This window comes from Hyaena hyaena, unplaced genomic scaffold (assembly GCF_003009895.1).
Source record: "Hyaena hyaena isolate Hyena2069 unplaced genomic scaffold, ASM300989v1 scaffold_1827, whole genome shotgun sequence".
NCBI classification, from domain to species: Eukaryota; Metazoa; Chordata; class Mammalia; order Carnivora; family Hyaenidae; genus Hyaena; species Hyaena hyaena.
Window position 1 is genome coordinate 22,182 of NW_024082454.1, and position 69,180 is coordinate 91,361.

Sequence of the window (69,180 nt, forward strand, 5' to 3'; positions counted from 1 at the left end):
GTTGTAAACAGACTCTTTCTAAAACTTGTGCATGATTTTAATTACAGATAAGTTTCTCTTTAAAGGACGGGCATTCATGCCTGGGTTGCTAAGCTGAATCCGATACGTCTCTATGTTCCGGGTGTCCGGCTGATGTACAGCCGAGAGCCATACACCTAGAGGGCACCCAGGCAGCTCCTGGGTTCTGGACGCTTCTTGGCCCGGAGGCATCAGGGGCCCGGCAGCCCCCGCGGCCCTGTGGTCACCCAGTACAGCAAGCCCCACGGGGCTGACGCGCCTGGACCCTCCAGAAGGCGCCCCCCACTCCTTGGCTGTCAGGGATAGGGCAGTGGCTGGGCCCCCTCTCCCAGTGGAGAAGGAGGCTTCAGGCCTCACAAACTGCCCAGCTCAGGGCACAGACCAGTGCAGGTGGCCAGGCTTTCAGGGCCAGCACTGGAGCCCACTCTAGGCCACCTCCTCCAAGAAGTCTGCCAGACCCAGCCGTTCTCAGCTCCTCCTGTAGGTCCCTACTGCGTATGTCTGAGCCTCTCCCCTCGGCCACATCCCTGGACCTGTCCCATCACGGCCCCCCAGGCGGGGCTGCTGCTAGACAGCAGAGGGGTGCCAAGGGCCCCCCCACAGCATGGAGCCCCGGGCAAGGCACGGAGCCAGGTGCGGGGACGGTCGTCCAGTGCCGGCGAGTGCGTGTGATGGTGCTGGGGCCCTGGGTGCCAGAGGCCTCTCAGAACCTCCCCCGGGAGCGATGGCCTCGAGGGACTGGCGGCACGTCTGCGAGGTGGGCCCAGACACGTGTGTCAGCTGCGTGGGCACCTGGAGCTCTCGGGGAAGCAGGACAGGAAAGCTTCTCCACCTCCAGGGCACGAGGCCGCGTGAGTGCGTGTGGGACACACATGTTCACGCATGTGGCGCATGCGGTCGCGTGTGCTGGGACACATATGTTCACAGGTATGCGCGGGTCACCCTGTTCACACACGTGTGCACACCACAGGCCACATGTGTTCAGGGACCTGTGTGTTCACACGTGCATGCTCACATGTGTGTTCAGGACACACATATTCGCAAGTGTTCGGGTGCGGGGACATGCTCACGAGTGCCCCTTGCACGCAGGTGCCAGTGTGGACAGGTGTGAGCGTGTGCACAGCGCTGGCCGCCGCCCACGGGCGGACTCTGCTGCGAGCCCCCTGGCTGGAGGAAACTGTCCTGTTTCTGGGAGACAACAGCACAGTGAGCGTGGACACGTCCAGGGGCCGCCAGGCAGCCGGCCCCGGGCTGCCAGGGCCTCCCCTTCGGCTGCTTCGGTGGAGCCCACCGTGGGCGGGGCGCGCAGCTTCTCTGCAGAGAGTGAAACCGCCAGGACCCAGCTCTGGGTCACTGTGGCTTCACCTGCAATAACTTTAGATCTCATCATGATCCCCTCGTTTCCCCTCGTTTCACACACGCTCTGGCCCTGGGGCCCGGGTGTCAGGACAGCACCAGCCACGGTCCAGATGGTTAAGTGCAGGCAGCCGCCCCGCCCGAGCCTCCGCACGCCCTGCCTGGTCACACCTGCAGGGCTTGCCCTTGAACTCCGGGGACCGTGCCAGCCAGCCCCAGCGGCCTCTGCCGCCCCGGGGTCGCTCACGTGCAGCCTTACGGAGGGGTGCTGGGGTCCCACACGGCCACTCGCATGAGGACCGGTGCAGACCGTGGCCCCGGCACCCTCCTCCCACCGCCCACGCCGGCTCAGGGCAGGCGGGCCTGGCCCACGTCGCGGGCGCCAGCTGGCGGCGGGCTCGGCCCCCGGGACCTCCTGGGGGCTCTGCGGGCAAGGCGGCCGGCTGGGGCAGCTGCGAGCCGGTCCAGTTTTTCTGCAAACAGTATGAAACGATAGGCTTCTCCCATTTCCGGGGCCTGGCCTCGTCCGGGACAGGACGCAGGGGGGCGGGTCTCTTTCTCACAGAGCGAAGCGCGCTCTCACCACGCGGGCCAGCAGTCGAGCCCCGGTGCTCGCCCGAGTTAGCTGAAACCTTAGTCCGCACACGTCCCTGCACACGGGTGTTCGTAGCAGCTTTGCTCATAATTGCCCAAACTAAGAAACAACCAAGATGTCCGTAGCGGGTGACGGCACTAAACGGTGGTCACCAGACAGTGGGGTCTAACTTGGGCCGGAGAGGGAAGCGAGCTGTGAAGCGTGAGAAGGCCTGGGGGGACCTTAGGTGCGCTCGCTAAGGGACAGAAGCCAATGTGATTCCGGCCGGAGGACATTCTGGAGGCGGTGGGGCCCCAGGGGCTGTGGGGGTGGGGGCGGGGGAGGGTGAAGGCCTGGGGCCCGGGCGGTTTCAGGCAGTGTGGCAGCCCTGTGTGGCACCAGCGTGGGGGTGCCCCGCAGGATGCGCACCGAGGGCGACCCGGCCGTGGCCTCGGGTGACGACGTGTCAGCTCCCGCAGGTGCCCCCCGGGTGGGGGTGTGGACAGGGGGGTAGGGGGACGTGCGACATTTCTGTGCCTCCCTCAGCTTTGCTGTGAGCCTAGATCTGCTCAAAGAAAATTAAGTTTATTAGTGTAAACATGCAAACAATGGGTATGAAATGGTGATATTCTTCCGTCTTGGAGGCCTGGCCTCATGGCTGGGGCACAGGCCTCCCTCCGGCGCCCCCTGGAGGCCCCGTCGCGCCGTGGCCTGACCCCATGGCGGCTGCCGCGGTCTCGGAGCCCCGGTGCCTTTGAGCGTGAGCGGTGTTGGCCTGGTGCGCGGGCCGAGCAGGAGGCGTCCTTGCTCCCCGCCGAGGGCCGCTGTCCAGTCAGAGAAGCAGACAGAGGTGCAGCCAGCCCTGCGGGGTCCTCGTGACCCCCAGCAGCACGTGACCGCGACCCGCCGCAAGGACACGCTGGCCGTGTTTGCCCACCTGCGTGTGCACAGCCCGCTACACGCCCACAGGGGGTCCGCCCCCGCCCCACACCCACAAAGGCACCGCTGCAGCAGGTGGGCACATACAGGCACCAGCTGCTGTGTGCACAGCGGGGCCACACACCTGACGCTCATGGACATTAGGGGTGCACCACCGCCCCCCTCCCCTCCCTGAGTCTCTGCATCTGGGGTTGCGGCCCCAGGGCAGCCCCACGGTGTGCATCCCCAGCCCAGAGGCCAGACCAGAGGGGCCCGGGGGCGGCCCTCGTAGCCCACTCTGCGCCAGACTCTCGACGTCTTGATCCTACACCCCACCCAGGCTTCTGACACCTGCCTTCCTCAGCACCCTAGGGGTCAGCAGTGTTTGTGAGGTCCAGGCAAGGAAGGACCCAGCCCTGCACACAGGGGGGACCCAAGCCTGGAGGCATGCCGGGTCACGCAGGGGGGAGGGTGCTCTAACACGCCGGCAAAGGCCCAGGGCTGCGGGAGGGCAGAGTCTGGCCTGACGTGTGGGCACTGAGCCAGGGCCAGTGCGACCAGGGCCCATCCTCCGCCCTGCGTCCCTGTGCACTTGGGCTGGAGGATGGGGGCCGCCCACCTGCTCCGGGGCCGTGAGGGGTCAGGGGCCGGGCCGGGCGTTGGGATGTGCAGGTCCAGTGGCCTCGAGAAGTCTGGGGCGGGGCAGGAGGCTGCAGAGCAGAGGGGAGAGGCCTGGATGGAGGGAAGTGTGCTGTTGAGGGGTGGCCGTGACATCATCGGCCGCTGGAGGTCAGGGGTGCTGCAGAGACCTGCCCACTGGGCTCAGCCTCAGAGTGAGAGCGAGCCGTGCGCGTCCCAAGGAGGGGGCCAGACTGGCCTCAGGTAACAGGGGAGGGCGCTTCTGGGAGGGCAAAGATGGACGTAGGGGTGGGGCCGGCTGCCTGGGTTGTGGGGAGCTCTTTGAAGTCCTGCACAGGGTCAGGGGCCTCCTGCCCTGTGAGCTGTGTGGGCGCAGGGTGGCGGGGAGGCTGGCTGGCACTGAGAACGTGCCCAAGGCTGCAGACCCCGGGGCCCAGGCCGTCCCAGCCCCCTGGGAAGGGCTGCTGGTGGGCTTGCCGGCTTCGCCCCCCCTCCCCGCCTGGGCTCTGCTCCGGATGTGCCCCCCGCCTGCGGTCCCCACCCCTCCACGCCCGTCTTCAGTGATTTGGAAGTGTAGAAAATGGGATTATCCAGGAACAGATGTGCACAAAAGGGGTGAAATGGAAAGTGTTGCCGTGGCCGCCTGCCTTTGATTACCTCTGACTGCCGCGGCGTCCGCAGCCCCCCCAGCCGGGACCGCCAAACCCAGCCCAGCCCTGCAGCCGGCCTCATTGAAATTGAATTGATACTTTGTGAACTTCATTTGTGAATAATGTGATCTGACAGGGACAAATGTGACGGGGAATTGTTTTCAAACCTCCTCCAAATGAAACTTATTATGGGGTAAATACAGACGCCTTTGTCCCGGCCCCTCCCCCGCGCGGGCCTGAATATGCATCGGCCCGAGGTAATTGAATTGATGACGGGAGGGCGGGGCGGCGCCCTGCCCGGCAGGTCGGGCCGCGGTGGCGGGACCCTGGGCGGCCGGGCCGCGGTGCCGGCCGGACCCTGGGCGGCCGGGCCTCAGATGTCCTACATATTAATTCCCTTCGCGGAGCCGCGCGCTCAGACCCAGTTAGCCGGATTGATGAGGGCCGCAAGAGGATCCGACGCGCGCTGATTCCGCCTTTTCAGCTTCGATTAGCTCAGCGCGGTTACTCCCGTCAGAGCTCCATGGCGCGGCGCGGGCCGGGGAGGGCCGGGCGGCCGCGGGCCCAGGAAGGCTTCAGTGCGGGCCATTACCTCGCAGGTCCCCGCAGAGCGCGCTGGGCGGGCGGGCGCGACCCGGCCGGAGCCGCTGGCCCCTCACCCGCTGCTGGGGTCCCACGCCCTGGGCACAGTCGCTCTCCTGTCCCCTCGCTTAACCGTCAGGGCAGCGCCCACTGAGGAACCAGTGGCCTACGCTTCTCAGAGGGGGAACCTGAGTCCCGGCTGAGCGGAGTCACAGCGCCCTCCCCGCCACCGTCATGGCGCATCCTTCAGGGGACACGGTCACACTCCTGAGCCCCAAGGCCCAGAATGAAGGGAGGGCACTGTCCATGGGATGACTGGGCGGGGGGGGGGCGGATGTGGGCTCGGGGACAGATCCTTGATGCCAGCAAGGCGGGGCCGCGGCCAGGACCCCACCCTGGGCCTCACAGAGACTGTGGGGCTCCCCCGGGACCTGGCCGCCCAGCCGCCCCAGGCCAGGAGGAGGCCACAGAGCCCCGCTGCACTTGCGGCCCTTCCGTGGCTTTGTCACGAAGCCAGTAGCCCTGACGTCCTTCTCTGTCCTCCACAACAGAGGGCCCGATCCCAGGACGCTGGGGGCCCCTGGGTTTGCCCTGCGGGGGCCGTGGTCTCCCGACTCTGCGCAGCCACGCTCCCGCTTGCCAGGCCTGGGTCCAGGGCCACTCAGTGTCTCCAGTGCCCTGACCGGGTCTCCCCTGGCGCAAGCGACAGCCAGGTGGGGGCTTCCTCCGAGAGGCCCCTCCCACTCAGCTCCTGGCCCCTCCTCCAGGAGAAGATAAAGCCTGGCCACCCCTGAGCCCAGGGGGGCACAGACCTCCAGAGGGCACCCCAAGCCACGTGGGGCAGCCCCAGACCTGCTCAGCCTCTGACCGCTGGCCTCCGCCCAGGGCCTGCCCCTTGAGAGGCATCAGAGAGCAGAGCAGATCCCCAAATAGGCTCGACCCAGCCTCCCTGCAAACCCCCGGGAGCCCAACGGGGCTCAGCCACCACCCAGTGACGCTGGCACGTCGCCCTCCCTCCATGTCGCCCCACTTCCTTTTTCTCATCTGCTCCGGCCCGAGGTATTTATTTTACTTATTTATTGTTCATTCAAGTGAAATTCACGTAAGCTAAACTGAATGATTTTGCACTGGGCCCTCCAGCGGCCCCCCGCCCCCACCCCTTCCCAGGCTGCCCCGCCCGCCCCGGGTCACGCCCACCACCGCCCTGCCTCTGCTGGCTGTTCAGAGCCTCCCGCCCCGCAGCCTTTGTGCCTGGCCTCCCGCTGGACCACTCCCCCCCGCCCGCCCGCCCCGGGTCTGTCCACACCGCGGCCGTGATGTGCGTCGCTCTCTGTCACGGCTGCACGGCCTTCTCATGCTTGTGGACTACGTGTTTCATGCCTCGGCCAGCTGGGCCCCCCCCCCGCCCCCCAGGCCGCTGCTGCTCAGGGCTGCTGTCGACACTCCAGTCCCAGCGCGGGGTGGGCTGGGCGCCCGTGTTTCCAGACGGCCGGCTGCTCAGGCCCCCTCAGCTCCCCTCAAAGCCCTAGAGGCTGGGTCTCCACCTCCTCAGCATCTTCCCTCCAGGTGCCCCATCCCAGCCGCCTCGCTCCCAGGCCCAGCCCCTCCCTCCCTGCGGAGCCACTCGGACATCGTCACCGTGGAAACCAGGTGCTTTTACTGACCCTGGTTGGAATGAGGGTGTGGACTTCGGTCAGATAAACTCTGGGCAAGCAGGGAGCTCTGGAGAGCAGACCTGGTTGGTGATGCCCTCACCCTCTCACTCTGCCAGCCCTCCGCTGGCCCCGGAGCCTGGCAGCAGCCGCCGGCCGTGCTGGCGATGGCTGGCAGTCAGGGTCGTTTGCCAGTCCTGCCCCCTCGAGGGCCCCGGATGAATTTCTGAGTCTGGCAGAACTCGGGTGTGACAAGCAGGATTCCGTGTTTGTGACCCCTTCATCCCCGACGTGGGAAAGGCCCGGAGCAGTCAGTGTCCGGGAGGCGGCGCCCAGGCAGCCACTGTGCTGACCGCGCTGATGCAGCACCCGAGGTCTCAGCTGCCCTGTGGCTGCCGCACACGGGCAGACCTCCCTCAGGCTGGGCCCCAAGTCCTAGAATGTGATTACTTTGAGTGTGGGCCATGGGAAGTGGGTGATGAGGGTGGGGGCCTGGGCTGGGGGCGGGCACAGGGGGGAACGCCTGCCTGGTGGGGTCTCCCCGAGGGCTGACGCCCCTGCAGGACCGGGACTCCCAGAGGCACACTCGGGGCTGCTGGCGGCCGGGGCCTCGCTCGCAAGGTTATTAGCTAACAGGCTTCCTGCCCCAGGCCGGCTGGTGAGACCCTGGGCTCCCGGCGGGGGCTGCTTTTCCACTGGTGCCCAGGCTCTGGAACCGCTCCCTGCGGGCAATCTACACTCGCAGTGAGCGTCCTGTTTGACAGTTTTACCTCCTGTTCAATAACCGTCTACGGCGCTGGCCCTGCCAAGGCAGCTGTGTGGTATGCGGTGCACAGCGTGCGGGGAAAGGCGTTGCGGTGCGAGCAGAGCGGCCTTGACTGCAGACAGCATGCAGCAGGGCTCAGCCCTCCACGGCCAAGGCCGAGCCCACTGTTTGGATAAAATTGTCTCCAGGACCAATGTGCCCTGCTCTGCAGACGGCGGGGGGGGGGGGGGGGGTGTGTCGCAGGGTCCTGATGCCGCAGGGGCCCAGTGCCCCGCGGCCTGTTTGTTCGGACAGATTCCCGGGAGCAGCAGCAGGGGCCGCGGGGGCAGTAGGGAGGTCCCTCGACCCTGCTCCCTGGTCTGATCGCCCATCACTTTCTGGTTCATAACACAGAATCGTGCCTTTCATCAAGAAGTTCATATTCTCTAGATGATTCAAAACTTTACAGAGCAAATCCCACACCGAGGGCACCTCCTCAAGCCTTTTCTTTACCCCCAAATGTGGTTTCCTGCAAATCCTTGACGTCCTGAAAAACGGCCACGGGGGAGAGGTTGGGAGGCTCTGGGTGGCTCCTGGGTGGTGCTGGCCCCCTTCATAGTCCCTGCGAGACTTGGGATAAGTAGCTTAGCCTCCATGAGACTCGGTTTCCCCATCACAGCAGGTTACTGCAATATTCGCAGTGGCTGACGTTTCAGCTCTGTCTGGTCCAGGCTGAGCCTGGACGCTGCGGGCGGACCCCATGTTCTCACTCTCCTGGACGCCGCGGGCGGACGGCATGGACTCACTCACTGACGCGCGGCCCTGGGGTTGCACCACCGCCCAGCTTTCAGGGAAGGCTCTAGGCCACCTGGCCCGGGTGAGCACCAAAGCGGTGCTGCTGTGTGTGAGCACCTGGCCAGCCGCAGTCAGCAACCCAGGTGATGGGGGCAGGGAGGGGGCTGGTGGCCGGGGGCCTTGGGGTAGCCTCCGGCCTGGGGCACAGGCCCATGGACGGCTGGGCTGATCCGATCGATGTTTGTACCCCCGCCCACGTCACTGCCTTCGGGGGAAAACGCACCCTGCTCTCAGCCCTGAACGCCCCACGCCCGGGAACCCCATCCACCTGGGCCATCAGGCACAGAACCCAAACCTGACTGAGGCGCCAGGCGGAGGCCTGGTGCCCGTGGGCTGCAGGGGCTGGGCACGGCCAAGGCGGCCTCCCCGGTGTTGGCATTCACGTCCTCGAGTGGACACGCAGACAAGCATGGGCTTCGAGAGCTGCTCTTGAAGGCGTTTCTGGTTTTCCATTTATAAAGCAGAGCGAGGTTATAAATCAGAAAAGTATTTATAGGCGCTCACAGCCAGCAGTAACAGGTTCGAGTGGCCAGTGTGTCTCTGTGACTATTTCATCTTCCACGCTAACTTAAACACGAGAAGAAACGGCTTTCCAGGCTGGGCTGGCCGCGCGGCCGTGGAGATTGAGTGCATTTGTAATAATTCATAGGCTTCTCCCTTTCTCTTCCCGCTGCTCCGGAATCACGCTCTGCTATTAGAATGCACTGTGGCCGCCTGGCCGGCGGGGATGGGCGCGGACACCGGACTCTGTGCGGCCACCTGCCCTGCCCCTGCTGGACACGCCGGGCACTGCAGTAACCGGCTCCCTGCGGCGGGGGGGGGAGGGGGGTCCCCGAGCCACCATTTCCTCCCTCCCGGCAGGCCTGCCACCAGCCGCTGGGGGTCGCCACGCCTGGTTGTTCTGTGGGCGCTCCTGCCCTCAGGGTGCTCCTGGGCGTGAGCTGCCCACGACCCAAACCTCACGATCAGGTGAGGCCTAGGGTTTGCGGTGTGGGGAGCAGGGGAGAGGCCAGGCTCTTCCTGAGGCCTCCCACTGCCGGAGCCACACTGCCAGCAGCCGGCAGGGGGCAGAGCCAGGTCTCCGCCCTCACTGGCCGCACCAGGCCTCCCACTGGCCAACCGACCCTGCCCTTGAGGCCTATGGCTGCAGAAAGCCCGAGGGCCACACCCAGGCCTGAGGCACAGGTAGAGCCCCCAACCCTGGTCCCCGTGGTCCCCGGATGCGAGTCGCCGGACAGGCCCACCCTGCAGGGCCCCGGCCTCAGGAGTGACGAGCCAGACAGGGAGGCCCCGGACGGCAGAGGAGGCAGGAGGAGGGTGTCGGGCAGCCGGGCGGGGTTGCTGGACATTTGGACAGTAGTCATTTTCGGGGAGGGCGAGAAGGGCGGAAGAGGCGGTGTGGGGTTTGCCAGGGGAGAGGGGCGCCGGTGCGGCCCGCGGGCCAGCCAGCACCCGCTGCCTCTGCTGCCTGGCCGGCGGTGGCCCTGAGCCGACTGCCCCTGCCTCGAGCTCCGCCGGCCCTGGCGTGGTCACTCTGCCCGTGTGACCTTCCCGTCTGTGTCCTCCAGTATCGGGGACACCTCGGGCAGAGACCCAGGGTCACCAAGAAGACGTCTGCTGCACGAATGAATGGACATGAATGAATGGATGGAACTCACTGCTGGAGCATGTGGTTCAGAGAATGGAAAATCCAGACTCCCCCCAGCATCCCGCCGGGGCCACCCCGCACTCGCCCCCTGCGGGGCCTCTCCGGTCCTGGGGCCTGCGGCTGGGTCTGTGGCTTGTGCCCATCTGGGGACACTGAAGACTTTTGCTGCAAATTTTACCTGTCCTGACGCCTCTGTTGGGTGCGAGGCCGACACCCACCCCGCGGGTGTCAGGGGCCACAGGCTCTCCCCGGTGGTCTGGCCGGTGCCCCGACCCAGTCCCATGCCTCTTGGGGCAGGGTCCCAGCACCCCGACTTCTGTCCCTGCTCAGCAACACTCTGAGCTCTCGGCAGAGCGGCCCGGCTCAGAGAACTCTCTGGAAGCTCCAGTGAGCTGAGGAAATAATTGCAGGCAGCAGCGGCAGCGTGTGCTAAGCAGCAGGGTGGGCGGGGGCCTCGTGATGACCGAGGGCCGCTTTGTTTTTTCCTTTCCTTATCACCATTAGCCATTTCACGGGATAGAGATACAGGGTAGCCCCGTTCCAGAGCGCCGTTAAACTGTCGTCTGTGCAGCTGTGCGTGAAGAGGCATCAGATAACAGTCAGGGCGCGGCCAAGCGTGAGCCTCCCGTGTCACAGGAGAGGCCCGCCCCGCCCCGCCAGCCTCCCAGGGGACGGATGCTCCCCAGGCCCCCGCAGAACTGCCACCAGGTCACGGAGCCTGGCACAATCCGGCCGCCCCCCCGAGGCCATGGGGGACAGGAGGCTGAGGGTCCCCGGAGGCAGGGTGGGGCGTCCGTGGAAGCTGAGGGTCCCGGAGCTGGGGGTCCACTCCCTTGAGGCCGGTGCAGCCTGTGGAATCTCCGGCCCCGAGGGGAAGCCCCCTCAGAGCCCTCTGCCCCGGCTGGGCTTCAGACCACCAATCCAGTGGGGAGCAGAAGTACAGTGGAGGCCCCTGTGCTGTTGGGGAAACTGAGGCTGGGAACAGGGCACCAGACGGGAGGCAGGCCTAGGCCCCCGCCTGCCCCAGCGGCATGCGGTCTCGGAACCCCACAAAGGGAATGGAGGGTCTGGGAGCTCCAATAGTGCATGGGGGCGTCCCCAAGGGGCGTGGCTGGGCTGAGCGTCTAGAAACTCCAAGGCCAGGTGGGGGCTTCCCTAGGCCCCCAGGGGCCCCACCTGGCCCCCAGGTGCTTTGCTTAAGCCCCTGGTTAGCAGAAGTGGGTAAGGGTCAGTAGGAGCTGCGAGGGTCATATGTGGGCTGAGCAGGACAAAGGCAGCTGACAGGAACGCAGAGCCTGTCTGAGCAGATGGTGGAGGAGGGATGGGCCCGTGCGTGTGAGCACATACACGTGAGCACAGGCATGTGAGCACATACATGTGAGCCCATGAGTGTGAGTACACACACCAGCCTGCGCATGTGAGCACACACACGTGAGCCCGTGAGTGTGAGCACACGCACGAGCCCGTGCATGTGAGCACATACAGATGAGCACACACGTGAGCCTGAGCATGTGAGCGCACACATGTGAGCGCACTGCGTCCAGCCCATGTGTGTGGCCTCCAGGCTGGGCTGCGGGGCCAGGGGGCAGCCAGGGATGAGAACAGGGTTGAGGATGTGGCCTCACCCAGCAGATGCCCCCCAGACGGAGGGTCCTCCAGACTCACCCAGCGGACACCCCAGACCCATCCGTAGCACCCACCTGAGGCTGGCAGCCGCGGGGTTCAGGTCCGGGGCAGGGGAGGACAGCAGGTGCGGACGGGCCCTTCCTGGCACCAGGACGTGCTCACCGCACCCCTGCCCAGGGTGTAGGCAGCGCTGGCGGCCTGAGGACGGGAGCAGCCTGGTCTGCAAGCGGCAGGGGCGGGGTCGCCGCCTGCCTGGCCGCCCATCCTCTCCCCTCCCGGAGGGTGGCGGGCGCCCAGGGCACGGGCAGGGGGCCGGGCGCCAGGGCCGCTCCTAGAGGGATGAGGACCGCCCGCCCCGTTGAGGAGGCCCAGGTGAGGCCGGTGCCCCGCGCGGCCCGGAGGCCGAGGGAGGAGGCGGCGCTCAGCAGGCGACCTCTCCGGCTCCGCCTGGGGCCCGGAGCGTCCCAGCCCAGCTGCTGGGCCCCCTGGCAGACCGGCCAGGCCTTCGAGGTGCGACTTTCAGGGCGCGGGGCCGGAGCCTTTTCCGCAGGGCCGCGTTAAATAGGCATGAAAGGCGTGCGATCAAAAGATGTCCAACAGAATATTGATATTTCACTGCTCCCACCTGGGGCTGCATGACGGGGCGCCGGCTCAGAAATACGCTCAGAAATACAACATTTGCAGGGTCCTTTTCATAAAGGTCTTTATGGGTTTGGAAATTTAAACACCACAGAGCCTGAGCTGAATTGGAAAGCAAAAGTCTCTAAGCTTGTACATCTTAGAGGAAAAAAAATTCAATTAAGTGGGGTTTTAGCTGTTTCAATAAAATTGGACTTTCCCTTTTCAAGATAAGAGCTCTCCAGTGCAGAGCAACCTTTATGAGCCACAAGCCCCCACTTCTACACGCGTAATCCTTGCCCGGGACACAATACCCACAACAGGAAATCAATGTATAGTCGAATCAATTTGAAAATATAAAATAAACTAATATATGAGTGGAAAATTCACTTCCTATGGATTAAAAGCCGCACAAATAGCAGAAAAATCTAGCTCTTTTTAGCAGGAGGAAGCGGCTCAGGGCAGAGGCTGGGAGGCTCTGCCAGGTTGGGGGGGCTTAACCCCCCCTTCCCCCCACCTCTGGGCAGGGGGAGCGGAGGCGAGAGCGCTCCCCCGGCCGGGGCTGAGGGCGTCCGACGTAAGGGCGACCCTGGACGGGCTCCCTCGGCTCGTCCGCGCTGGCACCGCGCCGTCTGCCTGCTGAGCGTGGAGGAGGAAGGCCCAGCCGCCTCTCTGAGTCGCCTCGGACGGCCACCCCACTCCCACGCGTCTCCCGCACGCTGGAGGAGCAGGCCGGCCAGCTGGCCTCGGGGCAGGGATGGCCAGCGGGAGCACCATCTGCAAAGGCCCCGGCGGGTCCGGGTTGCTGCCGCCAGCAGAGAACCAGGGTCTGCCAGCCCCGGTGTGCACCCCGTTCTCCACTGGTCCCTCCTCCACCGAATCCGCTGCGCACGCGGCCTCTCGCTCAGACACACAGCGGGGGTGGGGCAGACAGTATATGCGCTCCCCCCTCCCAGATCCACAGGCCTCCAACTCCCATCTACATAGATGCCCAGCACCTCCTCCTCCAGGAAGCCTTCCCTCACCCTGGGCAGGCCCGCTCCCTCAGCTGCCAGGCCTCTCCCCGACCCACCCACAGCTCCTGACTCAGACCCCCCTACCAGTAACGGGGACTCGGGGACTCCGCGACCACCCCACCGCCTGGCTCCCTACTTCCATCCCACGCCTCTGTTCCACCCACCCCTGCAGCCGGCCCCCTAGGGCCACATGCTCTGCTGTGGCAGGACCAGCCTCCGCCAAGCGCCCCCACACGTTCTACCCACCGATCTCCCGTTCACCCACCCACTCTCCCACCCAATATGCACCCACCCCCTCACGTCCCTCCAACTACCCACCCGTGTACCCCCTTCCCACCCAAATCCCCCACCCCCCAGCCGGCCACCCATCCAGCCACTACTCACCCATTGTCTGCCTATTCACCCAGCCACCGCCCACAGCCCACCCCCGACCATCCGACCCTAGACCACCCTTCCACCTACGCCAAACCCGCAGCCAGCACCCCGCAGGCCGCTGGCCAGCATCAGCTCACCCCCCACCCAGCCGACCGTCGGTCCGCCAGACCCTGAGCCTGACCCTGACTCCACGACCACCAGATGCTGGGTGGCTGCGTGAGCACAGGGCCCGCCCCGCCCACGGGAACTGCCATCCCGAGGTCCGCCCGGGGTCCCACCCTTGCTGCGCGGCAGTTCTGGGTTCCGCCCCGCTCAGTGCCCCTCCCCTTCCAATCCCTTGGCAAACCGTGGGGGGCTTGAAAGAGGAAATGAAGAGGAGGAAGCAGCACTTATGACCAGGAACCAGGCTCTGGCCCAAGAGCCTCCCGGCGTGCGGGGTGTCAGGGCGACAAAGGTACAACGCAGGAACCGTGCGCGCATTCTACGCCGGCTCTAGCCCGGCCCCGCCAGCCTGCGACAAACAGGCCGCCACCGGCCCCGCGGTGGCCGCTAGCAGGGAGACAGGCGAGCACACAAGCAAACAGAAGAAGGAGCAGAGTCACTTCACACAGTGGCAGTGCCCGTGAGGACAGCACAGCCGGGTTGGTTGGGGGAGGGGTCTCTGCACGCGAGTGACAGGCTGGCATCCGGTCCCTCACAGCGACGACGCCTTTGAATCCCTGCAAGACCCGGGGGCAGGGCCCTGTTGGCCCATCTGCGGAAGAGCTAAGCTCTGGCTGCTGGTGCCGCCCTCCGGCCGGCCCTCCTCCCCCTCCTGGCGCCGTGAGGCTCCGTTCAGCCGGGCCGGGCCTGGCCCTGCTGTCCCGTGTCGCCCCTCCCTGGACCCCCAGCGGCTCCCCGGCCCGCGTGCAGCGTCCAGGGCGCAGCAGGCCGGCCGGCGGGCTCCGCGGGACCCGTGCCAACGGGCTCGTGAGTGGAGTTCGCCGTCCGCACAGCGAGGGGAAAAGCCCAGTCTGTAAACACTTGGTCAATATGAATTAACGCCATCAGGACAGATTTGGGACTAAATTGGACAATCACGTTGGCTGCACCCGAGACCCGGCGACAATAGGTAAATTAGATCGTCATTAAATTATCATGAAGGAAAAATGCATAATCGGCAGTGGGGCCAGCAGAAAGATTGTGGTTATTTACAAAAACCGTGCTGTTTGCAAATTTGTGCAAAATTATTTGTTCCTGGCGCAGTTTTATGGAGCTATCTCCACATTATCTCCGCCTGAGCTCCTCAGCCTTGCATATTAACTAATGTCGCTGTTTAATTGGAAATAGAACAGCCAAATTGTAAATCGCTTTTCTGTCATCTGTCTGGTGTCCACAGCGTCCCCAGGACTCGGGCACATGGAGTGGGCCCTCCTGCCAGCTGGGCGGCGGGTCCCCCCGGACCCGCCCTGACCCCTCGGCTGGCTCTCACCCCTGTCGCCGGCCAGGCCAGCACCGGGAGGAGGGCCTTTGTCCGGACACCCACAGACTCGCTGAGGGGGACGTGAGGGGAACGGGCAGCGGCTCTTTCACAAAGTAAAGTGCACTCAGGGGGCGTGTTTGACGCGGGCATGTTTAATGGGTCTTTCTTCAGTTGGGCCACCAAGTCAGGAGGGCTGGCAGTGAGGAAGGGCAGCTGTGGGCCCTCCCAGCCTGCAGACTCGTTTGCTGGGGGTCTGCTGGGGGCGGGGGCAGGATGGGCAGGACCCCCTGGCACTGGCCCTGCAGCTGCTGGTCTGGAGGGGGTGGTCTTCCCCAGGACCCTGAGGGCCTCCCACCGCCATGGGGGCGGAGACGCCCAGAGAGCTTGGGGTGGGGGGCGGTGACGGGGAGGGGAGGGGCAGGGCGAGTCTCCAGAACGCAGGTTTGCACCTGCTGGCTTGTCAGGCTGGGGCCCCGGGAGCTGAGGGTCAGCGGTCCCTTGGCCGGTGCTGGCATGGACGCGGTGGGCAATGTCGTCTTTGACGGGTGGATCTGTCTCATGGCAGTTGTGTTTGCACGGGTTAAGACACAAAAGCGCACAGAGGGGCTTGCGGTGGGCAGCCCGGGCCTGGCCTGAGCCGGAGCGCCTAGGGCCACACCCTGGGGCAGCCTCGGGACAGCCGTGTGCACAGGAGACAGCGGCTTCGGGGCCCGAGGAGGGGCGCAGACGGCAGACGGGCGATGCCTGCATGAACTCAGGGGGGCACCTCCAGGTCCTGAGGCGCCACGGCTCCCCCGTCAGCTCCTGCCCTGCTCTCGGCCCCAGGGCACCAGCCAGGCAGGCGCGCCGGCCCAGGATGTCACCTTCTGCACAAGCAGCCCAGTGGCCCCGAGAGCGCATGGGGACCCACACGGCTGTGATGCCAACGCCGCCCTGCCCCGCGTGGCGGGAGAAGCCTGGTGCTCCCCCGAGGGCACGGGAGACACCGCAAGGGCGGCGGCACGGCCCAGGAGCCGAGTGGACGCGGAGGCCCCGGGCGCTCACGCCTTCCCCTCGCAGCTGGGCACCCCTGTGGGGGAGGGGCAGGGTGCCCTGCTGGTGCAACGGAGGGGGGGACTGCGCCACACGGAAGGTAAGTGGGGTGGACAGTGCAGCCATCTGTCACCTCCGGACTCTCGCGTCCCCCAGGGCCCCTCCTGCCCTTCCTCCACCCCCTCGCGGCCCCCACGGAGTTCAGCCCTGTGGCCCGGGAGGCAGCTGGCAGGATGGGGAAAGCAGAGTCCCCGAGGTCCTCTCTGCCGTGTGGCTACCCTGGTCCCCACTCTGGCAGGAATGACAGGGTACTGGGGGCGTGGGAGCTGGGGTGTGGGTGCTGGGGGCCTGGGTGCTGGGGCGTGGGTGCTGGAGGCGCAGGTGCTGGGGGCCTGGGTGCTGGGTGTGGGTCCTGGGGCATGGCTGCCGGAGGCGTGGGTGCTGGGCGTGGGTGCCGGGGGCATGGGTGCCGGGGGCGTGGGTGCTGGGGCGTGGGTGCCGGGGGTGTGGGTGCTGGAGGCGTGGGTGCTGGGGCGTAGGTGCAGGAGGAAGAAGGGTGGCCACACTTGTGGCCTGGGAGGCGGGGACGGTGGGACTGAGGTGGGAGGAGACCGAGGGCCACCCTGAACCCAGGAGGGACAGACAAGGGACAGGAGGAACAGCTGCTGCGGAAGAGCCGCAGGAGAGAAACAGCGTGGCCCCGAATCCACGCCTGAGCGAGCCTCTGACTAGGAGGAAGGGCAGTCACGTGCCTGCTCGTGTCCATGTGTCCATGGGGGTCTACGTGTGTCTACTGAACGCCCACGCGGTCTGTTTGCGTGTGGGATTCCCCGGATTCCATGTCCACACCTCTGTACTCCCGTCCATACATGAATGTGTCCACGTGACCGTGGCAGTGTTGGTGTGTCTGTGTGTCTGCATCTATTTCAGGACACGCGGGGTTGGGGGGCAGCAGGGGCGGACGCTGGGGTCAGGATCCCAGGGACCACCCAGTCTGAGCCTGTCCGGAGCCGGGCAGAGGACCAGGAAGGGCCAGGGCCAAGTCAGGGTTAGGGTCACTGGGGCATGGACTGGGGGCCCGCGCCGGAGTAAGTAGTCAGAGGGTGCCCCCGGCAGTGCCCGTCGGAGGTGCCCACGGCGGCCCCCGCTCCCAGCGCCCAGCTGCCGCGGGGCCGCACGGTCCCCAGGGCCGGGCGCTGGGCAGGGCTGGAGGGCGAGCTGCCGCCGGAAGCCCGGCGCCTGCGGGCCTCCCCACCCCACGAGTCCGGGCCGGCGGCCTGCAAGTGTCGATTCTGCGTGACTAACTCATTGATCGCCTCGCAGGGTTAATTAATTAATTAGGAGTGGCCGCGGAGGATGGTGGGCCGGGGCCTGGAAGGATCTTACCACCAGGAGCTTTATTAGTACATAAAATGAGTGTTTAAAACCCACATGGCCACGAGCACGCTGTTGAGGCTTTTCATTAAACAAACCTATAAAATTACTTGCCTCATTATGTATTTTCGTGGCTTCCCCTGCCTCCTTGCCCCCACCCACCTGCCTCCTGCACCCGCTCTAAGTGCCTATTTGAAATCAATTTCTCTAATAATGGACTTAATGAGCTCATCAATTAGGGCTGCCATAACGGAATGTAGCTGTGCTCTGCGGTTATCAGTTAAACTCTGGAACTAATTTCCATGCTTCATCTATCAAGGGGGTGCCCACCACGTTTGCTGCTGCTCCGGGACGATAGGGAGACCCCGGGCCCTTCCCACCCGTCGAGAGGGGCGGCCGGCAGAGGACAATGGGACAGAGCCGCCCGGCCGGCGGCCGGGGGAGCGGCCGGGCTCCAGGCGCGGCCGCGCCGCTGTAATTAGCAGTAATGGATGACACGCGCGGCCGAGATAAGATGGTCGTTCCGCATGGAAAATCCCATTATGCCTTTCTTACCTCTTCACGCGGCCTTCAACGCGGCCGCCCCGGCCCCTCAACCCCTTTAAATAACGCCCAACAGGCCGTCTACACCGAGGTCTCTCATTTCCCCAAATGCCAGTGTCCACGGGCGGAGGAGGAGGGAGGGTGTCCACAGGCGGGGGGAGGGGTAGCAGGAAGGAAAGCAGGGTCTGGGGTCCACCCAGTGGCAGGTGGAGCGGAGGGTCCCAGATAGGGAGACAGCTCGGACAGCAGAAGGTTCTGGAAGCTGGACTAAGGGGCGTCAGGAAGGGAAGCATCGGGTGGCAGAGCTGTTGCTGGTCACAGCGAGGTGTGTCCACGGGCCAACCAGGTGCGACAGTGGGGGAGGGACAGGGCAGAGGGGGAGGGAGCGTCCTGGGTGGGCCCGGAGCAGGGCATCCAGCACACCCGGGTTCTGGGGACACAGCCCGTGGCCAGTAGAGGCTCAGTACAGATGGACAGGTAAACGGACGGAAGGAGGGACGGCAGTCTGTGCCTGGGAAGTTTCACGTGAAGACCTGCACCCAGGGGAGGGGGTGGCCAAGCTGGGGCGCCGGTGCCCCAGAATTCTTTGCCTCTGCGTGTCCCACCTTGACCCCAAGTTGGGTGGCTGCCAAGAGGGACAAAGGGGACCCAGGTCCCAGACTCAGGACAGTGAGTGTCTCCCAAGCATGATCTGTGGGGAGCGAAGGAACGGGCCCCTCACCTCAGGGCTCCTCTGGGAAACCAAGGCACGGAGTGTGTGCCACCACCGTCCCCAGGCCCGCGCACGTCCCGCCGGTCCCCCCGGGCCCGGCCCCCACAGCCCCGCCTCAGGCCGAGCCCGGCGCTCTCTGCTGTGCCTTCTGCTGCACCAGGGAGGAGCCATGGGCCGCTGGGCAGAGCTGGGCAAGGGGCTGGAGAGGAGGGGGCTGAGGGGATGCTGAGGGGGTCGGGGGGAAATGCTGAGGTTCAGGGGGTGGGGCAGGGGTGTGTTCTGGGGGTCTGGGGTCCAGGCGCTGGGCGTGTTATGGGCAGAAGGTACTAGAGAGCCAGGGGGTTGGGTATAGGGGAGCGTGGGGACAGGTCCTGGGGGCTGGGGCGGAGAACCTCCAGGAACTGCCCCTGCCCTGCTCCTTGCCTCCCCGTAACCTCACCTGGAGGTTAGGGGGCCTGGGGCTGGGGTGGGTGGGGCAGCGGCCCCTCCCGGTGAGTGGGGCTTCTGTCGCTGCTTAGCCCACTGCTCCCAGCGATTTGTCATAATCAGCCCAGCTTTTCTCATTAGCGAAAAGCCATTAGCTGCCTTTATCAGCAGCTGCGAGGAATGCTGCCTTGGGCAAGGGCCTGGCCAGGCCACCGCCTCCAGGATGCCCTCAGGGCTAGCCCCACCCCTCCCCGGCCTCCCCGGCTAGCCCAGGGCAGGTAGGACCTCCACAGACCAGGGTGGCCTGGCCTGGAGGGGAAGGGTGGGGCCTGGCTGCTCAAGCCCTTGGACCCTCTGCCGAGGTCCCCAGATTCCCTGCCCTTGGGCACCCCAGGGCCCAGAACTTGGGCTGACTTGAGCTAGGCTCCCAGGATTCAGCCCCAGACATTGCTGCGCGATCCAGGGAGGGACTGTGGGTCCCAGCCCTGTGGAGTCCCTCCCACAGCCCAGGGGACAAGGAGTTGAGGGCCCTCACTGTGTGGCCGTCCTGCCCCAGGTGGCTGGTGAGAGGCGACAGCAGTGAACAAGGCTGGGTCTGGGTCGGTGGGTGGGCCCCGCCTGGCTTGGGGGGGGAGGTAGCCAGCAGAGGGTGACCCCCTCAGGCAGGGTGATGGGAGGCAGGGGAATGACCTTGTGGAGCCCACAGGTAAGGGAGGGGTCAAGACCAGACGCCCTCAGGCTGGCTCTGGGGTACTTGGAGGTGCAGAGGTGGGGGCAGGGCAGACTGGGGGGGTAGGTGCAGCCTTTGCAGGAGGGAGAGGTCAGTCAGGCGGGCTGGCCCTGAGATGACCCCACGTGGGGTGTGACCTGGGATCTGAGGCCTGCCCCTGGGGTTGCACAGTGTGGACGCCCATGGTGGCTGCACAGGTGTCCTGAGGGGGTGCTGGAGAGGCTCAGGGGGTGGGGGGAGAGCACAGGGCAGCTCCTTGGAGGGGAGGGAAGGAGGGCAGAGGGGTGGGATGGCAGGAGTGACAAGGCGAGGCTTTTGAAGCTGGAGAAGGACCAGCCCGGCGGTGCGGCCGGGCGGCCGGGGAGGGGTGATGACGGAACGAAGAGGGGGCCCTGTGGGAAGCGGCCTGGGGAGGCCAGAGGGCAGGCGAGGCGCAGGGAGCCGCAGGGCTGGACCCAGGAGCCAGGGGCGCTCGCCACCTGCCGCTCCCCAGCGAAGCCGAGGCGGCCTGCAGATAAAGACCGCTCCCTGCTTAAGCCCCTCCTGCGGTCGCCGTCCTTCCCCGGTCAGCTGGGTCGGTCAGCTGCCGGGTGCCAAGTGTGAGGCCCTGCCCTGCCCCAGGCCTCCCTAATTCCTGGGGACCACGGCCTCAGTCCCCAGGTCCCACGAAGGGTCATGCTTGGCTGCTCTCAGGGCCCCCACGCCCCGGGCCTCACAGTGAGCATCTGAGTGTATAGTTCGGAGCCCTCGGGACAGCGGCTCTCAGCGGGCAGCCTTGGTCATCACGGGCCACCCTGGCACCCCGTCCCACAGGCAGAAGGTGCCCGCTGAGAACATGTGAATAAGTGAGTGAGCGAGTAAGCGGGTGGGTGTGGGAGGAGCTGCTGAGACCTGACCCAGCCTGGTGGTCACACCGCTCCCCGCTCAGAGAAGCGCTATCAGCCTCCTAGGCTCTGCCATTGGTTGAGGTCCGTGGGGCTTCCTAGCCCTGGGCTGTGTCCTCATGGCCAGCCGAGCCTTGAGGCTGCTCCAACCCCATCTGCAAGGTCACGGTGCCCTAAGGATGAGCTCAGAAGCCAGGAAGGCGGTGGTGCCAAAGCTCCACCCAGACTCTGTAGCAGGGAAGTCCAGGCCTCTTCCTCCCTGGATATGTGACCCGAGCTCAGAGACCAGCAGCAGCTCCAAGTCCCTGTCCCCTGAGGGTCTCTGAGCCATCAGCTCGTGACTCAGTTACTCGGAAACGGCTGCATGAACCCCGCTGGGGACACCGCACTCTGGCGAGGCTGCTCCTGCAGGTGGTCTCTACGCGGATGAGGGTCCCAGCCTGGAACCTGGGGTCCTGGAGCTGGGCTGGAAGCGCAGAGAGTCTCCTGTCACAAACCAACACCTTGCAACTAGATCGGCTGTGATCACGCAGTAACCTCTGGCCAGACACTCATGGGTGCACTGAAGCCCTGGTGTGCGGCTGTTGTGTTAGGTGTCCGTCGAGATGGACGAGACCGCCTTGGGTCCTCACACCTGGACAGGGCTAGAGCGCGGTCCCAGATGTGCCCCCCAGGGGCCAGATGAGGAAGGGAGCGCTAGGGCCAAGGTACAGAGAGGCGTGAGCTGTCACATGTGTGCATGCCAGTGCTCATCAGGTGCCAGAGCCTGGAGCCTCACAGTGCTGGGAAAGACTTCAGATCCAGAAAAATTACCCCTTCCGTCCCTAGTGTGGGACAGGGGAGAAGTCTCATGTATAGAAGACAGCATCTACAGAGGAGGGGTACCTATAAAGAAGGAGATTCTCTAGAGGAGGACTATCTATGGGGGGTACCTCTAGGAGAGAAGCATCATCAGCAGAGGAAGAATATCTGCAGCTAGCAGAGAGTATCTGCAGAGGACGAGCACCTGCGGAGGAGGAGTTTCTGCAGAGGAGTATCTGTAGAGGAAGAGTATCTGTGAGAAGGAGTATCTGCAGAGGAGGAGTATCTGCAGAGGACGAGCACCTGCGGAGGAGGAGTATCTGCAGAGGACGAGCACCTGCGGAGGAGGAGTATCTGTAGAGGAAGAGTATCTGTGAGAAGGAGTATCTCCAGAGGAGTATCTGCAGAGGGTGAGCACCTGCAGAGGAGGGTGTCTGCTGAGGAGGAGCATCTACAGAGGGGCTGGGCTGGGCTGGGTGACAGATGCAGGTGCTGCCTGAGCAGGAGCTGGCTGGGTGCAGGACGGCGTCTTGAATTTCCCCCAGGAGCTGAGGAGAGGTGGTCAGGGGAGATGCGCTGTCCCACTGGTACTGGGGACGCTGACTCTGCCTGCCCCCCATTCCCAGACAAGGGGCAGGCGCAGGGGCAGTTGGGTGGAGGCTCAGGATGAGACCCAGCTTCCTGCAGTGGCTCACCTCCCAAATTTTATGTGAGTAACTCCTTCCCTACATAGGGAAATGCCCCAGCCTAGAATGCCCACATCCAACTCCCAGCTGACCCCTCCTTGCCTCAGTTTCCCTGACTGTAGAATGAGGATGGTGAAAACACTAACTTCAGGGTTGTGAAGATTACATGGGATGATAGAAATGAAGCTCTAAGTGCCACGAATGACATCGAATGAAGCAAATAAGGGTGTTGGTGGTGGTGGTGGTAGTGGTGGTGGTGATTGTGGTAGTTGGTGGTGGTGGTAGTAACTGTGAGCACCAGGGTGAGGCTTCCCAGCCCATTTAGGCCCCTGGATGATGGGTGAGGGGAATGCTAAATGAGTGCGTGGCGGGGTCAGGCAGCTGGGGGGCGTCGATCCAGTTACACAAGGCTGTGATCAGAGGGTGCCTGCAGGTGGGGAAACCTGGGGCAGGGGGGAGGCTCCGTCTGCAGCTTCAGGCCGGGGCTGATGGACTCGGCTTTTGGTTCTCTCTCCTGGGCAATAACCCGTGAGTAAATCGCTCCTCCCTCGTGAAGCCCAGGGCAAGGGGCTCAGCCTAGGTTCCGCCCCCCACCCCGGGCACCCCCGTGCCCATCTATACGTGGTCCGGATGCAGGAGCCAGCTTCAGCCAGGGCTCCTCCCCCTCTCCTAACCCCTGTCCTCTGGCTCCACGGCACCCCAACCCCACTGTGGGTCAGGCGGCCAGCATGTAGGGCTCCCCCGCCACACTCCGTCCCCGTCTGCAGATGACAGAGGAAGTGGGGGGCCCAGGCTGGGACTGGTGGAGGGGAGGCTGACCTTGACGTGAACCGCGCTCGGGGGGTGTGGCTGCACTTGGGGGCAGTGGCCCCCCTCCTGGCGGTGAGGCCCCTGAGCTCGGCCCCCTTCAGAGGCCCTCGGGGCACCCACTCCTCTGGGATGGACAGCGGCCGCCCCGGCGGTTGCCCCTCACGGAGGCTGGGTGGGGTCGCCGCTGCACAGCCCCCTGGCCCCTCTCCTGGGCATTTGCTTTAAATTTGCTGAGGCCACAGAACAAGGCAGGTTGGGCTACTGGGGGCGGGAGGACCGACAGAGAAAGCCCTGGTGACAGCGGAGGTTTGTCCCCTCCCCATGCCCTGGGGCCGGGTGACCCCTCCATCTTCGGTTCCAGCCAGAGTCTGGGGGGTGAGCACCACAGCACAGGTAGGGTCTGCCTGGGCAGCCCCCGCCCGGGCCCCTCCGTCCCTCTCCTCCGAAGCCACAGGCTCCCAGAAGTGAGGACGCCCCGTCCCCAGCAGGCCGTCAGCCCAGGTGGTCCGGGGCAGCTTGGGCGCCACGGGGTGCCCAGCGAGATGCGGCGGCTCAGGGGCCCCGCGAGGGCCTGGGCAGGGACACCCAGCGCGCACGCCGGCAGGGACAGGGTTAAGAGCTGCCGCCGGCCTCCCTCCCGAGCCTTGAAATGGATCCCTGGCTCCAGAATGACTCCGCTTCCCCTCTTAATCTGTATTTTACGAGTGAGAAGCTTTGCATTATGCAAATCGTTAGATAGGAACAGGTGACATTTCAGCAAAGAACATGAGCGGGAGCGGGCCAGCGGGCGGGCTGCTGATTTAGACATTAGTATTTGTCACCAGGGCAGCGGGGGCGGAGGGGGCTCGGCTATTCACACCTTAAGGTGGAAGTCTTGCCCACTGGCCAGGGCCGGTCCACACCCATCAGCAGAGGGCACCCAGCACACGGGAGGCCGCACCGTGCAGGCCGCTGTCCTCGCGCTCAGGGGCCCTGCGGGGCAGGGCCAGCGCAGCTCCATTTTACAGCCGAGGGTACCAGGGCACAGAGAGGCCACAGACCAGCCCAGGGACCTCCAGCTGGGGCTGGCGCAGGAGCCAGGCCAGGCGGGCAGCGGGGGCCCAGGTCTCTGCACCCCTCCCTGCTGTCCGGGGGCCCACAGTGCCCAGGCTGGCTCTCCATGTCCTGGCGCCCCGGGCCTGTGTCAGCGGGACAGCACGCTCACGGGCATCTGCTCCCGTGGGCCCACCCCCCAGGGCCACGCCACCCGTTCCGTGGTCTCAGCTCCACCCTCTGCCCAGAGAGCCCAGGACTCCTCCTCCTCCCTCGCATGAGGGTGCTCCCCCAGCCCCTCTGAGCGCAGAGCCGATGTGAGCCGTGGCCATCTGTCATTCCATTGTCAAACGCATCCACCGTCCACTTCCCAGGAAGTCGTTTGAGAGGAAATGGACGGAGAGAGAAGCCAGGGGCCACCACACTTCACAGGTGGGGGCAGCAGCCGCGTCCTTCAATTTTCTAGCCGCCTGATGGTAGTCGGCGCTCTGGGCACTGAGCTCCCGTGGGGAATTAAAACCTGAAAGCTTTGCCTACTGCCGAGGCGTGTGTGCGGGACCCAGGGGTCAGGCAGAGCTGACTTGCCCCAGGAGGCCTGAGCCTGGGGCCGTGGGCCGCGCTGACACCCCAGGTACGGGCGCCAGGGGCGGCCGCAGGGGGTGGGGGCTTCCTGCACCGCCCGGCAAGCCGTGCTGCCCTGGGCCTGCTGCGCGCCGCTGGTAGGGCTGCCGTTTGTCCGGGAGGCTTTGCTGCCCAGACTCCTGGCAGGGAGTCTGGGGGAGGCCCGGGGGCCTCTGGCCAGGGCCACAGTCACGGCCACCTTGCCCCGGGCCTTCGGCTCCGTCTGCAGCACGGGGGCGCCCACTGAGGGGTCCTCAGCAGAGCCGGGTGGCCCTCCAGGTGCCGGGGGAGCGGGAGAACTCCCCAGCGGGCCCCCTCCCGGGGCAGTTCCACTGCGGAGCCCGGACCGCCGAAGGTCCTCAGGTGTCCCCCGAGGCTGCAGGGGCTGAGTCTTTAAGCCACAGCTTCGATGACCCCAGATGACCTCCAGGCCTGGTGACACGCACAGCCTCAGAATCGGCCGGATAAAGGGGGCCCAGGGTCAGGAGAGCAGCCCCCACCCCAGCCACTTAGGACCACCTTCCTGTAGCTGTGGCTGGGAGGTGATGGGGGGCCTCGAGACTTACTCATCACCGTCAGGGGGTCCCCTGTGCCCTGGGGGAAGGCCTGCCCCACAGCGAGCCTGCCCTCCCACTAACCCCCAGGTGCCCCCCCCCCCCACCCGGCGCAGAGGTGTCTCAGCAGGGCTCACTGCCGACCACCTGCGCTCACGCAGCTCCGGGGGCGGTGGCCCTGATCAAGGGGCACATGGCTGGCCCGGGCTAGGAGGGCACCTGTGGATGACAGCAGATCCCTGGGGCTCCTGCCTGAGCTTGCTGTGTGGGACGTGGCTGTCCGGCGGGTCCCGGCCACAGGACGCGGGGCTCAGTCACTCAGCAGACGCTGCAAACGCTGCGAGTCCAGGCAGGGGCCCCCGGGGAGTAGGGGGGACAAGAGGCGCCTGCCCGGCAGACGGGACGTGCCCCAGGCCCAGCCGCAGGGGCAGCGACCGCCCACGTGGGCGCAGCCGCGGTGGTGTGTCCCCCACGGGCACCTGCCCCTTTCCACCCCCGGGGTCAGCGGCAGGGCTCCCCTCTGTCCGCTCACGTGTGGGTCCCTGTCCACCCTGGGGTCCCTTTGGGCCCCCTCCGCCCTCCAAGCCTCAGACAGAAGCGCCCTACCCTTCCCTCGGCTGGGGGGGGCCTCGGGTCTGGGAGGACAGGGAAACGGACCCTGCGCCCCGAGAGCAGAGCGACCACCCCGCTGCTGTGTGCGATGGGGTGGGTGCCTGTCAGGTCACGGGGGTGCCCTGAGGAGGGGGTGCTGCAGGACGGGGAAGGGAGGCACACACAGAGCTTGGCGGGCCCAAGGCTCAGCCCGTGGGGGAGGGGGGCGGGGGGAAGAGAGAAAGGAGGGAGCGGTGCCTCGGAGAGGCCTCTGGACCAGGTCTGGGAAGCTTTAGACAAAAGCTGGGGCTGTGTGTGCAGGGGAGGGGGGTGCGAGGCAGGCGCGGGTGCCCCTGCCTCTGCCCCAACCCTCGCCTCCCAGGCAGGTGCCCAGCCTCACAGGGTGACGGGCTTGCTGGGCGGTGGGGGACGGGGTCAGGGAGGGGAGGGCCCTGGTGGAGGGTGTTGAAGACCCGGCCCCACAGCCAGAGGCCTTGAGCTCTGCGGGGCGGGCACGGGAGGGGAGGAGAGGCGGAGGGGGAGCGTGCCCTCCCGTCTGTCCCCCGAGAGCCCGGGCGCTCCCACACTCCCCAGGCTTGATGCCCACCTCAGCGGGTCCGCACTGGCCAGGCCAGCTGGTGAACCCGGCCCAGAGCCAGGCTGGTGGCTGCTGTGGGCCCGAGCCAGGACGCGAGGAGGGGCTGCCTCAGTGGATCCGGCCCCGCAGCAGGGCTCGCTCCAGGGTGTCCTGGGGGTCAGGGCAGGCGTGGAGGGGCCCCACATCTGCTCTGCATGTCCCACCCTCCCACACTCACAGCGTGCACACCGCCCCACAGAGCCGGGCACCTCCCTCAGCCAGGGACTCCCCCTGACCCCCAGGAGAGCTTGCGGAGGGCAGGGTGCATCTGTGCACGGGGAGGGGCACAATCAGGGGCCCAGGCAGCAGCCACCTCTGTTCTGCTCACTCCTGGGACAGACGCGTATGCAACAGGTGCTCAATAAACACAGAATAAACAAGGACTCAGAGACGGGCATTTATGTTTATTTAAAAGCACCAGGTGCTGCTGAGACCAGACAGGTGGCTGGGTCTCTGCCCCCTCTGCCCCAGGCTTTGGGGACTTGCACTCTGACAGAGCCAAGGCCCCCCAAGTCCCCTGTTCCCAAGCTGTCGCACCCCAAGCTGCCTGCTCCCTGCCCCCCTGGTGGGGGGCAGGCCCCTGTCCTGGCCCCTCTCTCCAGGAGCACCCTGGCCTTCAGGCACATTTAAGATGAAAAGGAAGGGCAGCAGCAGTTCTAAGCAAGTGTGGGGTTTGCAATTTGCATTCGAAAGGGAAGCGCTGTCATTACCCCCAGGGGTACCCTTTCCTGCTGCCCCCCAGTGTCAGTCATCACTTACCTTCAGGCCCCTGTGTCGCTCTTGGGGTACTCATAAGCACCCGCTCTCTTTTTAAATTAGCAAGTAGAGGTATTATAGGTTTTTATTATTTTTTTTTATGCACGATGATGGGGGAAGCACTGAGTACACCCCTGTGGGTGCAACCCCGAGCCCAGAGAAGGGGAGGCGTGGGGAGAAGGAGCAGCTGGACCCCGAAGCCCCCGACCCTGGCCACCCACCAACTCCTATGGGGACAGCCTGAGCATGAGAGGGGCCTGCTGCCAGGCTTTAAAGCTGCCAGAGGTTGAGATTTCAATGTGGGGGTCCCCAGCGCCAGAGGAGGTGGTCAGACCCCCAGATTTCAATGTGGGGGTCCCCAGCACCAGAGGAGGCAGTCAGACCCCCTCAGACTCCCATATGGGGTCCCCAGCGCCAGAGGAGGTGGTCAGACCCCCAGATTTCAATGTGGGGGTCCCCAGCGCCAGAGGAGGCAGTCAGACCCCCTCAGACTCCCATATGGGGTCCCCAGCGCCAGAGGAGCCAATCAGACCCCCTCAGAGTCCCATATGGGGTCCCCAGCGCCAGAGGAGCCAATCAGACACTCAGATTTCAATGTGGGGGTCCCCAGCGCCAGAGGAGGCAATCAGACCCCCTCAGAGTCCCATATGGGGTCCCCAGCACCAGCCGAGGTGGTTGGACCCCGCCTGCCCCTGGGGGCCTGAGCCCAGGTGTGTGACAGTTCCTGTGGCAGCAGGCGGCTACATGTGTGGGCCCAGGGATGGCTCCGCACGGGTGTGAGTCATGGGCGCACAGGGACACACAAGCACACGTACAAACTCACTCACGTATGAACACACACGAGCACACACGAGCACATGGACACACATACACGTAACACTCCCACGCGAACACACGCGTACACACTCACCCGTGAGCACACCACACCCCCACATACACTCATGCATGAATATACCGTAGACATAAGCACACACGCACACGTACAACATGCACACACGTAACCCACGCAGCCTTCCACAAACTGGAGGGCCTTGCCTTTAACACATCTCTCCCCTCCCACTCTGCCTCTCCCATCCTTCTCCCTCCTCTCCTCCTTTCCTGTCCCCTTCCCTCTCTCCTCCCCCTTCCCCTCTTCCTCCTCCCCCTCCTCTCCCTCTGCTTCCCCCCTGCACCCTCGGCAGGCACTCCACACTGGAGCCAGAGGGATTTTTTTTCTGACTTTAATTGTGGGACAATTTTAGATTCAGACAGAAGTCACAAAGCTAAGGCGGGGAGAGTTCCCACACAGCTGCCCAGGTTCACCTCCATCAGGAGGCACGTGTGTCACAGCACATTCCCCTCAAGTAAACCCCAGGCTTGCTCGCATTTTCCATGCGCCCCTGTGCCGTTCCTCTGGCCAGGACCCCTGCTGGACCCGCGCAGGGTCCTCCTGAGCCCTCGGTCTCTCCCGGTCCTTCTCGGCCTTGACAGCCTCAGGGTCAGCCCGGGGTCCCGCACGGGGCCCAGCCTGGCCCTGCCTGGTCTCGGCCTCACAGTCAGGTGAGATCACTCCTACCAGGGGTAGTGGCCCGGCCAGGTGCCCCATGGGGCAGGGGTGGGGGGCCCTGTGGCGGGCCCACTTGTGAGCTCTAGCACATTTCAGAGAAGCCCACCAGGGCCCCCACCCATACCCTTCATGCCCAGGACTCTGAGGCCTGAGAGTCATGCCCCACGAGCTCCCTCTCCACCCCCCTGCCCTGCCCAGCAGGCCCGGCTCCTGCCCCGTGTCCTTGGCCACCCTACCACCCCCCAAAACGGCCCGTCTGCTCAATGGTTGGTGCCTGCCCTTGCGGAGTGGCAGGGACTGCCCGGGCAGTGCAAGCCCCAGCACCAGGCTCAGCACCACCAAGGGCACACTGTTACCCAGCGCACGTGAGAGCTGGCCTTTGCACACGCCACCCCGAGCTCTCACAGCCAGTGTGGGAGGTGCGGCAGCAGCCCCGGGGCGGGGGGGGGGGCAAACAGGCAGGGGGGCAGGGGGTGGCCGCATGTGACAGAGGCTCAGAGCAGCTGGGCGGCTCTACCCCAAAGCACACCAGGCCGGAGCTGAGCTCCTAGAAGTCAAGGGCAGGTGGCGGGGGAGGGGAGCTGCCTTAGGCTCAGACTACATGGGCCTTTGGCTACAATGACATTCATCACCTCCTGGAGCCTCAACAGACTTGATCCACGAAGTGAAAATATGTGCGATACAGACAAACATGGACACATTGCTGGCTGGATCCCCAGCAAGGGCGCAAGGGAGGCTCTGGAAAGGCAGCTTCGCAGGCCGACTCCGCTCATCCACGGCAGGTGGCGGTGGCCTGTCCCACACGCCCACAGGAGGGACAGGGCACCCTGTCCCTCAGGGAGGAGCTGGAGCCCCAGGACTGCAGGGACCGGACAGATACAGGATGCGGCCGCCGTGTAGAACCGGACTGTGTCCGGGTCGGGACCCCGGGGCAGGGGGGCCTCAGCCAAGGCCACAGCTGAGGAGAGGTGGGTGTCCCGAGGGCACTGAGGGTGAGGACGGTGCTGGGGGACCCAGGGCAGCTGTGACAGCAGGCTGGGGTGGTGGTGCTGGAGGCTGGGGTTGATGCTGGGGCGCACCTGTCCCCTTGGGAGCGGGAGGATGGCCCATGCGGCCCATTTCCTGTCCCCTCCCAGGAAGTGGCCTGGCGTCCTCAGGTCCTAAATGAACATCTTCCAGGTGTGTTAGTGGGAAGCTGGGGGCCCCTGGGTGGGCAGGGAGTGGGTGGGCGGGCAGCTGGCCCCCCCAACAAGCCCAGGCGGAGTGGCCTGGCCCCCAGACAGCCCCGGGGCAGCTGGAAGGGTCCCCCGCAGGTTGGGGTCTGCCACCCGCAGCCTCGCCTGACACGCCTCTCCCGCACGCATCCCCCGATCCACCTTAAATGGGTTTGATCAGCCCGCGCACCGGTGAGCGCATGCTAATATCAGCGCCAATAAAGAGCAAATCAGGACCCAAGTCGGCCGGCTTATCACACAGTCAGAACTGATGGCTGCAGAAGTCATAAAGATCTCATTTAATCTCGCGTCTATCTATCACCGCGGACGTCTTGGCCGTCTTTGTGCTGGGGTAATATGTGCTCATTACGAAAGCAAAGCAGATCTGGCATGAATAAACGCAGGATGAAGTGCTCACTTGGAATGTGACAGCATGATCGGTGGCGGCAGTAATCGCGGAGAATCGAGGGCTAAATTATTCCATAACCGTGATTTGAGGGGACAGCCCGGAGCACCCCACGGCTGCCTGCGGCGGCGGCGGCGGGGCCTGATAAAACATCCTTCCCAATTTACGGGGCCGCGCTTGACCAGTCTGCTGCGGTGCGCGCTGTCTAATCATGCCATCAGTGCCGCGAGAAGGGGCTCAAATGAAAGGAGATTGGAAAACTACCCTCAATTGAAATCACATTTGTAAATGAGGCAGGCTTTTCTGTTCAGAGTGTGAACGTCACGGTAAATCTGCCTGAGGAGTCGTGGACAGAGCGGCTGGTGGCGGGCGGGGGGGTGGGGGGGCGCAGTAGCGGCTGGGACCTGCCCGTGCCCAGGGCGGGGGTCCACACTCGGGAAGACACCCAGGACGGTGTGGGTCCCGCGGGGCAGCGTCACAGAGGAGGGGACCTTGGGTCCGTGGTGACGGGCCCTGGGCAGCATCTCTGAAGACCGCCTCCCATCTCTGACGTGGGGTGCAGGGTGGCCTTCTCAGGGCAGGTGGGGCAGGACTGGATGGTGGAGGAGCCTGAGCAGTACCGCTTCCCCCCTGCCTTCCAGGGGCGGGGCTTGGGGGGCTCACGCCTGCTTCCCATTCTCCCCTCCGCACCTGTCTCCGGCCCCCTCCCTCTAGCCCTTGTCTGTCTGCCTGTCCCCCCTGGTCCTCCCTGGCTGAGGGTGTAGGTCACCTCCATCCTACCCCAGGGCGGGGGCTGGGACCAGCCTCGGAGGAGGCAGCATGGAGGGCTGGGCACAGCCCAGCTGGGGGGTGGGAGGCGCAGGGCAGACTAGTCTAACTGGCTGTGTGCCCCATGACCTTGGCATGTCCCCAAGCCCAGGCATACTCACTGGGGACACTCAGCAAGGACAGCCATGCGTGCACGGCGAGAGAGGAGGGGAGGGCAGGCCTGGCCCTCGAGGGTGGCCATGAACCCCCTGGAGAACCATACACAGGGCTGGGGCTGACGGAGGGCCGCGAAGCCACTGGCCCTAGATAGAGGTCCTCCCCACCTGGGTGGTGGCCGGCCTGTGTCAGGGCAGGAGGGGGCGCTGGCACAGAGCAGAGGGAGCTGTCCAGCAGGCTGGTCCGGTGGGCAGGCTGGGGGAGGTGGCCTCGGAAGTGCAGCTCGGAGTGTGGCCTCTCTGGGCAGCACTCAGGGCCCCCAGTGGCTGAGGGGGCCCTGGACACTTGGGGGTTCACCTGGGCTCTGTGCCACGGTGTGGCTCCGAGCGGGGAGGTGGGGCAGGGCCTCCTCCAGTCCTTTATGTAAATCAAGTCCTAATTAGCCCATCCAGCATTTGTGTAGAATATCATTTTTTTAATTACCGGCCCGGGCAGGTTTGGCTGCTGCCTGTTGTGGGGCCAATTACCATAAATCCCCGGGTAACAATTAACAATGTTGGAGCCCAGCTGCATGTATTTCCAATGTTATAATTATGCTCTGCGCTCTTGTTAATTGGCCTATCTGACTCTTTACTTTTTATGCTGCTCATCTGCTCATTACCACAGCCATTTAATTCAATTAGCACCTTAATTAGAGGAACAGTCTTGTCCAATGTCGGGCCTTGTCAGGGAGCCGGCTTGATGAACAGACAAACACGCAGGCGCCACCAGCCCAGGGAGGCACTGAGACCTGGTGGGGGGGGGGGGGCGGCCTGGGGTGCTGCCTGCGGGGTGCAGCCGGGTTGTCCATGGACCCCTCTACCCTCCCAGGTCCTGGGCCAGGAGGCAACAGAGAAATTCCTGCCCCCCTCGAGCCCCCCTCCCTGCAGCCATGACCTTCGGGCGTCTCTGCAGGTCATCCCCTCTGGGCCCAACTCCCCCGGGCCAGCCCCCGCGCGCTGCACAGGCAGGACGCAGCCCCGGGCTGGCCGTGTCCAGGCTGGGTTTTGTTTTGTGCCACTCTATTGAAATCGCTATTCCCTGACTATTAATTCTCCTAATTAGAATTAAATGAAGCATGCTAAATTGCTAGATTAACCAATAATTAAGCAGCCACCACACTAAAACTGAATACCCCAGTGGCCCGCCGCCCCGCACCCCGCCTCTGTGCGCCAGGGGCTGCGCCACGCCAGCGGGCAGGGGAGGGCCGAGGGGACGCTGCCCGGAAGCAGAGCGGCAGGACCGCCACCGCAGCCCTTGCCCAGCCCCGCCCCGAGCTGCAGGCAGAGCCCGAGCCCCGCTCGCCAAGCAAAGCGGGTGCGTGAGGGCGCAACACGGTGGGGCTGGAGGGTCAGGAGGCGGGGTGCGGCGGGAGCAGGCGGTGGGGTGTGTCTCCGTGCAGGGGTGCGTTGTAGCATGAGAGTGCTGCAAACGTGCGCCGCAGTGCGGACGGGACGGTACAGTTGTGTGCGTGAATGCGCACACTTGCGAGGGGCTTAGGCGGCGTGTGTGAAGGTGCGTAAAGGTGTGTGTAGACATCGGTGTGTGTGTGGCAGGGCACAGCTCAGAAGCCCCGGAGGAACCCTCCTGGGGTTCTAGGCGCTGCCCCCACCCCGGCGCCGCGGTCCGGTGACAGCTCAGGTGGACACCGGGTAGTTGGGGCCCGGGCTGTGGGAGAGCCCGGAGGAGGGGCGGTCCCGGGGGCCGGGCTTCGCCTGCCTGCGCTGCGCCCCGGGGAGAGCGCCCTGCCGCCCGCGCGCGGCCCTGGAAGGTCGGGACCCGACCCACCAAACCCCGGAGATGAGGCCAAAAACAGGGCACAGACAGGTAAGGAAGGTGCCGAAGCCACGCCCCTTCCTCCGCCCAACAAGAGGGAAGGAAGCGGGAGTGGGGAGGGGGACACGGAGAAGAGCTCAGGGAGCGTAGGGATGGGGGGCTCTCCCGCCCCCCACGACCAGCGCACAAGCAGGGGCAAGGTCCCCGGTCCCCGTGAACACTCCCTGCCCCTCCCACCCGGACCGGGTCCCGCCGCCCCCACCGCCCTCGCCCCGCCTCTCCCTCCGGATCCTCCCCCTGCGAACGCCCCTGCCCGGGAAAGTCTGCCCGCACGAGGTTGCGTGGTGGGGACCCCAGACCCCACGCCCCCAAGAGCGCCCCGGGCCGACCGCCCGCGTCTACAGGGAGCCCCCTGGTGGCCGCCCTGGAACTTGCAGGGCGCCGCGGCCCGCCCCCCTCCCGGAGGCCCCTCCCCACCCCAGCGCCGCAGGGCCGCCGCGTCCAGGGCGCCGGGGACAGCGCCGCCTGCCCCCGCCTCGGGCCCCCAGCTCCGTGCGCAAAGCCAGGGTGATGGGAGGGGCCCTGCCGTGGCTACTCGCACATCGGGATGGCTGCTTGCACTGACCAGCTGGGGGACATCAGGCAGGTCCCCGAGTTCCCTGTGCCTCAGTTTCCCCATCTGGGGGGATGGAATGAGTTAATACCCAGAGCGCCGGGTCACGGCCCAGCTTGGGGGAAACACGCCGCACACTCCTCGGGTGTGAGCACGGGGCGGGGCCCGCCCGCAGGGCCCCCCCCGCAGGGACCCCCCCCCGCAGGGCCCCCGCCACCCGAAGGACCACCCCTTGCCCTCAGGGCCCCCGCCCACAGGGCCCCACCCGCAGGACCACCCCCCGCAGGGCCCCCCCCACTCGCAGGCCCCCCCACCCGAAGGACCACCCCCCCGCCCGCAGGGCCCCACCCGCCGGGACGTCCATCCCTGCAGGCAGCCGGCATCACGTCAGGGCCCGAGGCTGTAAACTTCCTCATAACAGCCCGCTGCTGCTGCAGCCGGAAGATATTGACTCGGAGGAGAAACAATGGCACGAATAAAATAAAAATAAAAAAGTTAATTATCCTTTGTGTTTGTAATTTAATTAAAGATGCAGTAAAGTTTTACTGTTTTTCCAGGTGATGATGTTTAGAGCCCCGAGAAGCTATTTGTGCCGGCGAGATTAAAGCGCATTTTAAAACGCTCCTCCAGTACTTTCACATTTGTTGATAGATTTTTAAATTAAACTTTAAATTGTAATCTAAATTACCTCCAACAATTCATGGTCCCTGTAATGAACTCCCACCGTTCCCGCTGTCATCTGTCGATGATGGAGTGTGAATGGGGTTCCTGCCGCCAAGGCGCTGCTGAAGCCAAACCAGATCCGCGGGAGACGCAACTGGGCAGCTGGGGGAGCAGGCCTGGCCCGCGTGGGGGACGGGCCCTCGGCCAGGGCTCCTGGGCCCCTCGGTCCCCACGCCCCCCACCAGGCCTCCTGGGCAGGGATGGGCAGGGAGACACCACGGAACACGCAGAAGCTTCCAGAAGCCCACGGGCCTCCCACGTGGCCAGGACAGGGCTCCCGGGGCTGAGAGGGCGGCCAGCGCGGGGACTGGAGCCTGGTCAGCACAACAGGACAGAGAGAAAGCGCCCCTGAGCCCGAAGACCCCCATCCACCTGGCGCCCGTCCCTGTATGCCATGCTCAGACCTGACCGGAGGTGCTACGGAGACCCAAAATCAAGTCTGCGGGTTTTTAATAAAAATTTCTTTATAGTTTTTATTTAGTTTTGAAACAGAGACAGAGCATGAGCGGGGGAGGGTCAGAGAGACAGGGAGTCACGGACCGAAACAGGCTCCAGGCTCCGAGCTGGCTGTCAGCACAGAGCCCGACGCGGGGCCCGAACCCACGATCCGTGAGATCATGACCTGAGCCCAAGTCAGACGTCTAACCGACTGAGCCCCCCAGGCGCCCCTCAAGTCTGCGTTTTTATTTTCTCTGAGCATGTGCTCAACTTGGCCGGTTACCCGGCTCTCTCCCCATTTGGTCCTGCCCTGTCTTTAACCATTACCCACAAACCCCTGGGGCTTTCCGTGTGTGTTTGCGTCCCAAACAGGCCTTTAATCAGCACGAGGGAATGACTGACTACTCGCAGGTAAGCGGGAAAGACGCTGACCTTTTCAGCGGCCCCGGACGGGACCGGAGAGAGAGCAGGAAGAGAGAGCGTCCGCTCTCATGGACTATTCTGGTGTTTAGGATTCGGTTCACGGAAGTGGCACCCCTGCTGTGGGGGCAGGGCCTGCAGGCGGATGATACTTCCAGAAAGCACCGTGACCGTGTGACCGGAAGGTGACGACTGCCTGGTGCTCTCAACACGCACTGGAATGACCAGGCTAGAGGGGCAGCGCCCCCAGGTCACCATGGCAGACCCTGCAGTGCTCAAGGTCGTCTGGAGGTACAGAGCCCCCAGCAGGTGCAGGAGGCGGGGGCGGGGGTGAGGGTGGGGGTGGGGCTGGGGGTAGGGGAAGGAAAGGGAGAGTGGGGGGGTGGGGGTGGGGGGGAGTGGGGGGGGGAGCAGGATTCCCTTTTCCACAGAGGAAGTCTGTCTTTAAGGTCTTCAACCGGTTGGACGCGGCCCACGCAGCTTATGTCGGGGAAAACTGCTTCCCTCAACGTCCACTGATTTGAATTGTCCATGTCACCTAAAAATACCTTCAGCGTGGCCTCCAGCCTGGTGTTGGACTGAGCAGGTGTGCACCCCGCCTCGCCAGGTGAGCACATAAAATGAACCGCCACAAAGCCTACGTCATTTGCTCGGGCCGCCCTCGCCCAAGCCAGCGGGCTGGGGCCTTACACGGCGGACATTTCACTCTCACGGGTCTGGAGGCTGGAAGTCTGAGGTCAAGGTTATGGGCTGCAGACGGCCGCCTTCTCGCCGTGTCCTCACATGGAGGACAGAGACACCCCTCTTCTGTGAGGACACCGGTGCCGTCTCGGGGCCCCACCCACATGACCTCATGTGACCTCATCCCCTCCCAAAGGCCCCCCTGCTGGCGCCATCCCGTGGGGGGGGTTAGGGTTAGGGGTTTGGGGGACGCAAACATCTGGTCTGTGCAGATCCCTTAACTTTCGGCAACTGATGGTCACTGAGCCTTGTGGGGAAGAGGTGGGACCTCGGGGCTCCACAGGCTGCACAGGCTGAGCGCTAGTCACGCCGCTTGGCCCGAATCCCCCCAGAGCCCGGCGGCAGGTGCCCCCGTCAGGGTCTCTGGGCCCCCCCACACCCGGACACGGGGAGGTGGAGGGCCGGTGACCATGTTGATCTTCCAGAGATTTCTTGTGTCTCGTAGACAAACCACCACCATCAGGGAGGCTGCTGGTTTGGGAGGAACCCCTCCCTCCCTCTCGCTCTTCTTCCTTTCTGGAAACTTCTGCCGAACACGTGTCCTGGGCCGGGCCCGCGCTGGGCCCTGGGGGCCCGTGAGGGGCCACAGAAGGCCCATCCTTCCCTGGCTGGCCGCCCCTGAGAGGGCTGCAGCTGGTCCAGGCAGCCCCGGGTGCTGTCCCTGCGGGAGGGAGCGCCCATGCCTGACCCCGACCCAGAGGCAAAAGCCGGGCCGGTCCCCAGACTCCGCAGCCAGAGTGGAGACTCAGAATGAGCCAAGAGGGTGGGCAGGGCTCCCAGGGCCAGGAGGCATTGGGAGGGCTTCCTGGAGGAGGCAGGCCAGAGCTGGTCAGGTGGCAGAGGCAGAGGGCTTCCTGACAAAGGGAGACATGTGTACGGAGCCCAGGGTCAACAGTGACTGTGCGCCCCTCATGCCCCGGGGCAGCTCTGAGTGCTGGAACTGCTCTGTGCTCGCAGAGCCAGGAGTCCAGTGAGGGGAGAGACAACCAGATCAGCAAAGTGATTAGAAACAAAACAAAAACCCACCTGAGGGAGTGACTCCCTGGGAAGAGAGATTAAGGGGGAGTGGCAGGAGGGGCTCCTGGAAAATGCAATCACAGAGGGCTTCCTGGAGGAGGAGGAGGCAGCAGAGGCCAAAACTAGCATGAGCACTGAGGAAGCAGTACTCAGAGCCATGGCCTGGAGCCCTGGACACAGGATATGCACCCAGCTGCACACGGCAGTCCACCCCGCGGGTCCTCGTCTGGATCTACGCCCTGGGTGGGGGCAGCCACAGGTGGCTGACAGCTGGTTACTGGGTCTCAGCGTCCCTGCCCCATCCTCCAGGGGCCCTGGTCCAGGAGGGCTGTCCCCCCCCCCCAGCTTCCCTGCTGCCTAGGGGTGACCCCTCAGAGCCCACAGCCGCTCCCAGGCCATCAGGACCCCGCCCCAGCCATACCCCTGCCCCTCCCCAGCCCCAGTGTGGCTGGTACACAACAGGTGCTCAATGTTTGCCTCCAAAGGAGTGACGATCGTGAGGAGATGCTCCTGTAGTTAAATGCCGTTTAGGGTTTGGGGTTTGTTGGAAGACCCCCGTTTATGGAAACACCCCACTGAGGCAGCCACGTGCTGGCATGCACGAGGTCATGTGGGGGGGGTGGAACCCAGGGGAACGGCACCCTGCCACAGCCCAGTGGGCAGGGGGGCTGCCGTGTGTGCCGCCCAGACTAGCTTCCACCCTGGGCACCTGACCTTGGCCCCAGAGAGCCGCGTCCCCAAGGTCCCACCCCGCCCGAGGAGCCACACCCAGACATGAGTTCCTGAGGGATACAAAGGGCCCTTGCCTGGGTGGGGAGGGGGCTGCGGGGCCCCCCAGCCTCAGCGCTCCTGGCAGAGCCTTTGCAGAGACCCTGTTAGCGCCCCGCTCCCGCCTCAACCACCCCTACGTGCATCGCCCCCACGGGCGTCACGTGCCAGAGCCTCCCTGGTAGTACCCCGCGTGCTCGCCCCGTCTCGGACTCCCACCAGAGCTCCAGGCTGTCGGTGGGAGAGACCTTGGCAGAAGTGGGGTCCTGGACCCCAAAATAACAGACCAGGTGGCAACCTCATTAGCCGTAGATGAGGCAGGAGCGACTCACAGTGATGGGCAAGTTTGGGGGCGGAAGGCGCTGACAGAGAGCTCTGGAGAGGCCGTCAGAACACGGGGGCCCCAGGGGACAGCGGGGTGGATCAGCCCGTGCAGTCAAGATGAATCCGGGGTGGGTGGTCTGGAGGCCCGGCGGCCCCCCCGGTAATGGCCGGGGTGTCTTGAGCAGCGTCTGGGCCTGAGACATTGTCCAGGTGTAACCACCGACTAAGGAGAGGCCAGTCCCCGGGGGAAGGGTCTCCACACTGTAGCCAAAGTGTCCTGACACCCTCCCCCCTAAAGGGACCAGAGCCCCTGCCAGGAAACCACACACTGGGCAGCAAGCGGTCACTGCGCCTTTCCGGGGCAGGCACACACGAAGCATGGTGGCCGCAGTCGGCAGGGTGGCTGCGGAGCAGGTGACACCCGGGCCAGATGAGCGCTGGTCCCACGTGCTGCGGGGCTCACCCCCACCTCCGCGTCCGAGCGTCTTATCCAGGCATCCGGCTCCCCCACCCCCACCAGTCAGTCAGCGGGATGGCGGCGACCACGCGGCGCGTCCCGGGGCGTCAGGGCGGTCCAGCTCAAAGCGCAGGATGGAGACGCGGCCTGTGCAGGTGCCTCTGGCCTCTCAGGTAAAAGCAAACTGCTTCCTGGCCGACGGGCTGGAGAGAACGCGTGAGCCGGGTCAACGGCTGCACATCAAGGGTCAAGGGCTGGGTCGATTTGCTCCCGCAAGGACCCCACATCTGGACGAGCAGCTGCAGGCACAGACGCCCGGTCATCAGTCACGAAAATCTCCGGGACCCTGGGACCGTCACTTCTGCACAGACCATGCAGCCAGTTAAATGGGGCCCAACAGGCACCCCCACCCTGGTCCTTTGTGCCTGGTGGAGGCACCCATCTCTACAGCTCCCCCAGGGACGGGGTCCTCCCCCAGGGATGGGGTCCCGCCCCGGGGATGGGGTCCCGCCCCGGGGATGCCCCGGGTCCTGCTGTGGTTCTCCGCCTTGGCCAGGAGGGGAGGGTGCAGGGGCCTCTGCTTAGCGCCCAGCCCCCACCCCACGGCCTGGCCCTGTGGGCAGAGCCCCTGTGGGCATTCTGCCAGCTGCCGCCCGTCTTTTCCAGTCGTGCACTGAGAACTGGGTCCACAGACCACCGGGGAGGGGCCGCGCCTGCCCGCAGTTTGCAGGGGGCCGGGGGGCAGCTGTGGTCCCCGGGGGCTGGCGGCGGCTGAGTGGACCTCTGACATCTTCTGACATGTGAGGGGTGCCTCCTTCCTTCGGCGCAGTCGCTGGTAGAGAGCTGGGAAGAAGGAGGGCACCCCTGGGCCGTGTGAGGCCTCCTTGGGAGGACGCCACCCCCTGTGGGCTGGGGGCCCTGGCCCTGGGGTTATGCCAGGCTTCCGGCTGGCACACCCAGTGCCGCCTCTCCGCAGCCAGCACGGCTCCAGCAGGCGGCCCGGCTCCGCTCGGAGCTCCTCTGCAGGGGGTGGTCCAGGGGCCCACCTGCCGCTGACAGGGGTCTGCTGCATGGCCTCCACGGCCTGGGGTCCCGTCGCCCCCACTGAAGCCAGAGAGGGCGCCGCAGTAGCCCGGGGCCACACCACGGCGGTCCCCGCACCCAGCCCGCCTCCGTTCTGGACAGATAGGCCTTCCCTGAGGGCGCCTCGGGGTCAAGGACCCGCCAGGCCTCCTGAGCTCCTTGGGGCCACGCCCGAGTGCTGGACGCTCACACCCCAGCAGCTTCCTTCATGGGACTCAGACTGAGTTGTGGCGCAGCAGGGGTCGTGGGAGGAGGCGGGGGGGGCGGGGGGCGCAGGGCTCACAGGGAGGCCCGGCTGCAGGGAAGGCAGACCCGGGACTACCTGTTGGAGCCTAGCGCTCAGAGCTGCGGGGCTGGTCGGCCAAGGCGCCCCTGTTCTTCAGAGTCAGGGCCTGGGTGGGAGGGCCTGGGACCCCAAACATGGAGGGGACACTGGGTGTGGCTCTGTGGACCCCCGAGCCCTGGCACATGCAGCTCACAGAAGCTTCCCTCCTGAGAGCTGGCGCTCCTGGTGTGGACCCGGCAGAGGCCCCCCCACCACCACAAGGGCCCCCTGGGAGGCGTCTGGTCTTCCTCCTGCTGGACCTGAGCCGGTGCTACACCCCAGCCGGGAGGTCAGGCCCGGGGGGACCCAGAGGCCCTGGAGCAGGGCTGCTGCAGGATGCAGGGCATGACCTTGGGCCTCGCTCCAGGGACCGGCCTGGGTGGCAAAAAGCATTGACCTGGGGCTCTTTCTTGGTGTGGGGTCAACATCCCGGCCAGGATCCAGGGGATGGGACGCACGTGCCACCAGAGTGGCTCTCAGGGGCTCCGACAAGCGATGGTCAGCTCAGTGAAGTGGCAATGCCTGGGTGTCCCGGGAGATGGCAGAGGAAGGGGTGAAGAAGTCGAGCGGGGAGGGGGAAGTGTGCGGGGACAGACATACTGTGTGGGCCAGAGACCCGCCGGGATCCTGCCCGCAGGAGGCCCGGGGCACAGCCTGTCCCCATGGCCATCGGGAATGGGGGCAGAGGACCAGCGTGGGGGGGCAGGGGTGTCCCTGCAGGGGGAGGGAAGAGGGGGACGGACAGCACAGTTCTGTGGGTTCCGTGTGCACGGGCCACACTCACCCCTCTGCTTGGTCCCAGGAGAGCCGCACAGAGCCAGCAAGCACTCGGCACAGATGATCCCACTTCACCCTCACTTGCCGGGGACACCAGCGTCTACCTCCCACCACGTCAGAGGGGAGAACCGAGGCCCGGGGAGCAGGCTGGCGGCTGTCGGGGGCGGGATTCCGTTTGGTGACCCTTGTGCCGCGCTGCCCCGTGGCCTCCGCACCGGCGGCCTGTGGGACCGCATCGGATGACGTGGTGGGCCGTCAGCTGGCGGCCTGGAGTGCCCACCCCTGGGCCAAGTGGGACCCCACTGGCCTCCGCCGCCCGCTGCCGGGTGGCTGCCCGGGAGATGCCGCGGCCAGGCTGGGGCCTCCCCTCCTGACTTCCTGGCAAGGACTTGAACAAGGCAGTTATCAGACTTTGGCTTTTCCGGTGGGTGTGGACTTGTTCCGGCCGGAGTCCTCTGGAGGGAGGAGCCCCCCGCCCTTCGCCGTCTCCCAGGTTCGGGTCTCCACCGCCCGCCCTTCGCCGTCTCCCAGGTTCGGGTCTCCTGTCCACTTTTCGTTAGGCCTCGTCGTCTCCACGCTGACCTCCAGTGGTCTCCTGTATGGACGCCTACGAAGCCCTCGCCACCTTCAGGCCTGGCAGACGCCGCCTGTTAGCCCGGCGCCTGCGTGCTGACCTGCTCTGCTGGACCCTTCGCGCGGCCGACCCTTCGCTCCATCAGTTTCACGCCTGATGACTTGGTATTTCGGAGTCTAGGAGGCTCTGTCGTGCGAGGCCTGCGATGAGCCGCAGGTTTAGCCTCTGCGTTTAGGTTTCCCTTTGTACACGGTGTGAGGTGGGGAATTCCCCCTTGTTTTCCACATAGCCTGTTTCTCCCATATTATTTGTTCTAGTTCCTGTTTTTTTTAAGTGGGCTCCACACCCAGCGTGGGGCTGGCACTGATGACCGGGAATCGCACGCTCCGACGGAGCCCACCGGGCGCCCCTCCGGGGGACATCGCGAGCCGTCCGTCAGGAGCGCAGGGCAAGCCTCTTTTTTTGGTCACGTTTTTGAGCTTCCGGAACCGGGGAAGGAAGGGCTCAGCCGGACGTTTCTTAGGGGCTCTCATGCAGTCACACGGCCAGGCTGGCCACGCACGTGGCTGGCAGTGTGGTGTTGAGGGTGGACAGACCCTTGCCTTCTCTGGCCTCAGAGCGAGTGTCCCCAGAGAACCTGGCAGGGGCTGCGTGGCCTCCTCTGACCCAGCCCAAGACATCTGACCTCATCCGTCTCATCCTGTTGGCTACAAGCAAGTTACAAAGATCAGTCCAGGTTCAAGGGGAGGAGACATGGACATGACCTCTTAGTGGGGATGTCAAAGTGCTGCAGACTTGCTTTTAAAAAATACTATTCATGGGGCGCCTGGGTGGCTCAGTCGGTTAAGCGTCCGACTTCGGCTCAGGTCATGATCTCACGGTTCGTGGGTTCGAGCCCCGCATAGGGCTCTGTGCTGACAGCTCAGAGCCTGGAGCCTGTTTCAGAGTCTGTGACTCCCTCTCTCTCTGACCCTCCACTGCTCACACTGTCTCTGTCTCTCACCTAGAAATAAATAAAACATTAAAAAATAAAATAAAATAAAATAAAATAAAATAAAATAAAATAAAATAAAAATACTATTCATTTAGGCACCCGGGTGGCTGAGTCGGTTAAGCGTCTGACTTCGGCTCAGGTCATGATCTCACGGTTCTGTGAGTTCGAGCCCCGCGTCAGGCTCTCTGCTCTCAACCAGGCACCTGCTTCTGGTCCTCTGTCTCCTTCTCTCTGCACCTCCCCCGCTCACCCATGGGCTCTCTCTCTCTCTCTCTCAAAAATAAACATTAAAAAACGAAAATAAGATCAAATTAAATTAAAAATCCTCTTTCCAAAGATTTACTATATCACCTCTTTGGTATGTCAAGTTGACACAGATACATGGATCTGTTTGGGGAAATCTGTAGTCAGGGTTTTGTTTGTTTGTTTCTTTCTTTTTATTTACCTGTTCCGGCGCCGCTGCCATCGGGCTTTGCTCCCTATTCTTGGTGGCATATTTTAATAACTGCAGGGAAGTCTACTCTCCGTTTGTTCTTGCTTGTCAAAAATGTCTAAGAAGTTCTCATATCGAATTCATTACATTTTTCAAAACCTTTGACTTAACTCATATTTAATGGACAGGTTAACTCGGGGAGCACCAGCATCTTTACAATGTGAAGCCAGCCACCCACAAACACAACACAGTTCTCATTTCCCTCACGCCTTTTTGGTGAATTTGGGTCTTCCGATTCTCTGCACAGGACCTTGCGCACTCTCCGTGAGATTGAAGCCTAGGTACTTTGCTGTTTTAATTCCTCATTCCCCACTTACATTTTCCAGCCACACGCAGCTGGCTCAGGGGATCCCTGCACGATAATCATGGTGTTTTCACAAACGCAGCCCCAGGTACATTGATGCCCTTCCCTTCAAGAGGTGGAGGCTGATGCCCTGCGTCTGGGGTTGGTGGTACTTAGTGATTCACCTAAGACTAGAATGTGGTGGCCGTGGCCGACGACCTCTGAGAGCAGGTCACAAAGGCACTGTGGCACCCTCGGGTCACCCACTTTGGGGAAGGCCGCCTGCCATGTCATTTAGATGCTCACATAGCCGTACGGATGGGTCAACACAGCCAGGAAACGAAAGTTCCTGCCAGCGCCAGCAGAGCTGAGGATTTTCTGGGGGTGAGCCTTCCTGGAAACAGGGTCTCCAGCCCCAGTCCAGCCTTCGGATGATGCGGCCGCAGCCAATGTTTGCTCTGCACTTCCTGAGGGGCTCGGAACCAGAACCACCCAATTAGGCAGCCCCAGGTCCCTGGCTCCCAGAAGTCGTGAGAAAATCAGGGATTTTTGCGTTAAGCTGCTGAGTTTTGTGGCGATTTGTTATGCCACAGTTGACAGTGACGTATCCATGAGCTTGGCTGCTTGCTCTGCTGGTTCCGTGACCTCCCTGCTGCTCTTGTTGGATTCTCTACGTGGCAGTCATATCACCGCGTATAATAGGGTTTTCTTCTCCATTTCCAAGCAAATAGCCTCCTGTTTTTCATGTCTGATTCCACCCTCCTTGGTGACTAGTTTAAGTAATACAATGATACGTCTTTATCACGTGTATGTATACATAGAAAAGATTTAAATTTTTAAATATTTATTTGTTTTTGAAAGAGAGAGAGAGCAGGGGAGGAGCAGAGAGAGAGGGAGACAGAGGATCCGAAGTGGACTCCATGCTGACAATAGAGAGCCAGGGTGGGGCTCGAACCCACAAACTGTGAGATCATGACCTGATCTCAACTGCCTGAGCCACCCAGGCGCCCCCATGAGAGATTTATTGCAGGGACTTGGCTCGTGTAATTACGGAGCTGAGAGGTCCCGAGACCGGCAGTCAGCCAGTGGGGGACCCAAGAGAACCAGTGAATAGTTCTAGTTCGAATCTTAAGGCCTGAGAACAGGACAGCGAGCTTTGGGCAGCTCCAAGACAAGACAGTTTTCCAGTGTGAGTCTGAAGGCCGCCCCAGATGGTCAGGCAGGGGGATGTCCGCTTACTCAGCCTTCTTGCTCTATTCAGGCCTTCAACTGATTGGCTGAGGCCCAACCACCCTGGGGGGGGGGGGGCACAGTCTGCTTTACCCAGCCCACAAATTCAGATGTTACTCTCATCCAGAAACACCCTAGAGACACACCCACAATAACGTTTGGCCAGATGTCTGGGTCCCCCATGGCCCAGTCAGGTTGGCACATATGATTAACCATCACAATATCCAAATTCTCTTTTTTTGGGGGGGGCAGGGGAGAATCTATTCAGATTATCACGTGATTCTTTTTTTTTTTAATATTTTTATTTATTTCTAGAGAGAGAGAGAAACAGCGTGAGCAGGGGAGGGTCAGAGAGAGAGGGAGTCACAGACTCTGAAACAGGCTCCAGGCTCTGAGCTGGCAGTCAGCACAGAGCCCGACGCGGGGCTCGAACCCACAAACCGCGAGATCATGACCTAAGCGAAGGTCGGATGCTTAACCGACTAAGCCACCCAGGGGCCCCTATCACGTGATTCTTATCCTGTACTTCATTCAAGAAGCAAATCACATTGATAGATTTTCTGATTTTGAACCATGTTCACATTCCTGGAATAAACCCATTTGATATATATTTTAATATAAAAGTATTTTTTAAACACATACTTGTGGTTGATTATATTTTATGTATGATCTTTTTTACTGAAAAGGCTTATGATTGTCTTTTTTCCCCGATTTTGGAATAAAGGTATTGCTAACCCATAACATGAGCTGGGAGACTTCCTTGTCTTCTACCCTCTGGAAGAGCTTGCACAAGAAATAATTTCTCTTTCCTGAAAGTTAATGAGGAATTATTCATTTCCCATCTCAGGGTCTTTAATGGATTTTGGTCTATCCCAGTTTTCTACTTACTTTGGTGTCAATTTTGGTATTTTATATTTTTCCAGAAATTTACCCCCTTTTATCTAGGTTTCTTGATGTTAGCCAGGTATATAGCCATTCATAATTTGCCTTTATAACTTTTCCATTATTTTCCACTTTTCATTCTGTATTTACTTTATTTGCTTCTTCTCTTTTTGTCATTACACTTGCCATGAGTCACTTTTATTATATTTACAGAGAGCAGTTTTAGCTGTAAATCTTTTCTAGCTTTTTAATGTTAAAGATGTTCTCTACTTCACTGACTTCCGCTCTTATTCTTTACATATGTTCTTTAGTTCTTTCTTTTTTTAATTATTTTTCTTCTTTCATAGTTTATTCTCAAGTTTGGTTTCCATATAACACCCAGTGCTCATCCCAACTAGTGCCCTCCCCCATGCCCATCACCCCCTTCCCCTCCCCCACCCCCATCAGCCCTCAGTGTGTTCTCAGCATTCAAGAGTCTCTCATGTTTTGCCTCTTTAGTTCTTTCTAAAGCCTCCTGAGCTGAATACCCAGCTTGCTTCTTTTCGATCTTACTTTATCTTCTGATAAACATACTTAAAACCATAATTTTTCTGTAAGTACTGCTCTAAGTATATTCCACAACTCTTGTTGTAAAATTTTATAATTACTTTATGAATTTTCTCTTAACCCAAAAGTTATTTAGTACTTGGACTTTTTTCTTCTCAGACATCTGGAGTCATTGTTTTTCACTATGCTTTTGTTATTTATTTCTTTATATGACTGTCAGAGAATACATGCAGTATTATGCTGATTCTTTGAAATTCATTGTCTTTTCTTTTGAGGCTGTAATGAGCAGTCTGACTCCATTTTCTGATGTTTGGTGCTGACATTTTTTAAAAATAAGAATGGGTTTTGGGGCTCCTGAGTGGCTCAGTTGGTTGAGTGTCCAACTTCAGCTCAGGTCATGATCTCACAGTTTGTGAGTTCGAGCCCCGCGTCGGGCTCTCTGCTATCAGCGTGGAGCCTGCTTTGGATGCTCCGTCTCCCCTCTCTCTGCCCCTCTCCCACTTGTGCTCCCTCGCTCTCAAAAATAATGAATAATTTTTTTAAACTTAACAAATAAGAATTGGTTTTATTTTTTTAAGTAAGTTCTACACTAGGGGCATCTTGGTGGGTCAGTCAATTAAGCATCCAACTTCAGCTCAGGTTATGATCTCATGGTTTGTGAGTTTGAGCCCTACATGGGGCTCTGCTGACAGCTCAGAGCCTGGAGCCTGCTTTGGATTCTGTGTCTCCCTCTCTCTCTCTCTCTCTCTCTCTCTCTCTGCCCCATCCCCTGCTTGTGTTCTGTCTCTCAAAAATAAATAAACAATAAGTAAGTTCTACATCCAACATGGGACTTGAACTCACAACCTCAAGATCAAGAGCCACATGCTCTACCAACTGAGCCAGGCAGGCCCCCCATGTTTTAAGCCTCACCCCCCCTCCCCTGTGCCTCACATCTGGACAATTACCAGGAAAGCCGGGTGCTCCCTCCCTTGATGCCGGCGGGAGAACCAACCACACAGGCCTCTGCCCGGTGCGGGGGTCCTCACACCGCCTCAGCCCTGGACCCCGGGGAGACCCTCTCTCCGCGCTCTCTCAAGCCAGCCCTGGCTCGCTCCGGAGGCCTGCCCTGCCCCCTCAGACATGCCATCCACGTGACGTACAGAGTTTCATAGCCTCTTGGCAGGGGCGGGGGGGGGGGGCGGGGGGGGGCTGCCCGGCTCCATCACAGTGTTTGTGAGAAACAAGCCATAGAGCCCGTATTCTCCCTGAGATACGTAAGTCGCTACATAAACAAGAGATGTAATTCAATTAATTTAACTTTATGTCATTTAACTTTAAATATCTATACTTATTTTCTGTACATATTAGCTACTGTTTTATGAGAAGAATTCGTTAAAAGTTCCAATTACCATATTTGAGTCATATATTTCTCCTTGTAATTTCCTCAGTTGTAGTTTTATAGATTTTTAAAGATTGTAGGGACGCCTGGGTGGCTCCGTAGGTTGAACGTCTGACTTCGGCTCAGACCATAAACTCACAGTTCGTGGGTTTGAGCCTCACGTCGGGCTCTGTGCTGACAGCTCAGAGCCTGGAGCCTGTTTCAGTCTGTGACTCCCTCTCTCTCTGACCCTCCCCTGCTCACGCTGTCTCTCTCTCTCTCCTAGAAATAAATAAAACATTAAAAAAATATATTTAAAAAATAAAAAATAAAAATTTACAAAATACTATTGTATCATTCAGCGCATGTAAGTTTCTGATCATCATATCTCCTTGATCTTTTGTTCCTTTGAATCAATGTCCAATATTCTTCTTTGTCCCTTATGATATTTTTGGCCTTAACTCTATGTTGTCTGACATGAGAATTGCTATTCCAAATTCCTTTCCGTATCTTTTTTCCATCCCTCAATTTTCCTTTCCTTTCTTCCTTCCTTCCTTTCTCTCTCTCTCTCCCTTTCTTTCTACTTTATAACTGTATTTTCTGAAATTTCTTTTTAAAAAAATTTTTTTAGCATTCATTTATTTTGAGAGAGCCAGAACCAGAGACAGAGAGTGAGCAGGGGAGAGGCAGAGAGAGAGGGAGACACAGAATCTGAAGCAGCTCCAGGCTCTGAGCTGTCGGCACAGAGCCTGACGCGGGGCTCGAACCCGTGAGCAAGATCATGACCTGAGCCGAAGTCAGACGCTCAACCGACTGAGCCACACAGGCGCCCCATGTATTTTCTGAAATTTCATAACCAGCATGTATTACTTTATAATTAAGGTATTACCGCTTATCGAATAAGAAATGGAGGGGCTCCTGGGTGGCTCAGTCAGTAGGGCATCCAGCTCTTGATTACAGCTCAGTCTCAAGGTCTGTGAGATCAAGCCCCGTGTCGGGCTCTATGCTGAGCGTACAGACCCGCCTGGGATTTTCTCTTTCTCCCTCTCTCTGCCCCTCCCTTGCTCTTGCTCTCTCTCTCAAAAATAAATAAACTTAAAAATAAAAGTTAGGGGCGCCTGTGGGGCTCAGTCGGCTAAACATCTGACTCTTGATTTCAGCTCAGGTCATGATCCTGAGGTCCTGGGATCGAGCCCCACACCTGACTCACATTCTGAGCATGAAGTCTGCCTGGGATTCTGTCTGTCTGTCTGTCTGTCTCTCTGTCAAAATAGACAAGTCAGCATTAAAAATAAACAAATAACTGGGAACCAGCACACAGAGAGGAGCAGCCCGGGAGCACCACGGTCGTGCTGCCCCGCGTGGGCACCCTGGTCCCGGCTCACCGGCCTGACGCTGCGTGTGCCGGGTCCGCCTGCGCGAGAGGACGCAGCCTTCAGAGCTGGACACGGCAGCCTTGACAGGGGCTGCTCGTCCAATGACAGAAATAAACCTACATGCTGAACCTCAAAACTGTGGCGTTTAACAGACATCAGGCCCTTGAAGACGCAAGTCAGCACGTGGCACACAGACGCTTCCCTGCGCGCCGGCAGCTAACGTTGGCCCCACATCCACGGACGGCTCCGTCTCCACATCTGGATTCCCAGGCGGCAGCTGTCGGCTCCAGGAATGGTGGGGTCTGCTCACCTGCTCTCCTGGTCACCTGGACACCTGCTCACCTGGACACCTGGTCACCTGGTCACCTGCTCACCTGGTCACCTGCTCATCTGGTCACCTGCTCACCTGCTCACCTGCTGTAGCGCAGGGTCACGGGGTGTCCTCAGAGCGCAGCAGGCCGGGGTTGCTGTGTCTGGTGGGATGGCCTGGGGCGGTCATGCGGCCACCAGCCCGCTGTGTTTCGTGTCCTAGTGAAGCTGCTCTGGCCTGGACAACTTTGCAGTGACAGCCCTTCGGCCTGCACCCTGGACTGGTCCCTGGGCCTCTCCTGGCTGACACTCCTGAGGGGCCCGATGTCTGCAGCAAGCGCCGGGCAAGATCTGCCTTTTGAGGGACAGGCTGCATCAGACACCGTCACCGCAGCTGCTCGGGCTCTTTTCCACCATCACGCCTGTTCTGCCCCTTTCTGGCCCTTTCTTGTAAAAACTGTCCCCCGGGGCCAATCTGCGTCTCTCCCTCAGACCACTGGATCCAGCTCGTCTACAGGTACCACACTCGCTCCATTGAAGTGATTTATGCCGTCCAGTGTGTTCTCAATTCCCGTGCTCGCTTCACTTTTGTCTTTTCTCTTTTTCTGCTTCCCCAGGGCCACCAAGGCCCTACCCTCTCCGCTCAGGCTGGCCCCTCTCTGGACACACTGGCCTCTGCCCCAAGCCTCTTCGATCCACCTAGAAAAGCCCGCCCTCCCTGCACTGGCCAGGAACGGGGTGCGGAGAGAGCACACACCTCACGACAGAATTGCTGCCCAGAGTGCCGGCCAGGACAGGGGAGCTGTGCCGGGCAGGGCGGCCGTCACCTGCGTCCCACAGCACCTGCTAGCGTGGGTCAGGGTCCGACCGGGAGCCTGGACGCCCCTGGCAGGAATAACGTGAGCCCCCCCACATCCAGACGGGGCCGGAGAGGGGTCTCTGCGGTAGAAGGAACTGTGTCTCTGGACCAGCACTTTGGCAGCGCGTGCGGGGGCTCCACGTGTTTACCGGTGGGGACACCCGGGCCACCACTGCCCTGCAGACTCCTTCTGGGACACAGAGCAGAACGAGAAGACTGAGCAGGAAGAGGGTTCAGTGGGAGAGCACGTGCCCAAGCCCGAGGCAGCCAGTCGCCCCAGGCCACAGGCACCATCCCTGGATGACAAATGGATCTGCTATTTTTAAAGGGAGACACTGCAAAGATCATTTCTATTTGTTTGTGTGGGTTGCGTCTGCGCCGGGTGCTTACGTATTAATGCAGCTCTCTGAGGAAGATAAACGGGGAGGCTGCGCCCTGAACCTGCCTGATACCATCGGGCACCGCGGGGAAAAAATGCCGCTTAATAATCTCGTGAAGCTTTTCTAAATTAAGACCAAACAGATGACCCACGGCGTATCGCCTGCATCAGCCACGTCCAACAGGGTGCTCCCATCCGTCTCCGCGGACTCGGAGGGAAGACAAGACAGCCCTGCGCGCAGCCCCACGTGGCCCCGGACATGTCCGGCTGGAGGGGGGCCCGGCCCCCGCGGGGAGACCACACGGATCGGGCCCAGATTTGTGGGAGGGGAGGGTCCCGAGCAGGTCTGTCCCTTCGCGGAGTCTGCCCCCGTCCCGTCCCGCCTGCCAGCGGTCTCTTTGCCATGACGCTCACCCAGGGCTGGTCCTCAGGAGGCTCCAAGGCCACTTGGAAACTACCAGGGGCCGTGGCAGCTGCCACCCATCACCTGCCCCCCCCCCCCGTGGTCGGCCCTGTTCTCACGTCCCCGTGCCCAGCTCCGTGAGTGGTACCAGGCTGGGCTGCTCGCCCTGCACAGCGTGGGGGCCACAGAGGAGACTGGCATGTGCGGCAGCCACAGGCGTGCCGGGGGCGGGGCTGGGGGCTCCCGTAGAAGGGCTGGGGCCCTGGCCTCGGCCGTCAGCCCAGGGGCGTTGGGGCAGAGTAAAGGCTTGGGGTGGGTGCACCCGTGCCAGACAGGCCCTGGGGCTGGTCTCGGCTCCAGGGGGCCCCCGGGTATACGGGTGCCACTGTCTGACCTGGGGGCGCTCCAGAGCCCCTGACTTCACAGTGCCCCACGGGTGCCAGCCCCTCTCTCAGGCTTTGTGAGCTTTGGACCCAAAAGCCAGGGCATCCTTCTCCAGCCCGGGCTTCCCAGGCGGTGTCCCGGCTCAGAGCCTGAAGGCGCCTCGCGGGCCGGATGCTGCACCCCTGCACACACACACACACACACACACACACACACACACACACACGCCCGCCTTCAGCATCGCGGTGGCACGGCGGGAACCCAGCCCGGGGCCTCTGTTGGGGCGTCACTGAGCGCACCGCCCACCCAGCCCAGGGCACCAAGGAGAAGTCATGGCCTGACGCACAGCCTGGCGGGCCCCCAATTTGCACCCCTCCTGTTTGCACAAGGGGTAAAATGTTAGGCTGCTGGGGTCAAGGGTGCACAGAGAAGACCCTGAGGGCTGGGAAAGGCTGCCAGCCCAGCCCCCCTCCTGCCGCCGGGCTCATGGAAGCGCTCCTGGGGCAGGTTGGGTGTGGAGGCCCTTCCTTCCCCCCCTCTGGGAGCACGCGGATGACACTGTCCGGCTGACATGAGGGGAAGGTTCTGGGGAACAGTCCACACGCTTCCCCAAGTCCTGGGCGCACCCGAACGGGCACAGGCGCCAGGGGAGCGGAGGGGCGCCACCGAGTGCTGGGGCTGCGTGAGGTGGGTATGGACACCACTGGCCTGGCCCGTCCCCGCCCGGGGTGTCACCGCGCGGTGGCTGCCTCTGGATCTCACAGTGGCTCCCGCACCAGCGAGAGGCCCCACCTGGACTGGTCAGAGCAGGGAGGGGATTGGGCCGGGCGTCCCCTCCACGATGCCGGGGCACAGAGCCCAGCAGCCCCGCCTCGCCCCGAGGCTGCCCCCAGGCAGGCACCCGGCCTGGCCTTTCCGGGAAGAGACTCAGAGCAGCTTGTTACCCCACGGTACCTCGTCCTCTGAGGCAATCCCCACACCCTGCCCAGCGCCCTAATGCCAAGTCCTGACGGGTTCCGGACACAGACCCCAAAGGCCACCACGTGGCTGCCCTGGGGCACCGCAGAGGCTCGGATGTTTGCCGCAAGAGGGCAAAGATGCGGCCTCCCTCACGGGAGCAGGTGGCCGTGAGCAGAGAAGCAGGTGCTGGGTCAGGGCCAGTGGCACCAGGCCCGTCAGGTCGGGGCAGCCCCCGCTGAGGCCTCGTGGCATTCAGGGCAGCTGCAAGGCCCGAGGTGCGCCCACCCCGGTGCCCGTCAGCACGGCCTCCTCACCGCCCGGGGAGGGAAGCTGGTGGCGTGACCAAGGGCCGGCACCTGCGGCCGGGCCGGGTGGGGGTGGGGGCCGAGCGGGGGGCCGGGGGAGCTGCCCGGCCCCTCCCGGTACAACTGCCCGGTACCACGGCCCCTCGGCACCCCGCCCCACGCCCCGGCCCGGCCGCCTCTTGGTAGATCAATAGCTTGGGAAATCTGAAGAGAGCCCAAACAAAGAAGTAGGCTTGTAAGTCCCCGGCTTGTATCAGCTGATAAATGGGCCGCTCTTTAAGGGACTTATCTCTTCGGGGCTCGCGGGATGAGGGATGGCGTCATTTGTCCCGTTGGCTCGTCTGGACCAGCCGAGCCGGATCTATTTAAAAGATAGTGTGATACTGTCGACAGCAATAGACAGGGTAATTGCAGAGCGACTGCCGGGGTATAAATTACACGGCTCTAAGTGGCGGAGTGGCCGCAGGAGAGTGGAGAAATTCCCGACAATTTACTCGTCCCTCTGCCCCGCTGCCTGCTTATCACGGGCCAGCAGGAGAAACACACTCTGGGTGAAAAAATTAAGTATTGATCAAATTAACAGTTTTTACTGATCTTTTTAAGGGAGAAAAGGAGCACAACAATTAAATTGAGAACACGAGCGACGGGGCCGGATAACTCCTGACCCCAGCGTGGCGGAGCTCGGCCCCAACAAGCAGGAGACACGGCCTCGGCGACACTGCGTCCACTCGGAATTTACGGACGGGGAGCTCCGGGCTGCCTGGCGATCGCGGTGACGCCGCAGCCGCGGGGGGAGGGGGGGAGGCGGCCGAGGGAGGACCCCCACCTGTCCCCACAGGTCAGCCGAGCCACATCCTGAGCCCCTCCTGGGCAGAGTCCCCCGCGCCCTGGTCAGGAGCGGGCAGTTGGGGACCCCGCTGCGGGTCCCCTCCAGGGACTCTCTCTGCAAGGCTGCAGAAGTGTGTAGGCGGACAAACACAAGGGGCTGCAGCTCACAGCACAGCCTGGAAGGCTTCCTGGAGGCAGAGGTGGGCAGCCGACCTGGAGGGGCAGCCGGGCGTTGTGGTGGCGGATGAAGGGAGGGAGGAAGGGATGCAGTAGCCCTTGGGGCGCCCTGGGGGGCTCGTCGTGAGTCAGAGGCTGACGGGCACCACCTTCCAGACCAAGGGGCACATGGGGAACGGGGTGGGGGGTGGACATTGCTATCGTCGTCACAGTTATTACTTTGGGTCTTTGTCTCTTCTTCCTCCTCAAACTTCCAGAAACGAGGACCTATGACATCACAGTCTCGAGCAGAGTCTCAGATCCAGAGGCTCCCACCCGCTTCACAGGCGTGCGCCGCGCTGTCAGAGAAGCCCCCGTCCGTCCCCACGCCCTCCAGGGAGGCAGGCCAGTGAGGCCACCGATCCCAGAACCACTGGCGTCAGAGGCCCGGACAGGACACATGGGGACCCAGGGGCCACAGAGACAGGGGGACACAGACACAGGGCCCCTCTGCTTGTTGGAGGCCGAGGACAGGGCACGCGGGCACAGCAGGCCCCAGCCCCCGGCCCAGGAGGGGCCACGGTCTGTCTTCCCTCTGGCCACTCAGCCAGACACTCCCCCCACAGGGCCCCACACGGCTGCCCCTCCCGGGGCCTTTGAAACGACGGATTCTTAAGTGGCCGTTGTGCAGGGAAGGGAAATGGCCCACGGGTGTAAACTCGTGGCATTGAACCCACAAGGCTGCCCAGGGCCCACCCAGTGGTCCCCACTCACCCCGGCCAGACCAGGAAGAACGGAAAGGCCTCTCAGCTGGGCCTCGCTGGGATCCACTCAGGCCCTTTGTCTCCTCCTCTCCCTTGACCCCTCAAAGGACAGCCCCAGTCCAGCAGCCAGGCTGCTCCTCCCAGCCACCCAGAGGCTGACGGGGCCCCCACAGGACTGGGTGGGGCCTCAGGTCATTGTCAGGCCAGGCTGAGCACAGGACAGAGAAGGGACAGAAGAGGTGGCTGTCGGGCCTGATGGGGAGTGTGGGTCACTGCTCCCAAGCCAGGCTAGGGGCCCACAGTGACGGCCAGACAAGGGGAGGGAAGATACCAATGGCTCAGGGCCACCCGAGGGCCGCCCCAGGGCCACCTCAGGGCCACCGAGGCTACCCCACAGACGCCCCCAGGGCTGCGGTCCGACCCTCGCCTGCCACCCAGCCCCCCCGCAGTCATCCAGGTTGTGGACGGGCCCTCCTGTCCCCCACGAAGGGGTGCGTGGCGCGTGTCCCCACTGGGGGGCCTTGGAGGGTTGAGCCCTCTCCACCCTGCGCGCCCGGCAGACCGCTTCCCCTGCTGGTCCGTATCACCCTCTGTGGGCCTCCCGCACCTGGGAACGGGCCCAGGACCCCCCAGCACACAAGAGGAGGCAGACGCTAGTCTGGGCAGAGAGGGGAGCCCCGAAGTCCCTTCCTTGTGGATCGTAGTGGTGCCCGAGCCCCCACAGGGCCAGTGGGTGGGCCATGGCCACGGAGTCTCATACAGCAGCTGAGTGGAGGAAGAAGTGAATCCATGTGGGAGCTCTCCCTCCCTTGGGTGCTGGATGCCAGGTGCTGGGTGCTGGCGGGTGGGGTACTGAGTGCTGGGTGCTGGCAGGTGCTGACGGGTGCTGACGGGTAGGGTGCTGAGTGCCGGGTGCTGGGTGCTGAGTGCCGGGTGTCAGGTGCTGGCAGGTACTGATGGGTAGGGTGCTGAGTGCCGGTGCTGGGTGCTGGCGGGTGCTGGGCACCGGGTGCTGGGTGCCAGGTGCTGGCAGGTGGGGCCCCCTCTGGATCTTTCCATCCTCAGTTTTTATTACACCTGCTTACAACTTGTTTCTTGTTTTCTTTTTTCTTTTAATGTTTATTTATTTTTGAAAGACAGACAGAGTGTGAGCAGGAGAGGAGAGAGAGGGGGAGACACAGAATCTGAAGCAGCTCCAGGCTCTGAGCTGTCAGCACAGAGCCCGACGCGGGGCTCGAACCCACGAACCCTGAGATCGTGACCTGAGCCGAAGTCGGACGCTTAACTGACTGAGCCCCCCAGGCGCCCCTTGCTCCTTGTTTTCTTAAACTTGTTTTTAATTAACTTTTTTTGTACTTTGTAATTTCTGTATTTTTCTTTTATTCTAATTTTTTCAGGCTTCTGTCAGCTTAAGAAGTTTTTTCCTTTCCTTTTATTTTATTTTAAAAGTTTATTTATTTATTTTGAGAGAGACAGCGACAGCATGAGTAGGGGAGGGGCAGAGATCGAGGGAGAGAGAGTCCCAAGCAGGCTCCTTGCTGTCAGCACAGGGTCCAATGTGGGGCTCAAACCCATGAACTGTGAGGTCATGACCTGAGCCAAAACCAAGTTGGACACTTAACTGACTGAGCCCCCCAGGCGCCCTTAATTGACTTTTTATTTTGAGAAAATTATAGGTTTGCATGACATTATAAAAAACTATATAAAGAAATCCAATGTATCTTTTGCCACTTTTCCCCGAAACCACTGATCATGAGGGGGACTCTGACATTGAGACACAGAGCACCCCAAAGGGGACCCCAGGTGTCAGGCCCTTAGCCTGGCAGTGCTGGCCTGTCCTCCATGGCCACAGTCAGTCAGGCCACGGGCAGGTCTGTGGGTGGAACCCCACAGACACAGCATGATTCCCCAGGCCTCTCCCACCCCAGGCTGTGGCTCACACCTTCCCACTGGGTGGCACTCGGGTGTGGGCAGCCACCACACGCCTGTCACTCGCTGAAGTGTCCAGCTGTGCAGCCACAGCTTCTGAAATGACAGAATTTCATTTTTTAATTATTTTTTTATAATTTTTTTATTACTATTTTTAATGTTTTGTTTATTTTTGTGAGAGAGAAACAGAGTGCATGCTAGAGAGGGGCAGAGAGAGACACACAGAATCCGAAGCTGTCAGCACAGAGTCCGACGCGGGGCTCGAACCCACGGACCGTGAGATCATGACCTAAGTCGAAGTCAGCACTCAACTGACTGAGCCCCCCAAGCGCCCCAAATGACACTTCTTTAAAATGGAGAGACAGAGATGGACACAGAGACGGGTCACTCAGGGGCCTGGAAAGGCTTGTGTCGGGAGCCACGCCCATGGCTGTCACCTCACTTTAATGAGGCTCAGGGGACACGGCCCGCCCGAGTCTTGGGTGGGCCCCCAGCTCCCCTGAGTGCACCCCACAAGTCCCGGAGGCTTGGCCCCCGCCCCTCTGCAGGGGTCTCCCTGCCACTGGCCCAGGGTCGGGGGGGGCTTCCAAACCCCACTCCAGCCTTGGCTGAAACAGGCCATCGCCCAAGCCCCGCCGGGGTCCTTCAAGGCCCCGCATCAACACCAGCAGGTGGGCCCGGGTGTTTCCCTGGAGGCCCTCCCGTTGCTGGGCCCCCCCCCGACTCCTGCCCGCCCCCCGCCCCTGGCCCCCAGCCCCTCCCTCAGAACTGACCACACACACTCGTCCCTTCCGAGGGGCCAGGTCAGGGGAAGAGGCCGAAGTGGCCAAACGTGCTCGGGGCCGTCAGCCCTCCAGGCTTCAGGCGGGACGGGGTCGCCGGCGCCTGCTCGCCCCCAGCAGCCGTGAGGGTCTTGGTGAAGTGGGGGAGGGCTGGGTCCTCTGAGCGCTGGGACTGTGCCCACCGTGCCCAGGGTGACGGCGGGCAGGAGAGCAGCTCCACGCGGGCTCTGGGACACCCTCGCTGTGACCGTCACGCCCGCCGCGCCAACAGACAGCGGCCAGAAGGGGCACACGGGAGGCGACGGTGCTGGAGAAACGTGGGGAAAGAGTCCAAAGCGGCCCTTCCTGCCGGCTTCCCGGGGGCAGGGGGGCGGCAGGTGCCGGGACCCCTGCTCTGGCCCCGCCGCTCAGAGCTCCCGACTTCCGACCTGAGGCTGGTCTGGAGCGAAGCAACCCCAAACCAGGAGGGCGAGAACAGAACTCTCTGGAAAAGCACCCGGAGCGAGGGGAGGGAGGGAGGCGCCAGAGGCCCGTCTCTCACAGACAATTTTTAAGCGTGAAGAATCCTGCTGCCTGCTGCCGGATCTTTCTGGAATGCCCCCTTCCTGCACGGGTGCCTTTTCTCTGCATAGTAATGTGTCTTTAAAAAAACAAGAGCCACTGATATATGTTACAAGGAGTGTATCTCTTTCACCGAGACAGAACATTTTAATTCCCCGACACCTTTTAGTGATTGCTTCAATTTCCGAAGATTTTGATAAAATCGTGCGGTTTAAGAGGCTGGGGACGGAGCGCCCAGCGCGGGCAGCGCGTAATGAAAAGCTCCCGCTCCGTAGTCTTCATCTGACACAGCCCAGCTCCGGGGGCTAATAAACGCCGCATGATAAATGTTGGAGCCACGATTGTAAAAATATACTTGTAATTGAGTTAATATGCCTTAAAATACTGCCCATCAGTTATCTTTCTTTCTCCTCTCCGCGGCGAGCGCAGGGGTGCGTGTGGGTGCGGCGCCGCCTCCCCGCCCCACCCAGGCCTGCCTCCCTCCACCCTCCCCTGCCTGGCAGGCCTCCATCCGCAGGACCAGATCCTCTGGGCGCTGGTGGCGGCTGGAGGCCAGAGGCCGCCCAAGCCGCGTGCCCGGAGCTCCGTGGGGGCAGAGGCGCCCGGACAGGGGAGAGGGGGGCGGGTGCTCAGGCGGGAGAACTGGGTGCTCTGCCTAGGTCCCCGAGGAACGTAATTAGTGGCTCCCTCGCTGGAGGCGGGGACGGCCCTGGGGAGAGGGCCTCCCTGGCTCAGCCCTGACTCTGGGCTTTCCCAGACCAGCAAGGTGCCCGTGAGGCGCAGGGAGGGGTGGGGGAGGGGCCGCGTGCCCGGGAGGCCTGGGCTCCGCCCCAGCGCGGGGTGAAGGGAGACACTGAGGCTGACCTGAGGGGCTCAGATGGGACCCCAGGAGGGGCGCCAGTGACCCCGTGCTGGGCTACCAGGCCCCGCCCGGCCCTTCCACTTCCTCCTCACCTGTTCCTGTGTGCAGGGGTGAAGCCGGCCTTGTGTTCTCTACACCGCTGACGGCCAGGAACTCGCCCTCCGGCTTGGCAGCGCCCACACCGTGGCCTGGCCCCACCGGTGTCCTGGGCTTCTTTGTGGACTCCCCGAGTGGCTGGCTGGCCGGGTGGATGAGTGGATGGACTCACCCGACAGATGATAGATGGACAGATGACCGGACGTGTGGATGGACAGATGGGCAGACAGTCTGATGGACGGACAGCAGAGGGAGGGAAGAAGGAATGGTCAGGGGATGGAGGGATGGATGGACAGACGGACAGATGGATGGATGAAAAGACAAGGAGGTGAGGCCAAGTGAGCGAACTCCGTTGGGGGCGCCGGGCAGGCGCAGGGCAGTGGTGCCACCAGACTTACCCAGAGCCCGGATGCGTTTTACATGAAAACGAATTGTGCCAATGGCAGGGTATTTTTTTTTTTATTTTTTTAATGTTTTATTTATTTCTGAGAGAGAGAGAGAGACAGCGTGAGCAGGGGAGGGTCAGAGAGAGAGGGAGTCACAGACTGAAGCAGCTCCAGGCTCTGAGCTGGCAGCCAGCACAGAGCCCGACGCGGGGCTCGAACCCACGAACCGCGAGATCATGACCTGAGCTGAAGTCAGACGCTCAACCGACTGAGCCCCCAGGCGCCCCGGGGCAGGGTATCTTTAAAGGACGACTCCGCTGCCCCTCTGCAGGAGCGAGTGGTACGTGCAGCCCTGCCAGGAAGCCACACTCCCCCCACCCACCCTTCCACGTCTCCCCCCAGCCCCCGCCACACCACAGACAGACAGACAGACAGACGCACACACACTGCCCCCCCCATGCGGGGCCCTGGCTCCCGCCCACTCACTCACCCAGCTGGGAAGCCTGTGTCTTCCTCTCCAGCTACCTCTTGCGGAGTCCGCGGCCTCCAACGGTTTCCCCCAGGAGGAGGAGAAGTTCCATGGGGCCCCTGGAGCTGCAGGAGCCCGGTGGGGTGGGGTGGGAGGGACGGAGCAAGTGCGGAGGGGAGGGCAGCCGGCAAGCTCCCACCAGGCTTAAAGGCACAAGAGGCTGCACCGAGCTGGCCCCACGGTGCTTGGCAGCGGTGCCCAGGCGAGCGGCAGAGGAGAAGCAGTAAGTGGCCCCTGTGTGGGTCCTGTGAGGACCTGGGGGGGGACAGTGCAAGGGTGAGGCCAAGGGCTGGGAGGTACGCCCACCTCCCAGGTCCTCCAGGACCTGTAGGCAGAATTCAATTTTGGGTTGGTTTTCCCCACTGCTGACCCCCCAGGGACAGATCACAGACCGCCAGGCACTGGGCAGCCCAGGTGGCCGAGAATGACTCCCTCGCTCTGGGGACCAGGCTCAGTCACTGCCATTCAGGGCCAATAACAGCTTGGCTGAGGCTCCACTGATCACCTGCTAACCAGGGACAAAGGGATGCACAGTGGGGGTGACCCCCCAGGGCAGGGGGGCAGGCTGACTCCCTGATGCACAGTGGGGGTGACCCCCCAGGGCAGGGGGGGACAGGCTGACTCCCTGATGCACAGTGGGGGTATCCCCCAGGGCGGGGGGCGGCAGGCTGGCTCCCTGCTGCACAGTAGGGGTGACCCCCCAGGGCGGGGGGGGACAGGCTGACTCCCTGATGCACAGTGGGGGTAGCCCCCAGGGCGGGGGGTGGCAGGCTGGCTCCCTGATGCACAGTAGGGGTGACCCCCCAGGGCAGGGGGGCAGGCTGACTCCCTGATGCACAGTGGGGGTGACCCCCAGGGCGGGGGACAGGCTGGCTCCCTGATGCACAGTGGGGGTATCCTCCAGGGCGGGGGGGGACAGGCTGACTCCCTGATGCACAGTGGGGGTGACCTCCCAGGGCGGGGGGGGGACAGGCTGGCTCCCTGATGCACAGTGGGGGTGACCCCCAGGGTGGGGGGGGACAGGCTGGCTCCCTGATGCACAGTGGGGGTGACCCTCAGGGCGGGGGGCAGGTTGGCTCCCTGATGCTGAGAAAGCCCCTCTCCTGGGTCTGGGGGAGCCTGCCCTCTGTCGGGGGGGGGTCTCTGCGGCGGCTGCGTGTGCACCCAGGGGCGCACGCCCTCATGTGAACAGGTAGGCACGGCAGCCCCCCAGGCCAGAAGGAGCTAAAACACCACATAGGTGGGCAGATCCGCCTACGCCGCGACCCCAGCATCTGGTCCCAGGAAGCTCCTGCCATGTGCACGGCCATCCAGCACCTCTCCAGCCCCCAGGCAGCCCTTGGGGACAAGTCTCTTGGGACAGGCATGGTGAGCAGCCTGCTGGGTCTTCCTCTCCAAGCGCTGTGGCCCTCGGTGCCCGTGTCCCCCCACTGCCAGCCCCGCCCTCAGCCTCACTGCCCTTGCCAGGGGCCACCACTTTTGTGGCCTCTTCTGCCTTCTAAGCATCTGCACATGTTGCTCTAAGCCCTCTCTGGAGTAGGGAGCCTGAGAAGACAGACAGACAGATCCATCGGGCTCAGGCCATGCAGGGCACTGGACATCAGGGATTCCAGGACCCAGCTCTGTCCTTGGGGGCCCGTGGTCAGGAGGGAGGTGGAGAGGGGACGTGAAGCTCCCACACCAGCAGGTGGAGACCCCAAAAGCCCCAGAGACACCCCAGCGCCACAGTGGGGGCAGCAAAGCAAGGGTCACCTGGTCTAGGGCTGGCTGTCCTCTGGGACCCGAGACCCCCCCATAGGCTTCACTGTGGGGTTGCCAGCCCAGCCCTGCTCCTGCTGCCACAGGCACGCGCTCCCTCGGAGCCCCGGACCCCCGATCCCACCCCCAGTCTCCCATCGCATCCGCATCCGCCTCCGGGGCTGAGGGTCAGACAGGCTGGTCCGTGGCCCAGGAGGGGGCCAGGGCGGGGTGCATAATTGGATAATTCCATCTTAAGAGACCAGGCCCGGGAAGGGCCAAGCTGGGGCCCAGCTCCCAGAATTGCCTCTAAATGAAAGTCTGTTTAGGTGGGGGGCGCAGGGAGCCCAGGCTGGGCGGGGGGGTGATGGCCTTGCTGTCAATTCCCAGGCCAGGAAGGAGACGACAGGCCGGGTCTCTGGTCCTCACAAAGGCTGCAGCAAATGAAATGGTGTTTGCCTGCTTATGTGCAGCGATGGAACTTTAAATGAATCGCTGACCTTTCTGGAATGACAGGTGACCCGAGCCATATCTGAGGTGGGTATCGAAAATTGCTGCTGCTGCCCGAAAATAAACAATAAGAGAGCAAATGTGGTTTGAAAAAATTGACTTACTTCAACACGGGGGGGAGAGAGTGAATTACTTCGGGCCATCGCTCAGAGCCCTCGGCTCTGCCCTCCCCTCCAGGCGGCAGTGAGGCCGGCCTAGGAGGAGACCCCGCGTAGGGTACCAGCCCCCCACCCGGCGGGGGAAGGATGGGTCAGAGGGAGGGGACATCGGGCCGCCCTGCGTCCCGAGGAGGCGCCCCACCCTCCTGGCCAGCTCTACCCCCCGCCACCTTCCCAGGACGGGCTCCTCGTTGCAGGCGGGGACTTACTCCGAGGGCAGGGGTCCCCTGGGAGCCAGCGCTGGGTGACCCCGGGGGCCCCAGGACTGCGAGGAGCCTCTCTGGCCTCACCTTCCTTGACTAAGACACAGGTGACGGCGTGTGGGCTGCTCAGGGCGGCAAGCAGTGCTCCTTTGTGACTCCTCTGTGCCACACGCTGGGAGGCAGGCCAGCAGCAGCAAGGGAGAGGTGAGGACACCCCTCTGCAGGTGGGCAAGGGCCTCCGAGACGTCCGGTGGCCTGGGTGCGGGGGCGGCAGGCAGCACCGGGCTACCCCAGCCCATCGGCAGAGTGGGCAAGGCCCAAGCCCGGTGCCATGCTGGGTGCCCAGCCTGTGGACTGGCCAGGCCGCCACGCCACCCGGGCACAGGGCAGCACTGGGCGACCTTGTGGCCCCCCCTGCCCCACACCCTCCCGGAGAGAGGCCCCGGCTCCCAGAGTCAGCCCCAGGTCCGGCCCCAGAGCAGCCCAGTCCACCTCCCTGGTGCAGGCGGCCCCTCCCACCTCCCAGGGGTAGCTGATCCTGGGGGTACGGCTCCCAAGACAGAAGGAGCCCCTACCCTTGGCAGCCCATGGCACCTGTGACCGCTGACATGGCCCCCAAGGTCCCCACCTGGCCCTGGCCCCGCCTCCCCTGCCCCGCCCCCATTCCCGAGGAGGAGACCCCTCCCCTCGGGGAACCGGCTCTGACATGGTCCTGTCAAGGGGGCCACCACTCTCAACTAGGCCTCAATGCAGGACTGTTGGGGGGTCCCTCAGGGGCTCAGTGGGGAATCCAGGCCCCCAGAGCCTTTAGACGCCCTGAGGTCATCCCACACCCCTCCCACGGGGTCTGCGCAGTCACTGCCCCCAGGCCCTCCATCTGGCTAACAGACACAGAGACGGGGCAGCCTGACCCCACTGGCAGCCTCGCTTGGGGTCCTCTGCGGGGACAGGCCCTCCGCACACGGCTGCCTTCCCGGTCTTCTGGGCAACGACCACAGCGGGGGACGGAATAAACCAGCCGGCCACTCCCCACGACCCTGAGTGCCTGGAGCTCTGTGAGCAGCTGCCCACCACCCACCGCGCCAGTTCTGTGGCCACTGGCCACGTGGCTGGGCCCATGAGGTGTGCACCTCCCTTCTCCGTCCTTCACCCCGAGTCCCTCGGAGCTCCCGTGTGAGGTCTGCCTAGGCCAGCTTGCGTGTACCTCTGCTCCCTGGGGACAGAGCAGCCCCCCGCTGCCCCCGCTCCGGGTCCCAGGTCTAGCTCGGGAGTCCTGGGGGTGGGGGTCCCACCCACTGCAGTAGCCCCGGCCCGACACGTCAGGGCCAGCACACAGAGCCGTGACATCCAGACCACCAGGCAGGCGCCCCACCCACCCTGCTGTCCACCAGCAGCGCCCACGTGGCCGGCGCCCTGTGGGTCAGGGGTGGCTTCCACTCAGGGCTTTGCAAACACTTCTGGCCACTTCAAGATGTGACCAAGAGGGGCGCTCAGAAGAAAAGATTAAAGCAAATTTGAAGAGAAAGAAGATGGGGCCTGGGTGGCTCAGTCAATTAAGGATCCGACTTTCGATTTTGGCTCAGGTCATGATCTCACGGTTCGTGGGATCGAGCCCCATGTCGGGATTTGCGTGGAGCCTGTTTGGGGTTCTCTCCCTTTCCCTCTGCCCCTCCCCTACTTGCACGCACTCTCTCTCTACAATAAGAGAAGAGGAAGAGCTGTCACAAAATTGGGCCTCCAGGGAGTGAGGCCCCTGGGGCAGAAGCCACGGGCTGTGTAGTGTGGGCAGTGAGCGGCACCCCACTCTGGCTTCTGGGGCAGGGCTGGGGCAGGGCCGTGGGGCCAGGGGGTCCTACTCATCTTCCAGCACACACACCTTGGCTCTGACCAGCGTCCCGTACAGCTGCCGCTCTGCCTCCCGCCGCTCTGGCTGCAGTCGGGACTCAGGACCCCACGGGAGCCCCCTCCGTGCCCCGGGCCAGCAGAACCCACGAGCAGCCACGGCACCCCTCCTACCTGGACACTGTGGGGGGGGCCAGGAACCCGGAGCGCCTCCTCAGGCCACTTCAAGCTGCTTGGCTCTGCTTACAGCCCCAGGCCCCAGGCAGAGGGCACCTGGGATGGGAAAGGGGCCTGGGGGGTAGAGGGCTCACCTGGGAGGGGGGCCCTGCATTGTCCTGAGCTTTCTGGGGGCAAGAGGCCCCGAATCCACACAGGCGGGGACACGGAGGTCACTGCAGGGCTGAGGACAGAGTGGGAGGAGGGGGCGAGCTCGGGTTGTGGGGTGGGGTGGTGGCCTGCAGGGGAGGAGCAGTACCCCAAGGTCAGCATGTCCCCCCCGGACTCCAGGCAGCGCCCCCCACACCCCAGCCTCGTCCAGGCCCCTCCTCACAACACATGCCTGTGCCCCTGAGGCCCCCAGAACTGCACAGACTGGCGGCTGACCGCCTTGGGGATGACCCCCTCCTCTGGGGACCCACCCCCTGGGGCCGCCATTGCTCCCAGGCGGGGCTGCCTCTCCTGCACCGGACACCGCGTCTCCACGGCCCTCGGCCTCTGCCCCCCACCCCTCCCCTGCCTGCCTGCAGCTGAGTCTCCTCCGCTCCTGCTGAGCCGCCTCTGCGCACGCACGGTGGGGGGGGTCCCTCTCAGCCGCAGGGGCGCCAGGTTCTGTCTCTCCTGCTCCCTGCGTGTGTAGACAGCGACGCCCCACATTCCACCCCGGTGCCTCCTCTTCTCTGTCTACACTCTCTCTTCGGTGTTCCATTACCCACGGCAGCAGATCTAACCACCCCAGCAGCCAGTGGCCGACGCGGCAACCGATTGCGCTCGCAGTGCTCCCCGTGGTCGGGACGGCGGACGGCACCCTGCAGGGCTCCCTCTCTCCAGACTCCGAGCTCAGCTTGAAAGGGTCAGAGTCTGGGCCTGACCCGAAGGCTGGGGCCAAACCACCTGCCGTGTCTTCCGCCACATCTGCGCCGGGACCTCAGGGCGGGGCCAGCCAGAGCCCCCCCACTGCCTCGGGGGGGTGGGGGGCCTCCCCGGATGGGGGCGGGGCCCCAGGGGCACTGTCCCAAGAGAATCAGGGCGTGTGCTCAATGAGCTTAGCAACCCCCCCCCCCCCGGGGCTGGAGACATAGGCCCACCCCCTGGGCGCGGGGGGTCGAGACCCACGGAATGAAGCACGCGGGACAGAGGGCACCCTGGCGCCGTCTGCAAGTGTGCCCGGCAGGTCTGCCCTCGGGTCTCGTTCCCACATACCAGGCAGCACACTCCCCTCACCCCAGAACCCCAGGGCCTCACCCCACTTCCAGCCCGGGTCGGGCGCCCGACCCACAGTGCTTCAACTCACGGCCCCAGGGAGGTGCTGGGCTCCTTGGGGCGGCCTGGGCAGCTCCTCGGTCTTCCCTGACGACAGGCCTGCCATGCACAGCCGGTGCCTGGTGGGCACCCGGGGGCACCCGTGGGGGAGGCGGCTGCAGGCACACAGCTAACTGGGACCCACTCCTTCCTAAGAGTCTGCACGGCCCTCAGGACCCAGGTCTCATTGGGCTTCCTGTTTCTTAAACCGCAGCCCGTGTTGGCGACTAAACGGCTTCTCGCCTTGTTTCCGCCCGTCAGAGGTCAGGCGCCAGGAACAGTCTTCGTTTTGTGCCATCCCAGCCCTTCTTACCCCAAACTGGGAGTGCTTTCTCCTCTTTGAGCAGCTTTATTGAGGGTCTGGTGGACCCTCGGGCTCCTGGTCCCCACCTCCGAGCGACACACAGTAGGTGCTCAATAAAGGCCTCAGTGTTGACTTGAAAGGTTCCAAACCTCCGAGCACCACAGGCTTGGATGTAGCCATTCTGCCGGGGGAGCTGGGACAGCCCCTGGACAGGTGGACAGGGACACAGGGAGGCCCTTGCACCGGGTGCAGAAGGGAGGGGTGTGGCTGGGGGAGGAGGCTGTTAGGGCGCTGGGCAGGGTGGCCTGCTACGGGCCCTGCACCACTGGGCACCAGCACCTCATGGGAGGTGGGACCCTGCCTCTCCCCACTCCGACTGCCCTCTGGCTTCCCGGGGGCCAGCAGAAGTCCAGTCGGGGTCCCAGGCCCTGGGCCCCTGCCCAGCTGGCAGTGCCACCCGCCCCCAAGGCACCCCAAGCGCAGTCTCCTCCCAGCGCTCACCTGGCCAGGTAAGAGGGCGGAACTCGGGCAGGGCCCGGCACTCCGAGCCCCTCGTGGGCGCCCGTCGGCCTCCGCAGAGGCTGGGACGTTCATCACCCGCTGTCCTTCACCAGCCCCCTGCTCCTCGCCCGAGGGAGAGCCATTTGGACCTGCCCAAGCTGAACAATACAATATTTCTGTTGAGCTGTGAAGTTGATTAATAATTTGGAAATGAAATCAATATGGGCTCTGCTTTTCATTCCTGGCGTATGCCCGTGCACAGGGACGCCACCGAGGCAGCTGGCCTGCTCAGACAAGGGCCACCGGGCGGGGCGGGGCATCACGGCCCCGGCAGGAGCTGCTCACCGGACTCACACTCGCTTCGGATTCGGAGCAGAGCCCTGGCCTGACCTCGGTGAGGGGTGGCTCTTCAGCCCTGGTGACAGGGAGGCCCACCTGAGGGCCTTGCGGGGGCTCTGTCCTCTCCCCACCCCGGAGAGGCTCAGTTCCCTTAGCTCATGGGGAGGCCCGACTGCACTCACGCCTGGGCTCCCCTGAGCCTGTGCTCGCATGTGACCCCAGAGGATCACTGGCTCCTCCCCTGCCCAGGACCCCCCAGCGGGGCCACCGCACCCCTCCCACAGTGCTCACCCCACCAGCCTGCACACAGCTGTGCCGGTGCCGCTCCCCGGAGCCCCCGCGCCTCAGTCCCCCTGCGAGCCCCTAGCGGGCAGGGGCGGGGGCGGGGTCGGTCCTGCGGGCCCAGGGCCCAGGCACAGAGCTGCTGGAGGGAAGACCCGCAGGCTCACCTCAGGGCACAGAGGAAGCAGACAGGTGAGGGGTGGGCGGATGAATGAATGAATGAATGAACAAATGAATGAATAATGAATGAATGAGTGAACAGATGAATGCACGAATAAATGAATGAATGAACAAACCAACAAGCAAGATAACACCGAACGCTAGGCTGCGGGGGGGGGGGGGGGGGGGGCGGGGCTGGAGCACAGGGAGTGTGGGGAGGGAGGGGAGGCGGGGAGGAGACCCAGAGGCAGTGGGGCGGGTCATGGGATGAGGGAGAGAAGCAGCCTGAACCCTCACCCCCGCCCCAGGGTGGGTACGCCCGGAGTTGCGGCCCTCAGACGCCCCCCAGCCATCTACCTGGACGTGTCCCGCCCAGCGGTAAGGGCAGGAAGGCGCAGCACCCCTGCCTACAGCATGCTCCCCCGCCTAACCCTAACCCTAACCCACCCCTCCTGCGGCCCCGCGGGCCCCCAGGCCCCTCTCCAGGACAGTGTGTGGGGGCAGGGGCCTCACCAGAGTTGTCAGATTCCCACTGGCTGTGACCACCTCCCCTGCCCCCTCATGATGCTCCCCAGAACGGCCCCGCCTCACCTGCCCATGTCGGCTGCAGGCACTAGACCAGACCTCGTGGCTTTGAACCCTGTCTGATGACCTTGGGCAGGTCCTCGAGGCCCCAGCCACCATGCCTGGGAAACAGGGCACAGGACAAGCCCCCGGGCCACCTGGGGACGGGTTTCCCACTGGGCACGGGCCAGGCATGCAGGAAGCTCACGACACAGGCAGACATTTCCTTCCTCGCCCTCCACGTCACTTGCTCAGCTTTGGGGGGGGGTGGGGGTCCAGCCCCTGGGCCCCTGGAGACCCTCCTGCTGACAGACCCTGGTCTGATGCCTTGATGTCTGCAGGCAGTCTACCTCCTCATCTGTCCCAGAGACAGCCCTCGGGCCCAGCCCCGGGCCATGGAGGGCAGCTCTGGCCTGGCCCCAAATGCCCTTTAACCGGCTCCCAGGGTTAATGAGCTGTGCCGGCTGGGGCCACTCCTGGGGTACCTCAGGCTCAAGAGAGGACAACTTCGCAGGCTAAATGGTCTCGGGGATCCCCTGGCTGGGCCCCAAGACATGGCCGGACACCCACTGTGCCAGGCTGCCCTGTCAGCCGCAGGGCCAGGCCGCCACAGAAGCCTGGGGTCTCATCCCCTCGACGGACAAGAGGCCAGCCCCGAGGTCGGGCCAAGATTCTGGGCCGGCCCCCTGCCGCCAGGCGGTCCGCAGCACAAGTACAGCGGCCGATGACCCTGGCTGAGCGCCGCACCCACCGGCAGGCAGCGCCCCGAGAGCCCAAGTTCCTTGACCCGCGCCGGGAGGGGGAGGCGGTTTTATAGGAGCCATTGACCAGCAGCATTGATCCCCGAGAATGTATCGCACAAATCATTTTGCACTAAACTGCGGAATCGATGGAGAAATCTCCCGGAAAATTTATATTAAAAGTCTCTGTTTGCCTAAATGAGTTCCCTGTGCCCCATATTGAATATTTGGCTGATGAATTGAATGGGTTTAAATTTGAACATTGCAGACCCATTAAAGAATGAATTCTTAAATCAAACCCTGCCATTTATGATTGAAATAGGATTTCCTCTGTGATGGATCAGCCGCTACATAAATCAGCTGTGCGTTTTATACCAAACCATAAACAAGATATAATTCTTTTAATACACAACAGGTGCCTTAAATCTTTTGATGCATCTTGTATTTATCTGAAGTTGGGGTTGCTGTGTTTACACCAGGTCCCGTGGGGGTCCCGGCCAAGGGGACAGCAGCCGGCCCGTGGGATCCCGCCCTGAGGACCCTGCAGAAAAGCCCATGAGGGGCCAGGTGAGACCACACCCAGCATCCACCAGTGTCCACAGCCAGAGCCTTTCGACACCCGTGAACCAGCACACACACACCTGCTCATACCTGCCATGAACAGGCCACAGGTGCACACGTGTGCACACTCATGCAGCCCTTGTGCATGCACACACAGAAACGGACACAAGCACACACGTGCTTGTGTATTTGACTGTGCCTGAGCAACCTGCATGGGTGTGCCCATGTTTATGCAGGGGAGTATGTGCATGGACGAGCGGTGCACACTAGCACAGAGTAGACCCACAAATACACACATACACATGTATGTGCACACGCCTGCACCATTCTGTGTAGATGTGCACACATGCGGTCGCTCAAGCACGCCCACATATATGTGCTCACAGTCTCATACACACACTCACTCACACTCACGGCAGATGGCCGGGTACACATCCCTGCACAGCTGCACAAATTCACCAGCACAGGAATGCATACACGCACACACCCTCTCGAGTGGCTCTGGCTCCCCAGGGACTAAGGGCCTGAGCAGCAGCAGGAGCAGAGCCAGCCTTACCCCGTGGGTGCCCCCCTGCTCAGCGCCGCGCCCCCCACTGGACCTGGGCTCCCAGGGGCTGAGAGAAGCCTCCGCATCCTGGTGCCCAGCTACCCCACTGCCCATGGTGGGGGGACCTCCGCACAGATGCCCTCCAGGTCCCCACAGTCCCCACCCTCCCACAAGGCAACATGTCCTCCATGAAGAGCTCGGCCAGATACCAGGAGCCTCCAGGTCGTTAGAGAAGCCAGCTGGGCACCCAGAAAAGCTTCCTGGGGGAGGCGATGCCAGAAGTGAGCAAGAGGATGAGAGGCCTCCCTCCCTTGGCTTCCAGTCCAGCAGGGCACATCTGTCTTTCTCCATCTGAGCCTCTCCAGCCAGTCACCTCTGCAGACTCGGTGTGCCCCCAACACCTGGGGCTCCCATCGGTGGGTGCTCACACTCAGGCACATGCGCTCAGAGGCCCCAGAACCCCCACCACGT

General features: G+C 62.9%; 1 protein-coding gene across 1 annotated transcript; it reads left to right on the forward strand.

Annotated features, from left to right (window-relative positions):
* The first annotated feature begins 12,638 nt into the window (after positions 1-12,638).
* LOC120226758 (collagen alpha-1(I) chain-like) lies at positions 12,639-33,920 on the forward strand. The gene is made up of 16 exons (XM_039224925.1): positions 12,639-12,722; positions 13,318-13,430; positions 14,163-14,241; positions 14,651-14,815; positions 15,560-15,866; positions 15,923-16,074; positions 16,883-17,062; positions 21,029-21,142; positions 24,396-24,483; positions 24,615-24,740; positions 28,324-28,462; positions 28,671-28,834; positions 32,229-32,369; positions 32,652-32,879; positions 33,233-33,380; positions 33,782-33,920. The coding sequence occupies exons 1-16, from the start codon at positions 12,639-12,641 to the stop codon at positions 33,918-33,920; spliced, it is 2,367 nt and encodes a 788-aa protein (XP_039080856.1).
* Positions 33,921-69,180: the final 35,260 nt, after the last annotated feature.

Coding starts and splice junctions, on each gene's coding strand:
- LOC120226758 (XM_039224925.1), top strand. CDS start 12,639: ATGGCCAGCGGGAGCACCATCTGCAAAGGCCCCGGCGGGTCCGGGTTG. Junction 28,463..28,670: donor GGTCTCGGCCTCACAGTCAG/GTGAGATCACTC, acceptor CCTGCCCAGCAG/GCCCGGCTCCTGCCCCGTGT. Junction 32,880..33,232: donor CAAAAACAGGGCACAGACAG/GTAAGGAAGGTG, acceptor CCGCGTCTACAG/GGAGCCCCCTGGTGGCCGCC.